General features: G+C 37.3%; 9 protein-coding genes across 11 annotated transcripts in view; 6 read left to right on the top strand and 3 right to left on the bottom strand.

The window, feature by feature from the left end:
- Positions 1-4,117: 4,117 nt before the first annotated feature.
- Positions 4,118-7,082, top strand: LOC103943752. Its single transcript, XM_009354097.3, has 4 exons — positions 4,118-4,837; positions 4,963-5,702; positions 5,793-5,924; positions 6,095-7,082. The coding sequence occupies exons 1-4, from the start codon at positions 4,291-4,293 to the stop codon at positions 6,845-6,847; spliced, it is 2,172 nt and encodes a 723-aa protein (XP_009352372.3). The 5' UTR covers positions 4,118-4,290; the 3' UTR covers positions 6,848-7,082.
- A 593-nt stretch (positions 7,083-7,675) lies between these two features.
- Positions 7,676-8,845, bottom strand: LOC125479695 (autophagy-related protein 8B-like). Its single transcript, XM_048589411.1, has 2 exons — positions 8,839-8,845; positions 7,676-8,544 (listed from the first exon to the last, which is right to left on the bottom strand). The coding sequence occupies exons 1-2, from the start codon at positions 8,843-8,845 to the stop codon at positions 7,943-7,945; spliced, it is 609 nt and encodes a 202-aa protein (XP_048445368.1). The 3' UTR covers positions 7,676-7,942.
- A 17,958-nt stretch (positions 8,846-26,803) lies between these two features.
- Positions 26,804-30,852, top strand: LOC103943750. The gene is made up of 4 exons (XM_009354094.3): positions 26,804-27,355; positions 28,923-29,653; positions 29,740-29,871; positions 30,019-30,852. The coding sequence occupies exons 1-4, from the start codon at positions 26,887-26,889 to the stop codon at positions 30,742-30,744; spliced, it is 2,058 nt and encodes a 685-aa protein (XP_009352369.2). The 5' UTR covers positions 26,804-26,886; the 3' UTR covers positions 30,745-30,852.
- A 6,168-nt stretch (positions 30,853-37,020) lies between these two features.
- LOC103943751 lies at positions 37,021-41,703 on the top strand. Of its 2 annotated transcripts, none has more exons than XM_009354096.3 (7): positions 37,021-37,643; positions 38,139-38,869; positions 38,957-39,088; positions 39,210-39,480; positions 39,680-40,413; positions 40,504-40,635; positions 40,799-41,703. In XM_009354096.3, exons 1-7 carry the CDS (start codon positions 37,136-37,138, stop codon positions 41,549-41,551), a joined length of 3,261 nt encoding a protein of 1,086 aa, XP_009352371.2. In that variant the 5' UTR covers positions 37,021-37,135; the 3' UTR covers positions 41,552-41,703. The 2 variants fall into 2 exon arrangements, with proteins under 2 accessions (XP_009352371.2, XP_009352370.2); XM_009354095.3 differs by having other exon boundaries at positions 39,671-40,413.
- A 1,008-nt stretch (positions 41,704-42,711) lies between these two features.
- On the top strand, positions 42,712-45,934 carry LOC103943749 (suppressor protein SRP40). 2 transcript variants are annotated; one of them, XM_048589219.1, is made up of 5 exons: positions 42,712-42,963; positions 43,179-43,775; positions 44,534-44,640; positions 44,770-44,895; positions 45,567-45,934. In XM_048589219.1, exons 2-5 carry the CDS (start codon positions 43,190-43,192, stop codon positions 45,582-45,584), a joined length of 837 nt encoding a protein of 278 aa, XP_048445176.1. In that variant the 5' UTR covers positions 42,712-42,963; positions 43,179-43,189; the 3' UTR covers positions 45,585-45,934. The 2 variants fall into 2 exon arrangements, with proteins under 2 accessions (XP_048445176.1, XP_009352368.2); XM_009354093.3 differs by having other exon boundaries at positions 44,534-44,895.
- Positions 45,935-51,425: 5,491 nt separating this feature from the next.
- On the top strand, positions 51,426-58,746 carry LOC103943747 (protein SPA1-RELATED 2). Its single transcript, XM_048589990.1, has 9 exons — positions 51,426-51,763; positions 52,259-53,767; positions 53,859-54,016; positions 54,883-55,720; positions 56,008-56,154; positions 57,003-57,320; positions 57,490-57,549; positions 57,752-57,950; positions 58,071-58,746. The coding sequence occupies exons 2-8, from the start codon at positions 52,343-52,345 to the stop codon at positions 57,941-57,943; spliced, it is 3,138 nt and encodes a 1,045-aa protein (XP_048445947.1). The 5' UTR covers positions 51,426-51,763; positions 52,259-52,342; the 3' UTR covers positions 57,944-57,950; positions 58,071-58,746.
- Positions 58,747-59,107: 361 nt separating this feature from the next.
- LOC103943748 (mitogen-activated protein kinase kinase kinase 7) lies at positions 59,108-62,860 on the bottom strand. The gene is made up of 4 exons (XM_018646588.2): positions 62,294-62,860; positions 62,093-62,188; positions 59,825-61,886; positions 59,108-59,696 (listed from the first exon to the last, which is right to left on the bottom strand). Exons 3-4 carry the CDS (start codon positions 61,794-61,796, stop codon positions 59,410-59,412), a joined length of 2,259 nt encoding a protein of 752 aa, XP_018502104.1. The 5' UTR covers positions 61,797-61,886; positions 62,093-62,188; positions 62,294-62,860; the 3' UTR covers positions 59,108-59,409.
- Positions 62,861-64,866: 2,006 nt separating this feature from the next.
- On the bottom strand, positions 64,867-68,203 carry LOC103943746 (protein HAIKU1-like). The gene is made up of 3 exons (XM_009354087.3): positions 67,930-68,203; positions 67,635-67,708; positions 64,867-66,449 (listed from the first exon to the last, which is right to left on the bottom strand). The coding sequence occupies exon 3, from the start codon at positions 66,184-66,186 to the stop codon at positions 65,251-65,253; it is 936 nt and encodes a 311-aa protein (XP_009352362.1). The 5' UTR covers positions 66,187-66,449; positions 67,635-67,708; positions 67,930-68,203; the 3' UTR covers positions 64,867-65,250.
- Positions 68,204-69,646: 1,443 nt separating this feature from the next.
- Positions 69,647-69,895, top strand: part of LOC103943745 (CMP-sialic acid transporter 1) — a 3,717-nt gene continuing 3,468 nt past the window's right edge. Inside the window, exon 1 of the mRNA XM_009354085.3 lies at positions 69,647-69,804. Within this exon, the coding sequence (XP_009352360.2) occupies positions 69,754-69,804 (51 nt within the window). The 5' untranslated portion in view covers positions 69,647-69,753. The remainder of the gene's footprint in view (positions 69,805-69,895) is intronic.

Genomic DNA, 69,895 nt, shown 5'->3' with positions numbered 1-69,895 from the left:
GCCATGGGAAGCTTTGACCTGTGAAGTACATAATTTTAAAGTTCGCAGTTCTTTGATATTCAACCACATTAAAACATAGAAAACTTCACCTTCACAACAAGAAAATAAATGAAAATGCCAACAGCTCTGGCAGCAATGAAATTGGATACATGAGAAAAAGGTCATGAAATTGCATTAATAATCTTACAAATATCACAAGACCATGATAATTAAGTGAAATCCTGATTTTTAAACCCATGTAGTTTCACTCACTCAAACTCTACCATGCGTTTACAAAATATTATCATCTTTGAAAAATACATAGACAAAATCAAACTTGTGGTTAAATTATTGCCACCAGGAAGCTATAAGTAATGTTTTTTCATTGTACCACTATTGCCTAAGAAGTTCAACGCATAATCATGAGCTTTACATAGCTCATTCTGAAATACAGTGAACATTGTTAGTGTGTAACACTAACTGCGTGTCACATCCCGGCCCGGGCCCCCACCACATCCTAGGCTCGACTCCACTGTAGCACGATATTGTCCGCTTTGGACCCCAACCAATCCCTCACGGTTTTGTTTCTGGGAACTCACAAGAGAACTTCCCAGTGGGTCACCCATCCTAGGATTGCCCTCATGCGAACTCGCTTAACTTTGAAGTTCCAATGAACTCCAAAGCCAATGAGCTCCCAAAAGGCCTCGTGCTAGGTAGAGATGGAAATATACATATAAGGCATAGAGGATCCACTCCCCTGGGCGATGTGGGATATAACAATCCACCCCCCTTAAGGGCCCGACGTCTTCGTTGGCACACTTCCGGCTAGGGATTGGCTCAGAAACCAAATTGTCACATCCCCGGCCGTGGCCCTTACCACATCCTGGGCTCGATTCCACCGTAGCACGATATTGTCCGCTTTGGGCCCTGACCATACCCTTACGGTTTTGATTCTGGGAACTCACACGTGAATTTCCCAGTGGGTTACCTATCCTAGGATTGCTCTCGTCTGAACTCGCTTAACTTCGAAGTTCAGATGGAATCTGAAGCCAATGAGTTCCCAAAAAGCCTCATGCTATATGGAGGTGGGCATGTACATGTAAGGCACATCACTCCATCTCCGTTGGTCGATGTGGGATGTTACAATCCACCCCCCTTAGGGGCCCGACGTCCTCGTCGGCACACTTTCGGCCAGGGATTGGCTTTGATATCAAATTGTCACATCTGACCATACCCTTACGGTTTTGATTCTGGGAACTCACACGTGAATTTCCCAGTGGGTTACCTATCCTAGGATTGCTCTCGTCTGAACTCGCTTAACTTCGGAGTTCAGATGGAATCCGAAGCCAATGAGTTCCCAAAAAGCCTCATGCTATATAGAGGTGGGCATGTACATGTAAGGCACATCACTCCATCTCCGTTGGTCGATGTGGGATGTTACAATCCACCCCCCTTAGGGGCCCGACGTCCTCGTCGGCACACTTTCGGCCAGGGATTGGCTTTGATATCAAATTGTCACATCCTGAGCTCGACTCCACCGTAGCACGATATTGTCCACTTTGGGCCCCGACCATGCCCTCATGGTTTTGTTTCTAGGAACTCACACGAGAACTTCTTAGTGGGTCACCCATCCTAGGATTGCTCTCGCGCGAACTCGCTTAACAATGAACTCCAAAGCTAGTGAGCTCCCAAAAGGCCTTGTGCTAGGTAAAGATGGAAATATACATATAAAGCATAGAGGATCCACTCCCCTGGGTGATGTGGGATCTAACACTGCATGCTTCAATATATCAAAGGAAAATGACAATGCAAAAGAACTTTGATTTGCTTTAAAGTCGGCCTTTAATTCTTCATAACAACAATCCTCAACTAGTCTTTGAAAATAGTAAAAAAATGTGCAAATCATGTTTGCAATTGGCAAACCTCTTTAGAGAACTATTCATTCTTTCGCTACGTTGGGTGGTGATGTATCAGCACAAAACTGACCAAAGCTCATTTTTCTTTTATGCGAAACATACCACGTGACCAATCATCATTTTTGAGAATATTTTTCAAGCATGTTATTCCATAGGTTTATAACTCTTCTTTCTCCTCACAATCATGCAAAACATACACCCATGAAACATTAATTTTTTCACGTAAATTAAACCAGAACATGTCTATAGAACCTGAATTTTCTACTTTATGTCTGTGGATATTTAATTTTCCATAAGAATAACTACAATCTTGTTCTCTCCATTGCAACGACATGTCGAACTCGAACAAACTCGACTTTACCTTTCTAGAAGAAACTACCTGAAGTGGGTCTAATATGTGAAGCTCGATCTCACCTCCAAAAGTCTCAGAGCCAACATTGAAAAGCTACGGATGAACCAGTTGACGAAGCTAACAAAATGACCACCATGGTATTCATTAAACGGCATATGCATGATGGATTGTAGACCGAATACCTCGCTGAAGATGATCCATGCACTCTTTGACTTGCCCTGACAAAGCATTTCGATCACCACAAACATATCTTCTTGCTTGAAGCAAGACACAACTAGCAGCACTTACGCTTCCAAGACTTGAAGTCTGTGAATGAATACAATTATGAAGTTTATTGAATCTAATCAGTTCTCAAGTTATGTAATAAGGACTTGACTTAATATGATCTCTTGAAGAAGACTTATTCAACTTTTCATGCCATGAATATTGTCCTGCAGCAATAATATAAAGCAAAAAATTCATTAAGTCCCACCCATTCAACCAAGCAATAGCCCCCATCCTAAAAAAATCTAGTAATGAAATTGAATTGATGAGCAACTTATAATATTAAATTTGAATTGGAGCATGACATGAGAGACAAAGGGAGAGGAGAAAAGATTTAGATAGAAAGAGAGGGCTTTCATATACTTTTTTCCTTTGCACATACTCATTGGGAAGATGTCGAATTCTCGAGGAAAGGGTTGGACAGTCAGGGTAATTTGCAGTCGGAGTGATGGGTAGAGGTAGACTTGTAAGACTCGTTAACGTATCACTTACACCTAACCCGTTAAGCTAGCGGGTCACCCAACCAGCCCGTTAAGCTAATAGGTCATATGTTTCACCCTTTAACACCCAAACCCAATTTTGATATCTGTTTTGATAGTTTATATCGAATTCTCGTTCATCATTTCGACATATGCCTGCTAATGGTGGTTTTATGTTGTTAAAACTTTAAGCCATTATTGAATTGAATAGCTTGTTTGGCCAACTCGATTTGGTGTTGTACAATGTTCGATTCAGTATTACATGTTCGTATATGATTTTGGTTCGTTTTTCTTATCTAGATATGTATCGAATCGTTATGTTTTATGATGTCGATTAGTTTTGTAAATCTGCAACGAATTGAGCTCAATTAATTCAGATTCTTACACTTTCTGATTGTTCCTTGATTTTGTATCCAATCAGATATGACGACGGAGTTATTATCAAATTCAAGGAGGTTTCAAGCCGTGATGCTTCCGAGCTTGATTCGACATCGTTCCAGGCTTTGCCCAGATTAATATTATCTAGTTTAACAAAAAAAAAAAAAAAAAGAGAGACTAGAGTGTAAATGGCAGAGTGTGTGCGTTGTGTGACAGTGCGAGGCAAAGAGAGTCAACGAGGGTTTTCTTTTGTTACGTATTTATGAAGTTACACAAAACGTCCTCATGTGTGCTAAAGGGTGATGATTAGTTTCGCAAGTTCACTCAAAATGACTCGTTATTTAATAAGATTAAGGATTCAACAGTTACCTACTAATGACCCGACCCATTAAGCATTTACCCAAATACTAAAATGTCAGGTCTAGGCAGAGGATAAGGGCGGTGAGGGTATGGTAATTCTTTGAACATTTTTTGTAATTAATTTAATTTTAATCCAGATAACAATAATAAAAGTACATTTGGTCCTACATTATGCCGCCTGAACGCACTAACAAAGGCTTTAGCAATTTCAAACGGTAATGATAAAAATGATTGAATTGAAACATATAAGTGAAAAATTATGAATCTCGCAATATAAAACAATAATGTTGAATGTTGAATGAGAATAGGAGTGTGTTATTATTTTCTAGAAAAAGTTATAGAATGGAATTAACCATGACCGCACGATCCTGCGTTCTAACAACATGTGGCGACATCTTTGTTTACTCAGAAGTACACTCCTGACACTTGCCGCAGGGAGCAGGATCGCTTCCATCTTTTTCGGTTAGAAAACCGTCGCTTTCTTCTCCACTTCATCCGAAACTCAAAGTTTCCCTCCCGTTCCGGAAATCGACTCGGTCGTCACGGATTCGCGTCCCTGCAAATGGTGTTCGGGACACAACTCACCCCTCCTTCTGAAGACCACGACGACGAAGCCGAAACCGAAAATCCGACCGTCTCGGACCTGTTTTCGGCGCTGAGAGCGGCGTCTCGGCCGAAGGATTTCGGCCGAGTCGAACAGGCATTATCGGCGAGGGAAGCGAAACTGAGGCGAGAAATCGAGAAGCAGAGGTACGAGAACGCGCTGCTCGACGAGAAGCACGAGTTCGAGCGGCTCGAGAAGCTCAGAGCCGAGGAGGAGCTCAGGCTCCAGCTCTCACCGATCAAGGCGGAGGCGGTGAGCGAAGAGAACGGCGGCGAGGGCAGAGAGGTAATTTTGGAGCTCCGGACGCAGAACGAGGAGCTGGAGCGCCGCATTTCGCGGCTGGAGAAGGGCGGTAAGACATTGAGGAAGAAGGGTTTGAGTAACAGCATGCAGAGAAGAAGGAGCGATCGGTTGGCTGCAATCGGTGGTGATACCGCTGCTAACAATGATAGCGGTGAAGGTAGCACTGCTACGGTTAAAGGAAATAACGCTCTGAGAATTTCAGGTAATTCGGATTAGGGAATTTTAAACGTTTGCATTTTAATCTTCTTGTAAATCTTGTTTCTATACATATATATATATATATATACACATATACATATATTTGTGTGTGTGTGTGTATATGTTTAGGTTACAGAAGGAGCATACAGAAGCAGATAAGAAGGAAGATGGGGAAGAACAAGATGGAAAATTTGAGGTGGGGGAGAGGAGAAGAATATGTACAATACCGATGTAATATGCTGTCGTTTTTCAGTACAATGCAGCGAATTAAGGGACACTTAACTGAACGGCACTTGGAGTTGCTTCGACAGACTCCTTTTTGGCCATTAATATCCGCGTTTTACAGCGGTGTGATATCGGAAGATCAATGCAAGAAATCGGAGAGTGATGTCCGCAACATTATCAAGTGCTACAACGCAAGAACAATGAGTTTTCAGTTTGGTAGCACATCTGCATCGTTGACGACAGAAGACATGGCAGAAATTTTGGGACTTCCACAAGAAGGTGAAGAATTGAAGTTAAAGGGATCAAGGAGTTACAAATCAGATTTTGTCGAAAGATATTTTAACGCCAAAAGAGTGTATAAAACATTGGTGGATAAAGCCTTGGACGAAGCAATAGAAGGGAAAAGAGAAACAGACGTAGAGGATGTTGTACGCCTGATTTTGATAGAATTATGCATAACCTTTTTGTTATGTAACTCAGGCCAAGTTACTTCATGGAATTTAGTCAAGTATTGTGAGGATTTAGAAAGTATTTCAAGATATTCATGGGCGAAAGCTGTGGCTGACGTTCTGCACGAGGGATTGGAAAAAAGGACCGGGCGGTTCAAGCCATATTCTGTTCCTGGGTGCGTGGTTGCCATAATGGTAATTGATGTACTCTTACGTATTAGATCTTCCTAATGCAAGATTGCCTTCATATGTGATCGTGATCGTTTTTTACTTTCATGCTAACAGCTTTGGTTGTGTGAGAGAACTAACCTCATACAACCAATCAAGGGAAGGGAGGGACAGAAACCAGCTCTCGTAAAATGGAGCATGCAGGAACTGCACTTGAAACTTAAACGAGTACATGTCGCAGACATTGGGGTAAGTCTTCTGTAAATTTTCGTACTTTATGTTAGCATTTGCATACTAACTGTTATATAGGACGGGGTACTGAGGGTAGTTGTAATTGGTGTACAAATGCGAGTACTCTATTGCTAGGTATTGCTTGCAGATGCTGATATCGTATTTGTTTGGATAATTCAACTGTGCAGTTGAGCTTTAAGAAGGACAAGGAGAGGAAGAAACTAGGAGAAAATGAAAAAGCACGCGAAGAAGCTATTACAACCAATGGACGAGAAGAACGAGAAGAATGGGAAAATGTGACTGGTGATACAGTGGGCGAATCGGAAGATCATCTCCGAGCTCGAAAGAGAAAAATGAAATTCGTCCGCGAACCCCCTATTTCGAAAAGGTTAAATGACAATGAGGACTTGGAAGAAAGATCAGAAGATGTTTGGAGAGTGATTCAGAATGCAAGTGCTGATCAAGGAAAAGTGAGTAGGCTAACTGAAAAGTTGGAGAGTAAGAAGGAAAAAACAAAAAAGTTGAAGAGGAAACTAAAAGAAGAAAAGAAGGAAAAGAGAAAGCTGAAAGAGGAAAATGAGGTCTTAACTTCTGAAAAGAAATCATTGTTTGATTCTCTGAAGAGGTTGGTGAAAATGCTGGAAGAAACTCTTGAAGCGGAAAGGGAAGCGGTGAAAAACCTAAAGAAAGAAAAAATGGAGCTGATCAAGGAAAATCGAGAACTCAAAGAAAAGCTCAATCAAGGAAGTCCATGCTCCGCAGTGCAATTGAGGGAGGACGTGCAAGTTGAGGTATCTCCGATGCAATCCTTTTCGACAAGTCCTGAGAAAGGCGTCATGAAGAGGGTATTAGATTTGGAGTTTGAGGATGAACAGCGGGGCGAAAAGAAAAGGAAAGTAGACGAGGAAAGAAATGGAAAGAAGGGAGGATGTCCTATGTGATGCTATTGCTTCCGGCACGATCAGATGAACAAGCTCTTTATGTGGTTTAGTTGTTTTTCACATTTCCACGTCCTATTTAAAGAAAGACTCTTCCCTTGTAATGTTTGAAACTTATGAGATGTGTGCAGTCTGCTTCATTTGATGGTAAGGCTTGAATTAGTCGGTTCTGCTTCAATGTGTAATTAGCAAGTTATATAAACAATGACTTTTATTAAGAATCCTTTTTGGAAAAACATTTATTGGACGAGTGATGATGCGAGGATTATGTTTGATTGCAAGAATGTTTTTCTTGGGTAAAGATGACAGACAATCGGTTAAGATGGTTTGGACACGGAAACCGAAGACCTACAAATGCTCCGGTCAAAAGATGCGAACTATGAGATGGAGGCGCATAATACAAGAAGTAGAGAAAGACCTAGGAAGACTCTGAAATATAACAGAAGATATGAGAATTTGAAGTTATATGCATTTGTGTTTCATATGCCTAGTCAGCTATAAAGAACAAGGTATATAGTTCATAATGGTTACCCTGATTATATATATGTAGTAAAATAAATGAGTGGAGGCTATGTTGTTAAATCATTGATTGTTTTTGGTACTTCGCATTGTGAGGCTATTGGTTTGTTGATTAGGTTCCTTCTGTTTGTATTTTATGAAGCACGAAATCTAGCTAGTTTTACGTGATTGTCCCAATACGGCTTGATGTCATGTCATGTGTTGATTCTAGATGTATTTCAGGATCGGGATGTGACATTTATAATACACGGAAAAAGTTAGGGTCGGAATAGAGTTTAGAGTTAAATACAAACGCAGTTACTCTAACTCGGGTTGAGTTTCAAGGGATACAGATGTAATAGAGCCCCCAACTCATTTCTAACTGATAACATTATCACACACAGATATTACAGTCCCAATGCATTTCATAAAACTAAGTACTTCAACTTGATGCATTCTCGCTCTTCCTTGGATGATTCACAAACATTCTCCTCCTTTCCGACTGATGTGAAGAAATACGACTTATCCTTATTTCTCTCATTGATTGCAGATAACCAGGCACCCATGGCAGGTTCAATGGAATTGTTGTCGGGAATACTATCAATCCTCCTTGCATGCAGATTTCACGAGAATTATGTTCTGCTTCAGTGGAATTCCTGTTGGTGTTGCATGTGGATTGTTTGCGGCTTCCTTCTCGATTGAGATTTCATCCCCGTGTTCTTGCTCTTGATTTGATCCACAAGCATTCTCTTCACCACTGTAGGTAATGTGAAGAAATCCATCTTCACCCTTATTTTCCTCATCGATTTCATAAAACAAAGCACCAACAGGAGGTTTAGTGTTCTTGAAAGAGACAAATATCGGCTTTTTCTTGCTTATCCTGATACTGACCCTAATGAATAAGATGAATTCTCCAAGGGTCATATTACCAGGGACGTGGTATTTCTTCCTGTTAATTTCAGGAATATCACTCCTAGCATCCTTCTCGACAGCCACAGGTATTAAAATTGCGCACGTCTTCCTCAAATGCCAAGCATCTATACGATGAGGCTGGTTTTCGGGGCGCTCGAGAAATTTTCTGAACCATATCCCATCCTTTGTATTAAGGTCAGTCCTCACAATCAGCCCGTTATTCCAAGGGTCTAAAACTGTAATGGGTTTTGTGATATTACGACACACTTGTTTTTTGCTCTTCCTTGTTGCTGACAAAATTTTTTCACTTTATTGACGGGAATGTCTGTTGGTGTGTAACCCTTCAACCGAAACTTGGAGCCAAAGAAACAATTCAAATGCTTTATTTTAATAGTTGTTTTCAGTTTAAATCTAGGCCATTGGATCATAGTCCATGTGGCGGCTCTCTCTTGTATCTAGCTTAAGTGATAGATTAAGACAAGTGGCATCATCTCATAGGGTGATAGCAATTAAGGGCTGAGATTGTATTTCAGTTTGATGAGTGAATGATCTCCTTTCCTCTTCCATGTATAATGTTAACAAACCACTCATGCTTTGAGTGAGGAATTCCATAAATTAATTCCATCATCATTCTTTGCAAATCCTCTGGTATTTTCAGATTTGTATCAAGTCTCCATTGAAGCATATCCAATACACACAAACACTAACATGGCCTCAGAGCTAGGTTTCATCGTCTAAATTGGGCATGAAATCTGTGAGTGCAATTGAGTTGCATTTTGAGCTCAAATCAAATCTGGAAACTGTGATTTCTTGAATCTAAGTCTAACATGGCTGGATCAAGCACTGCTGAGCTTATAGTTCCTGTTTTCAATGGAGAGAACTACGAGTTTTGGAGGATTCGCATGACGACTATACTAAAATTGTATGGTCTCTAGGAGTTGGTCGAGAATGGGTTTGAACCTCCACATCTGAAGGATAAGAAGACTATGGTTGATGAGACGAAGAAGGAGACGATGGAGGAGGTGCCATTCAATGAAACCTTGATGAGAGATCCTCAAGTGCTTAGGATAATCCAGGGAGTTGTCTCGGATCAGATCTTCCCCAAAATCGTGAATGAAGAAACGTCCAAATGAGTTTGGGATGTCCTGAAGAGTGAATTCCAAGGAGATAAACAAGTAAGAAGTGTAAAATTGCAAGGGTTACGTAGAGAATTTGAGTATACTCGTATGAAGGATAATGAATCTTTATTTGTGTATCTCACTAGATTATTTGATATCACTAATCAAATGAGAAGTTATGGAGAATAACTATCTAGGGAGAGAATTGTGCAGAAATTACTAATTAGTCTTCCAAAAACATATGATGCAATTTGTTATGTGATTGAGCACTCTAGAGATCTCGAAATCCTTGAGGTCCAAGAAGTTGTTGCTTCACTCAAGGGACTTGAGCAGAGGCTTGATTTGCATGCTCAAACCTCCACTGAGAGAGTATTTGCAACTTTAAATGTTGCAACTAAGGGTCCTAAAAGTGGTGGATCCTCTAGAAATAAAAATTTTTAAAAGAATTGGAAGCCAATAGGGAAAGGTTGGGATCACAAGCCTAACTTTGTCCATAAACAAAACAATGCTCAAAGAAATTGGGATCACATGCCTAATTAGACTTAGAGGCAGAATAACACTCAGGGAGATTGTAAATGGTGGGACATGTTTCATTATGGGAAGTGTTGGTATGAGGGTAAGGTTGTTGTAAACCAGGTCATGCTGTGAAGGATTGTCATGAGAATAAGGCAGTGCAAAATGTTAATTATGCAAGGTAAATGGGAGAAACAAGATCCTTGTTCTATGCTTGTAATGTAGTGACAGATGTGAAAGTAAACAACTCATGGTACATTGATAGTGGTTGTGGTAACCACATGACAGGTGATGAGAGGCTATTGGTCAATATTCAGAGAAATTTGATTTCTAAAGTGAAGATGGGGACTGGGGAAATTGTTCAGGTAGCACGAAAGGTAACTTTGGTGATAAAGACTAAATTGGGAAAAAAAACATATACAAGAAGTGATGTTTGTGCCTGGACTTGAAGAGAATCTTCTCAGTGTTGGACAAATGATAGAGCATGAGTACCACTTGTTGTTTGGAGGAAATGTAGTGAATATTTTTTATGGCTAGTCACTTGAAAACTTGGTAGTTAGAGTACTAATGGCAAATAATAGATGCTTCCCCTTGACAATGATGCCTGCAAATCAATTTTCACTAAGAGCTAGTGTCACACATTGCTCTCTTATTTGGCATAAGAGATTGAGACACTTGAATGAAAGAAGTCTCAAACTACTTGAATAACAGGAAATGGTGCATGGATTGCTTCACTTGGAAATGTCCACAAGTGTATGTGAAGGTTGCATGATGGGAAAACAACATAGGGACACAGTTCCCTCTTAATCAACTTGGAGAGTCAAGAATCCATTGGAATTGATCCACACAGACATCTGTGGTCCAATGCAAGTTAAATCTCACTTTAGACACAAATACTTTCTGTTATTCACAAATGGTTGCACAATAATGACATGGGTGTATTTTCTAAGATATAAGTCTTATGCACTTGATTGTTTTAAAAAGTTCAAGGCAATGACTGAATTACAATGTGGTTATAAGGTGAAATATCTCAGGAGTGATAGAGGAGGAGAATTCATTTCTGCAGAAGTTGACAAGTATTGCAGTGATCTAAGGATCCAAAGATAATTGACTATGGCCTATACTCCTCAACAAAATGGAGTGTCCGAGAAGAAGAATAGGACTGTGGTGGAAATGGCAAAGTCAATGCTACATGAAAAGAATCTTCCAATGTGTTTTGGGCAGAAGCAGTGAACACTGCAGTTTACGTGCTTAACAGATGTCCCTCTAAAGCTTTGAAGAGAACAACTCCATTTGAGGCATATAGTGGAAGAAAACCAGGGATAGCTCACTTGAAAATCTTTGGTTCACTTTGCTATGTGCACATACCTTCTAATCTCAGACACAAATTGGAATAAAATAGCCATAAATGCATCTTTGTAAGCTATGGTGCTAGTGAGAAGGGCTACAGATTATTTGATCCGATTTCAAGGAAAATCATTCTATCAAGGGATGTTACATTTAATGAGAATGCTTCCTGGGATTGGAACTGCACTACAAATAATGAAGTGAGATTTCCAGTTGTTACTGAGTATCAAAATGTTAATGTCATATGTGAAAGTGGTGAAAGTTCTCATTCTGAGCAACCCATTACTTCTCAAGGTGAAAGTGTGATTGACAGGTCTCAAGTATATGATAATACACCTAAAAAGTGGAGAAGTGTGAGTGAAATAATGGCTCAGTGCAATATGTGTATTATTGAACCTGAAAGTTATGATGATGCAACCAAAGATGACTCATCGAGAAAGGCAATGGAAGCTGAGTTGGAAATGATAGAGAAGAATAATACCCGGCAGCTTGTTGAAAGACCATTTGACAAGCTAGTCATTGGTGTTAAGTGGGTCTATAAGATCAAACTCAATCTAGATGGTATTGTGAAAAAAAAATAAAGCTAGATTGGTGGCTAAAAGCTACTCACAGAAGCTTGGAATTGACTATAATGAAACCTTTGTCCTAGTGGCAAGGTTGGATACCGTAAGAACTTTGATTGCATTTGCTGCACAAAAGGAATAGAGTTAGTATCAATTGGATGTGAAATATGTATTTCTCAATTGAGTGCTGAAGGAAGAAGTGTATGTTAAGCAACCATAAGGTTTTGTGAAGGATAATGAAGAGACTAAGGTGTATAAGTTGAACAAAGCACTGTATGGATTGAAGCAAGCACCAAGGGCCTGGTATGATGAGATTGATGCCTATTTCAACAATGCAAGCTTCAAGAAAAGCTCAAGTGAAGCAACCTTGTATGTTAAAATAAGGGAGGATTTAGTTATCATTATTGTCTCCTTATATGTAGATGATATTGTATACACTGGCAACAGTCCACAAATGCTTGAAGAATTTAAAGGTGACATGATGAAGCACTATGAGATGATAGATTTGGGTTTGTTACACCATTTCTTTGGAATAGGGGTACTACAAACTGAGAAGAACATTTTTATACACCAAAAGAAGTATGCACAGAAGTTAACTAAGAAGTTTAGGTTAAAAGATTGTAAAATAGTGGCTACTCCACTTGCAGTGAATGAAAAATTGAGCAAGATTGATGAAAGTGAAGCTGCAAATGAGGGAGAATATAGATAGCTTGTGGGAGCTTACTCTATTTAACAGTAATCAGACCTGATATAATGTTTGCAACAAGTTTGTTGGCAAGGTTTATGCATAATCCCAACAAGAAACACATAGGAACAACAAAGAAGGTGCTGAGATACATTCACGGGACAATTGATTTTGGAGTTGTCTTTGAGAAGGGGAAGGCAACTACCCTAATTGGTTACTATGATAGTGACTGGGCAGGGAGTGAGGATGATATGAGGAGCACTTTAGGGTATGCATTTACACTAGGATTTGGTGTGTTCTCATGGGCATCAATCAAGCAAAGCACAATGGCATTGTCCACATCATAAGCATAATATGTAAATGCTGCAAAAGTTACTTCTCAAGCAAAATGGCTGAGATTTGTGCTTAAAGACTTTGGAGAAGAACAAGTGGAAGGAACTCAAATTATATGTGATAATACATCAGCCATTGCTGTGGCAAAGAATCTTGTTTTTCACCAAAAGACTAGACACATCAACAGAAAATTTCATTTCATTCGAGAAGCAATTCAAGCCAAGGAGATTGAACTGGTGTATTGCAAGAATGAAGAGCAAATTGTAGACATCCTTACTAAAGCCTTACCTAAAGATTGATTTGCTACCTAAGGGAGTTTCTGGGAGTTAAATAAGCTAAAGGGTTAGAGAGGAATGTTGGTGTGTAACCCTTCAGCCGAAACTTGGAGCCAAAGAAACAATTCAAATGCTTTATTTTAATAGTTGTTTTCAGTTTAAATCTAGGCAATTGGATCATAGTTCATGTTGCAGCTCTCTTTTGTATGTAGCTTAAATGATAGATTAAGACAAGTGGCATCATCTCATAGGGTGATAGCAATTAAGGGTTGAGATTGTATTTCAGTTTGATGAGTGAAGGATCTCCCTTCCTCTTCCATGTATAATGGTAACAAACCACTCATGCTTTGAGTGAGGAATTCTAGAAATTAATTCCATCATCATTCTTTGCAAATTCTCTGGTATTTTCCAGATTTGTATCAAGTCTCCATTAAAGCATATCCAATACACTCAAACACTAACTATGTCAACCCTCCTTGCAAATTCCATCACAACTTTCTCATCCTGTGAGACGATCACTTGTTTCCGATGGGCATTGTTCTCTTCTGCATGCGCCACCTGGGGAAATTTGTTACAGAAGGGGCTGTTGGCCATGGAGAAACTCCCACTTTGACTTTTCTCTACCAATTTTCAAACAATAAAAATCAAAACAGGATGTCGAATTTTCCCAAGAACTGAAAGATAGAAGAATATATTTGTAGAACTCAACTCAATAATATTTATAGTGTTAGGTTTTGAACTTACACATATCATGATAAGGATACCTAAACGTGGGTTCAAACCAATTAGGAGTCATGGCCATGTCAATAACTGATCTCCTAGAATTAAGGGAAAGGGAGACATGTTGAATAAGTCTCAATGTCCGAGGAATGAAATTGAGAGACAAAGCATGGTCAATAAGCCTTATGCGTCTCTAGTAGGTAGCTTGATGTATGCACAGGTCTGCACTAGACCTGATTTGGCATTTTCCATCAGTGTGTTGGGAAGATATCAGTCGAACCCCGGTAAACAACATTGGGTTGCAGCCAAGAAAGTGTTAAGATACTTGCAAAGGACAAAATCCTTTATGTTGGTTTACAAGAAAGTAGAGAACTTGGAACTAGTTGGCTACACTGATGCTGACTTTGCAGGTTGTGTGGATGACAGGAGATCCACGAGTGGCTACTTGTTTTTCTTGGCAGGAGCAGCTGTATCATGGAAAAGTGCTAAACAAAAGGCGTTAGCCACATCAACTATGGAGGTCGAGTTCATAGCATGTTTTGAAGCTACCAAGAGAGGTTTGTGGTTAAGAAATTTAATCAGCTGCATGGCTATTGTTGATTCAATTTCGAGACCACTAACCATATACTGCGATAACAAAGCTGCAGTATTTTTCTCTAAGAATAACAAAAGGTCTGAGGCAACAAGGTTGATGGACATCAAATATCTATCAGTGAAAGAACATGTAAGAAAGGGTGAAATCACGATTGAGCATATTGAAACAAATTCAATGATAGCTGACCCTTTGACTAAGCCATTGGCAGTAGGAGTATTCAAGGATCATGTCTCTAAGATGGGAGTGCTTGAATCTCTAGAATCTGCTGAAGTGTGGGAGTGAGAAAAACTTGATGTAAGTCACATGTATATTTCAAATATGTCTTCGAATGTTATTTATGTTGTTCACTATCAAGACCTACTGAATCATATGCGCTTGTTGAGCCTATTGGTTGTCTGAGTTGCTGACTGTATGCATGTATATGTCTATTCTAGTGTCTTGATAATTGGACATGAATAATTCGAGGGATGCAATTCGATGAATGCATCAGGATCTTCCAAAGTTGATCCATGAAATGACTGTTTTGAATGAATGAAGGAATTTAAATTCATTGAAAAGTCTGAAGTTTCTTTCTACATATTAGTTTTAAGTATTTGTGGTTTCGGGGTGCTTGTGTTGTCTATAAACACATGATTTTCTGGAATTCAAATATTTAAATTAATTATAGTAGTTGAAAGGAAGTTAGTATGCGTGAAACTTGATGTGATCACATGAGGTATCGGTGTTGTGAAAGGCATGACTTTGATTATAATGGTTAGTCTGTGTCCATGTGGGAGAATGTTGGATACCTAATTGGACTTGACTAACATTATAAGTATATATAAAACTATCTTTCTTTTAATCATCATCTGCTGCAATTGCAGCAGAGTTTTATTCATAGATTACTACACACGCATGCAAATAAACAAAACAACTGGAAGTTGCATCCTTGCTGTCTATGAATCATCAGTCAGTATACACATGCAGTGGCCTTGCTGTCCACTATGCATAATCATTACATCCTTAACGTGGGAACCATATTCCAATCTGTAAAGCACAGTGCACTGCATGTGGAGCATCAAATCATGGAGTGGATGAAACGGCAGATTGACTTGGGTTAACACCAACAACTGCAGTAACTGATTTCCACGATAGATGGAAATCAGATGAAATCTGTGTATATATATATAATCCAATTCCCTACTTGTGAAGTATCGTTCTGAGATTAAGGGTTCTATCACCTTTGGAACATAAGGTCTTAAACAAGTAGAAGAATTCTTATGTATTACCAGTAAACACAGCCTGCACCAGGTTTTTCAGATGGTGTTGCTGCTGTCTTTGTTGCTGGGCAGATGGGTTCTCAGGTATGGTCAATTTTTTTTTTAATGCCAACTCTTGTAATGTTATATGTAAATTGTTGTTTGTGATCCTTGTTGAAGACTAACCATGTATAGTTCCTACATATAGGAGTACAAAACTAATCAATACATGAGTAAGATTTACAATTCAATCATAACTACGCTAGGATTTCGCGGAACTAGGAGCATATTGCATATCTGATGAGAAGTCCTTGTGCGATATGGACTTCGTAGTTGCAGTTTTAGTAACGAAATGGAACTGTGGTTTATCAAGGATAATTGATACACCAAATCTCATTCCAAATAGGATATAATTAAGAGCCCTTATTCCCCAAGGAAATCTGGAATACACTAACTTTACCTGGGGTACAAGCTATAGCTATTAACTAAATCCTAATCTTATTTATATTCCAAGCAATCCTTAAATTAACTGTGTAGATTTATTTGTCGTTGGTTAATATAAATAATCCTTAAATTAAATGTGTAATCGTTAGGCTTGTATTTATATGAACTATTTAATTTCTCAAATGGTTGTCACATGTCAATTAGTAATTTTTGAAACACTGCGTTTGCTATTTTGTTCAATTGCGGATCTAAGAAAGAAGAACAAGAAGAGTTAAAAGATAAATAATTCGACTCTCATAGGTAACAGAGAGGTCCCAAAGAAGCAGATGAAGAACAAGAACATGGAAAAGAAGAAAATGGGAAGCTGGAAGAGGTTAAGAGGGTTAGAGGAGATCAAGTAAAATACCGATGTTATATGATATCATTTTTTAATTACAATGCAGCGAGTTAAGGAACACTTGACTGAAGGGCCCTTGGAGTTGCTCCAACAAACTCCAATTTGGCCATTAATATCGGCATTTTACAATGGTGTGATTTCTGAAGATCAATGCAAGAAATCAGACACTGACATTGGAAACATCATCAAGTGCTACAACGCCAGAACGATGAATTTTAAGTTTGGTACTACATCTGCAGCGTTGACAACTGAAGACGTTGCTGAAATTTTGGGGCTTCCGCAGGAAGGTCAAGAATTACAATTAAAAGGAACACAGAAGCACATATCGGATTTTACCAAGAGGTATTTCGAGGAAGAAACAATATTGTGCGAAAAAAATAGCGGATAATGCTTTGGAAGCAGCAAAAAAGGGAAGAGAGAAACAGATGTAGATGATGTTGCACGCCTGATTCTATAGAACTATGAGCTACCTTCTTATTGTGAAGATTTAGAAAATATTTCAAGATATTCATGGGCGAAAGCAGTGGCTGACCTTCTACACGAGTCATTGGGAAATCGGACCATTAAGTCCGAGCAATATTCTCTTTCCGGATGTGTGGTTGTCATAATGGTAATTAACCTACTCTATCGTATAGTAAATTTATATATAAATATAATTAGTGCCTGCATACATGTGATTGTAATTGCTTATTATTTTCATCCTAACAGCATTGGTTGTGTGAGAGAATAAACCTCATACAACCAATCAATGGAAGGGAGGGACAGAAACCAGCTCTAGTAAAATGGAACGTTTGGGAACTATGTTGCGAAAATTAGATAATCAAAATTAAACTCATTGAGTCTCGAATTTTAGTGCTCGCAAATATACGACTCGGATGATTGTATAGCATATAAGCACATATATCGTCCCACAAAGATCGAATTGATTTAAAAATCTTACTGATTAAATTGAAACAAATTATAGTTGAGAAACTTTATCAAAAAAAAGATAGATATGATTAGAATTAAACTGAAATGAAATACATCTTAAAAATAAAATGCATAAAATAATAAAATTAAAATATAAGAAAAGAAAACCTAGGGCATCCAAATTCACCGTAACCAATCCTACTTAACTCCCTTAATATGTTATGCTCAAGTAGTTCCTCAATATTGATGATCAATTTTCCCTAAATTATTCGACAGCCATGGCATCTGGTTACATCAAAAGTATCCTTACATGTTAACCCTCTATGGCATCTTGATGAATTTAAACAAGTAGGAACCCATTAAGCTCTATGGAAATCATTGGAAAATCACACAAACCCTAATTGTATGGCATCTACAAATAGGTGTTTATGGTATCAATTGCAAGAAGCTAAACCCAAGTTAAGTATGCATCTACTCTAACTTGCATCAAATCAACCTAATTTAAACCTAGATGGTGATCAAGCATCTAAATAAAAATCAAGCGTATTACAAATAGCAAAAGATACTCAATAAAGATAAAAAACTTGATAATAACAATGACACAAGGCAATTAAGTATTCTTGATCAGACTACATCGTAGCCCTAGAAAAGAAAAGAAACAAGAAAAGCTTTTCCCTCTTCCCTTCCTTGCCACAATCCCTATCTAAAATATGATTTTTTGGTTCTGATTTTGGTGGCTCTCTAACTTAATAAGGAAAAGTAACCTCCTTATATAAAACCCACGGCAAGGTGTTCAAGAAAGAAAAATCCCCCACTAAAATCCTATAACTAATGGACTTCAAGTCCTTATTAAAGAAAAGGAAAAATAAACGGAAATAATAAAAACTAGAAATTAAGTTCTCTCCTAAAGTCCATTGAATAGCATTCCCATGTCTATTTGATTCCAAAACCACTCGGTTTCATCTTCTTGTTGTAATGCGCATGTCTTCACGCAGCTAGTTAACCTCGTGCTCCACTGGAATTACTCTACACACCCAAAAAGCTGAAGTTGCAAAAGCTCAAGGCAAAGTGAATAGGCTAACTGAAAAGTTGGAGAGTAAGAATGACAAAATAAAGAACTTGAAAAGGAAGCTGAAACAAGAAAAGGAGGAGAAGAGAAAGATGAAAGAGGACTATGAGTTCTTAATTGCTGAGCAGAAATCATTGCTTGAATCTGTAAAAAGGTTCGTGAAAAATCTGGAAGGAACCTTAAGAAAGACAAAATGGAGATGATCAAGGAAATTCAAGAACTCAGAGATCAGCTGAATGAAGGGAGTCCATGCGCCGCATTGCAAGACATACAAATTGAGGTATGTCCAAAGCAATTGTTTTTTCCAAGTCTCGATAAAAACAGAGTAAAGAGGGCATCAGATCCGGAGTTTGAGTATGAACAAGAAGGAAAAAAGAAATGGAAAGTAGGGGAGTAAAAAATGAAATAGATGGATAATTTTCTCCTTGATGCAGTTGCTGCATGCATTTTTGGATGAAGAAGTTATATCGGTCGAGGAAGGCATTGAACCTTCCTAGCAGTTTGTCTGTATTTGTTATTTGATACCCTTTCCATTAGTTTACCGCATTACATGGAGAAATTCTTGGATGCGAACGAGCAGACCACATGACAAAGCACCCTACCACCGGTATTGTAGTCCCACCCTCTGCTTTCCGGCACCGGTATCTGGGCCTCGGAACTGAAGAATTCCTCCTATTGCGTGCTTTGTGTGTGTGGTGTAGCTGGTTTTCACTTTGATCATCCGATGTAAAGTAAAACTCTTTCCTTATGTTTGAGATGGTTGAAGCGTTTACTTATGAGATGTGTGCATTCAAGTTTACATGTGGTTCCACTATTCTTATATCATTGTCCTATAATGTGTGGTTCTACTTCTCAATTACATCGAGGTTTTCATGATAAACTTTCACACTATGCAGTAGTAGTCGTAAGATGTAAGTTAGAGGACAATATCGGTGACAGTGGTAACAAGATCTTTTGTGTTAAATCTCAACACAGTTTTTTTTTTTTTTTTTTTTCTTCTTTTTAAGATAGCTAGTAATTGCATTTCCTCTAAGGGATGACCTCCTTCCCCAAAACGTATCTTCCTTATAAAAATTGCATCAGAACTATTCAATCTTTTGATCTTCATTTGGCCATCATCTCTACAAAAATCATTCGAACTTGATATTGCTTAGTCATCTAAATGTATCAAATCGATCAATGGTTCATCATGAATATGCATGTGGTCTAATATCTTAGTGGATATGTTGTTGGGTTTTTAGCCATGCATCCCGCATTCAAAACTCCCCTAGTAAATTATTATAATAATTTCAAACTCTCCCCCTATCCTTGATAATAATACTTAAAAAAGAAATTAATATGCTACTTGGTACTTGCATGGTTACACCATTGATTTATTTAAAACATTTAGATGATTAAACGACATTCGTTTCGTATGATTTTTTTTATTAGAAATTACCTTCAAATGTAGCAGTTCCACCGTGGTGTTTAGCCCGGCGGACTGGTGATGGAACAAGGCTAGATAGCCCGACCAACTTGCCCCAATGTGTGCCAGCCCAAGGGAAAGGCATGGCACGAGTTGCCAACCCGAGAGCCCAAAGGCAACGTGACGCAAGGTTGACGTCACCCAAACATCAGCCACTTTTTTTTTATTTTTTTCTGTCAGGTGCATGGGCTTCAAGTGCACATTGGCGCGCGTTGTCCGACAGGATTTCAAAAGCAGGGCCCGCGACGCAGTCTGAAAATGTTATTGTTGGGAAGCCACGTGGCTTCCCCTCATCCGTTGGATTTCAACGGCAACAATTTGTGAACCGTTGGATTTCCAACAATAACAAAAATTTAAAAACCTTATTTAATTTCAGCCGTTGGATCTGAGATCAACGATCCACATTATTCATCTTTATAAATTAAAAAAAAAAAACAGTTTAAAATTCTGAAATGTTACCTTTGTGCCACGTGGCACAATCTGGAGTGTTGGAATTCAATTTTTTTTTTAATCCAACGTAGAGATTAATTAGATGAATAAAAATTAAAAAAAAACTGTAAAAAATTAATAAAAATCCGAAAAAAAAAAATTGATTTTACTTTTCTATAAAACCTTCTCATTATTATCTACCTTACACCACAATTTCATATTTTCTCAACTACTTTCAACCGCATTCCTATCTTTCTCTCAAAGTTTCAATCCAATTTTTTCCAACAAAATGACTATTGATGCAGGTACGAATTGGACGCTTTTTGAAGATATTGCGTTGTGTACTAGCTAGGTTGAAGTTACTCATGATTCTCTTACGGGTAATCAGATGCAGTTGTGAGAAATGTGAAGCCTTATTCATACCAGTTTTCTTGAGAAAATTGGTGGGAAAAGAACCAAAGAATCGATGTCTAGTCGTTGGAAACTACTTAGCCAATCGTTTAGTACGTGGAGAGACGCCTTGGCACAAGCTATTAGTAATCTTCGAAGTGGGGAAAATTTAGCGGATCAGGTAACAATATATTATTTATTTGTTTGTACTATACCTAAATTTACATTATAATTATTTGTTTGTATTATTTATTTGTTGGCTACTTTGATTATAATTATTTCTTTGTATTATTTATTTGTTAGCTACTTTCATTATAATTATTTGTTTGTATTATTTATTTGTTAGCTACTTTGATTATAATTGTGACTGCCTGTCCCGAATTATTTGTACTGTAGGTGTGAAAAGACTAAATTTCCCTTGGACGTTAATTGGCATTGTGGGGTTTCGTTTAGTTGTTTTTGGTTGTTGACTCAACAGGACACACACACACACCCATACCACTCTTCCATGACTCTCTCTCTCTCTCCTCCCTCTTGGATTTCTTCCATTCCTTTACAATTGTACGGACGAACTTCAAAACCAACCATACACGCACGGATCAACGTCTAGAAGGTAAGATTCAAACTCCTTGCAAGTTTCTGAGTTCATAGATACCATTTGTGAGACTTGAAACCTTCGGAAACCTTGAGAACCCAAACCCCAGTGTTCATGCACTAATTATTGTGAGGTTTTTAGGAGTTTTTAAGGTCATAGGAAGTTTTAGAACGTCTTCACGAAGCTCGGGAAAGAATTTTGAGGTGTTTTGGACGTCGGGAAGCTCAAGTTCAGTGAGTTGCAAGTTTGGCCGGTATATCGAAGGATTTTCCGGCAAGATCTCATGGATTTCAAGGCTTGAAAGGGGTAAAGTTTTGTTCTACTCGTTGTAAGCTTCATTTTGGTACAAATTTCATGGAATTTTGAGAAATGAAAAAGATATGAATATTTGAATATTTTCCAGTTTCTGGCAAAAATTCAAGTTGCTGACGGCTGCGACCGGTGAGGCTTGCCGGAGAAGGAGACGAATATTCCGATAGAGTTGACGGAATATTCTAACGGCTTTAGGTAACGGCTGTTAACTTCTGTTAAGGTTTTAACGGAATATTCCTAACGGCTGTTAGGGCCAGTTAGGGTTTGGCTGTGTGTGGCCGGCACGTTTAGCTGTGCCTTGGCCTGCGCGTGGGTGGTCAAAAAATTATTTTAAAAATATGGGGATGTTCGTGAGGTTGAGTAAATCACGTTGGTATATTCAAACACCCCATTTGAACATTGTATGAGAAGTTATTACCTAGTCTTGGTTATGTGCTTTAAATTGACGTTTTTTTGGTTGTTTCGCATATAAGTGAGACCTATCCTGTGGATGAGAGCAGTCACTCAAGGCTCGGGGGCTACGACCTTTCCACATACCAATGAGTGGGTTTTTGGTTTTCCGTATATACCTATATACTTGAGAGTTTTCCCATAAAATGAAATTGAATGTTTATATGTTTTAAAATGCCATGCAAAGTGTCTGCCTATTTATTTATGCATTAGTAGTTGCTTATATGTATGTTTGGTGCTGCGGACGCACAGGTAAGTGCCAGGTAAGTTTATAGTTTATGGTTGTGAATTAGTGGTTATGTGAGATGCGTTGAGAGCTCATAAACCTGCACCCCGATGTTAGTGTTCCTACCCAGAGTTAGGGCACAGTCCTTCACATGATATTCACCTCCCGCACCACACGCTCATCTTGGATCCAAGTTAGGTGCACAGTCTTGTCGTACAAACCACTATAGATGGTTCCAACTCGTAGGTGACCCGCAATTATTCACATAGTCTTCACGTGATCGTAGCACTTGAGTGCATTTATTTACACCCAGTCCTATCGTACAGACCACTTTAAGTGGTTCTGACTCGTGTGCAGGTATAGTTGTTGAGATGTGGATTCGAGCTCTAGATTCAGCCGTACAGGTCACGTTAGGTGACTCCGGCTGACATATCATTTGCATTTATTGATATCACCTGGTTTACATATACTTTATGCTGAGAAATTAGTCATAGCATATTTATGAATGTCGTTATTCTGAGCATGATTTCGATATATTCATATATTCAATTTTCTGGGAAATTATATAGGTTTTACGAAGAGGGGTTAGAACTTTTGAGAATGAAATGATTTTGAAAAACTTTGTTTTTGCCCACTCACACTTTCTGTTTTGCACCCCTCCAGGTTTTAGGTAGAAGCGCTTTGGTGGCTCACGAGGACTTTGATGGTGGTTCTGATAGAATAACACAAATGTAGGATCACCTTTGGGTGTTGTGTAATTAGTATTTGTCCTACTGGACTGCACTTCGGCTTTTTGTGCTCTGATTATGTTTATCACACTTAGTCTTACACTAGCGTATTACTTTAACTAGTTTATTTAGTAGTTTGGTTTTTATTTATTCGCTTTTCTATTATTATTTATACTTCCGCACTGTGCACATGGCTACGTCACTCTCACGTGACGGCCAGCATACCTTGATTTCGGTCGGAGTGTGTCAATAATTATTTCTTTGTATTATTTACTTGTTAGCTACTTTCATTATAATTATTTGTTTGTAGTATTTATTTGTTACCTACTTTCATTATAATTATTTGTTTGTATTATTTATTTGTTACCTACTTCATTATAATTATTTCTTATCCTGCATTATATAGACACTTCAAGCAGAATCTTGGTATATTGCCAAATCCAAAAACCACAAGCAATCATTCAACCGATGGGAATGTTGGAATATTGTCAAAGATTATCCTAAATTCAGAGTTGTGCCTGTTGGTCCCCAAGTTTTCATGAACAACATCCCTCTACACTCTAGGCCCGATCATTCCTCGCATGTTCATGAAGATGACGCAAAAAAAGTGCCCGAAATGCCCCCCTGAACAAGCATCGGGGTCGACCCGTTATCCAATTAGGCCTCAAGGTAAGAAGGCTTTGAAGAGAAAAAAGAGTGTTTCCAAGAATGATTATGCAAAGTATATGGAAGAACTTGCTTGTCAAGGTGAATTGAGTTTGGCACGGGAAATGGCTAAATTTGAGGCTGATAAGGCTAGAGAGGAGGCAAAAGTTGATGCTGTTGAGAGAGAAAGAGAGCTACTTAGGCGAGAAAGGGAACAGGTTAGAGAAGAAAAATGGCTCAACGAGATCATGACATTATGAACATGCCTTTAGAAGGGAAGTCTCCAAATTCTAAATATTTTTGGAAGTCGGAGAAAGTGGACGTGGTGCGAATAAGGCGTGCAAGAGAAGCGAAAGCAAGTGGAGATGGTCCTAGTACGACAAGAGAAGATCATCCTAACACCACAAATTGGTTAAGTGATGATGATGAATTCACAACCCCATACAATCACTTTGTTTTTAATCGGAGCCCATAATTTTTCAATCACTTTGGGTTGTAATTTATTATTTATTGAATGGAGTACTTTATGTTGTTTCCAATTTATTAAATTTAGTACTTTATTTAAAGTAAGAGTAAATTTATTTAATTTGGTAATTTATTTATATTAAGAGAATCTTTATTCAAATGACATAAACACGCCAAATAAAATTACATAAACATACCAAATAATAAAAAACTCACTAAATGAACTAAAAAAAAAACCAAATAAAATTACATAAACATACCAAATAATAAAAAAACTCACTAAATGAACCAAAAAAAAAACACACCAAATAAAATTAAATAAACACACCAAATAAAAACAAACACACTAAATGAACTTAAGTATCTTGAGCTTGTTTCAATTCCCACTGGTGCTTTATCAAGTCAATTTGCCAGACATTGTGCATATATGGCCTTTGAAGTGCAGTGTATTGTTGAATGAGTCTTTCATTGTAACGTCCATCCCTTTTCTAATGGCTTGTGTTGCACGGGTTCTTCGGTGGCGTCACGAGCACAATATATTTGTGTTCTGGAATTGTTCATCGTGTCTGGCTCATATTCATCAACGGCATCATAATCGTTTTCATCTTCCACAATCATGTTGTGAAGAATGATGCATGTCATCATGATGGAACGAAGTGACTCTACATCAAACATTCTGGCAGCACCCCTAACAATTGCCCATCGAGCTTGGAGGATACCAAAACAACACTCCACATCCTTCCTGCACAACAGCTTGCAAAGTGTTTTTCCGTTGCACTTCGCGGACGTGACACTGTTTTGACAAACGATAACCACCTTGGGTAAATGTCGTCTGCTTGGTAGTATGGCCCGTCATACTTATGTCTGTTGACTCAGTACGAGACTTTTGATGCCTTTCCTTGCAGTACATAGTTGAACACTGGGGATTGGGCAAGAACATTGAGGTCATTTTGAGCTCCTGGAACCCAGAAAAATGCGTACCAAATCCATGTATCAAAAGATGCCACCGCCTCTAAAATGATATTTTTTGCTCATTTTCCATCCCCATAAGCATCTTGCCATGCACTTAAACAGTTTTTCCAGGTCCAATGCATATAGTCAATGATTCCAATCATCCTAGGAAAACCTTGCATTTCGCCCTTCTTCAGAAGCCTTTGCAAGTCCATGTCAGTAGGTCTCCGGAGGTACTCTGCGGTGTAGATAGATTCAATTGCTCCACAAAACCTCATCAGGGACTCAAGAATGGTTGATTTCCACATCCTCGCTATCTCATCCACTTGGTCTGCAGATGCTCCATATGCAAGCATCCGTAAGGCAGCATTAATTTTTTGCTCAGGAAGCAGACCCATAGCACCAATAGCAATCATGATTTTGTTGAACAAATGTCATTCCATTCTAAAACGACGTCTAAAGTACGTATCAAGGAATGCACTATTATGAACAAAATAATCGTCCAAGAGTTCCATATCTCGTCGTTGCCTTCTTCTATCAAGGTTTCGGGAATGGCTGGGCCTGCAGATCTGACCCGCAGCTTGGATGACTCAACAGGAATGTGAGGCTCTGCTCATTCTTGCTTCGTCATCTTTCCTTCTACGCTCCTCATTATCTTCCCTCTCATTTTGGGCCACTTGGAGATTGAACATTTCTTCTGATTGGTTAAACAATTCTTCCTCTTGCTAATCAATTTCTCACATCATCCTTGAAGAAAAAGACATTGTAAGAAGGAAGCAGAAACTATGAATAATGATACAGATTTTGATTTTAATGAAGAATGAAGCAGAAACTATGAATAATGATAGAAATCTTCAGAAAATTGGTGTGAGATTTCTGAGGATGGATGATGGATTATATGGAGGATTCAGAAATGATTAACTTGTAGATAATGTCACGTGGCATGCCGTCATTCTTTAAAAATCTGGTCGAAATTTATCCTCAAAAATTATAAACAGATTGTGACACGTGGCTCGACGTGATTGGTTAAAAATCTTATCGGAAATCTATCATCAACGATTCTGAAAAGGTAACGACACGTGGCACGAGAGCATTGGATAAAAATATTATCAAAATCCATCACCAATAATTGTCTTTTCAGATAATGACACATGGCGCAATGAGAACGATTAAAAATCTTATCTGAAATAACAAATTAAATTATTTTGTATTATTTTATAAATAAAAAAAAACACTAATATTTTATTACCTATTGCCAAGACTATTCAGTGTAAGGGTGGAAATGCAAAAGAAAGTTAATGTTCATTAAGACATTTACAATTTACTGAATGAATTAAATAATGAATAGCCTAGAGGGTCATTTCCCACGATGGAACTACTCTTCAGAGATTGAACACTTCTTACTATAAAGTTTGTACAATGAAGATACTTTTAAGTATGAGAATAAACTCATGTAAGAAGGGAATGCAATAATTATCCATTTATTTACAATATCGATGAGATTAGGCTAGCCTTTTAAGTACTCTTTGATATACATAATAAATAACAGACCGTACGATAATGCATGTTAACAACGCGTGGCACGATCATGTGCACTCGTAGGTACACTCTTCAGTGACACTCGGCATTATTTCCTGGTACAAAAGTGGCATACGGACCATAATCGCACTCTTCGTTCATATTTTCAAGACTTGGGTCCCTCCGGTCACTCCCACTGTGTTTCGGAGACGTCTTCGGCCCGGTTACGGACCTTCGGTTCAATTTCCGTCCATGAAAATGGTGGCGGAGACACGACGTACGATTCTTTCTAACGACCACGAGGGCGAAACCGAAGCCGAAAATCGGAACGTTTCCGAGCTGGTTTCGTCGCTGAGAGCGGCGTCTCGGGCGGAGGATTTCGCCCGAATCGAAGAGGCTTTAGCAGGGAGAGAAGCGGAACTGAAGCGAGAAATTGAGAGGCAAAGGCACGAGAAGGCATTGATGGAGGAAAAGCACGAGTTCGAGCGGCTCGAGAAGCTCAAAGCAGAGGACGAGCTCAGGGTCAAGCCTTCCGTGATGGTCAAGGCAGAGGCGGTTATCGAAGACAAGTTTCCGGTGAAAGACCAGGGCAATGAGGTCATTTTGGGGAAGAGGAGGAACATGCAAAGAAGAAGAAGCAAGCCTCTGGCTGCAATCAGTAATTACTGTGAAGTTGGCTCTGCTTCTTCTGTTGAAGGAAATGGAGGTTTGCCAATTGCAGGTAATTTGGATTAAGGATTTTTTTTTTTTTTCATAGTACGATATTTTTACACTAAAGAGATTAGTAGCTCAGCTAACTCATTTGTTATTGAATTTATCTATGAGATTTAAATTTAAGACATCTCATTTTCAAATGAAAATGAATACTATCGTACCATAATCATGAGCGGTAAAATGCGAATTTTAATTGAGTGCTTGAAATTTTGGTAATTGCTTAATTTTGACTAGTGGGATGGGGGTTATACTTTTATGTGTTTGGTTAAATTTTGTTAATTAAGTAATTTTCAATGAGAGTTGTTAGACCCATCAATGTTTTATTTTCTCATCACATTATAATCTCATTCATCATAAAATATTAAAATTTTGAAATTTTATTTCCCCACCAACTATTATTCTTAAATAACCTTTAATATGATATTTTTCTCACCTACTATTATTCCTAAAAAATTGAAATGTTATTTTTTCAACAACGAAGTTTTATTGGATGAATCTTCCAACAATGAATGATCCTTCAAATGCTCTGATGTGTGATTATGCACTTGAAGTAACAACTACTATCAATATTCAATCATCATCGGATGCTAGCTTCTTCCTTTAGTACACACTTTCTTTCCATAATTTCTTCTATCCTCATCCTTTATGGGTTTTTATTGTTTTTTATTTTGAGAATTCGGCTTAAGAATGGTCCATTCTTTTTACAAACCAATGTCAGTCTAGGGTTCTAGTTACCTCTCTGCGGCCAACTTATATATACACACATATCTATATCTCCCTTGTCTTTATCAATCATTTTACAAATGGATGTAATTAAAAATTTCATCAAAAAATATGTGAGAGATAAGATATTGGAATAGGAATAACAGTACTCTTTCCGATTGGTATTAGAATTTTTTTATTGACTTTTTACAACTTGAGTTTAGTGATTATTCCTCTACATCTGAATGTGGGTGGTATTAGATTTTAATCTCGTGGATGACAAATTCGAGACTAATATATGACAATATGCTCATTATGTGATTTAACTCAAATCGTCTCGACTCTAAGTGTAATACACTGCTGTCAAAAGAATTTAAAATAAAAATTGTAGTTGACCTTTTAATTTGGTGTGGCTACTACTATTCCTTAATGTTAAAAAGAATAAAAAAAATAAAAAAATAAATCAACATTTTATGTGGCAAAGTAAAGTTCAGCTTTTGTGGAAAGGACAATATTGATTCAAATGAAACTGATGCTAGAGAACGACTTAAAGGAAAATCTAGTATCATTTCATTTTTCGCAAGGGAGATATCCACACTCCATTGTTATGCCTTTGCAGTCTCCCTCTTGTTTCTAACCGCAAGATTGAATAAATCAACGGTGGAAATTGTCTTCCTATTTGCGATTAAGAACGAAGTTAGTTTATTCTAAATTTTGAGTTTAGTGCTTGGATTTTGTTGGTTATGTAATTGAAATTCAGGAGGTTATATTTTGAAGGATTAACTTCTGTTTGATGATTGTGCCTCTGTACTTACCTGATTTCTGTATAAATGTTGAAATATGTTGTTAATTTTAAATGTGGCCGTATATAGGTTATGGCAGGGACGCAAAGATGCTGATGAAGAGGAAGAACATGGAGAAGACGAAAATGAGAAAAAGAGAAAACCGTGTACAATACCGTTGTAATATGATTGCATTTTTTAACACAATGCAGCAAGTTAAGAGACACTTGACTGAAAGACACTTGGAGTTGCTTCAACAAACTCCATTTTGGCCATTAATATCGGCATTTTACAGAGGTGTGATTTCTATAGATCAATGCAAGAAATCCGACAATGACATCTGCAACATCATCAAGTGCTACAACTACAGAACAATGAGTTTTGACTTTGGTAGCACATCTGCATCGTTGACAACCGAAGACATCGCTGAAATTTTGGGAATTCCACAAGAAGGTCAGGAAGCAGTAGAATTAAAAGGATTAAGGAACTACAAATCAGATTTTACCAAAAGATATTTCAAGGTAAAAACAGTATCAAAAAAATTGGTGGAGGATGCTTTGAAAGAAGCGATAAAAGGGAAGAGAGAAGCAGATGTAGAGGACGTCGTACGCCTGATTGTACTAGAACTATGTGTTACATTCTTATTATGCAGCTCAAGTACCGAAACTTCATGGAATATCGTCAAATATTGTGAAGATTTAGAAAATATTTCAAGATATTCATGGGCAAAAGCAGTAGCTGACCACCTACACAAGTCACTGGAAAAGTCGACCAGAACATTTAAGCCGTATTCTGTTCATGGATGCGTGGTTGTCATAATGGTAATTGGCATACTCTTGGTACTTATAGTATCTTGCCAATGCAAGAGTACCGCAGTATGTGATTGTAATTGTTTTTGTCCTGACAGCTTTGGTTGTGTGAGAGAACGAACCTCATACAACCAATCAATGGAAGGGAGGGACATAAACCAGCTATCGTGAAATGGAGCGTGAAGGAACTGCAATTGAAACTGAGACATATAGACGTCGCAGACATTGGGGTAAGTTTATAGTTATAATTTATTAATATCTACGTGCGTAATAACTGTTATACAATACCTGTAGTTCCAATTGGTATACACGTACTAATGCCGGTAGTTGGTAGTAGATGCTGATATCTTGTTTGTTTGGATGATGCAACTGTTCAGCTCAGCTTTAAGGAGAACAAGAAGAAAAGAAGAGAAAATGAAAGAACATGTGAAGAAGCTAAATTTGATGGCCGAGAAGATAAAGAAGGGGAAAATTTGTTCGATGTTACAACGGGATCATTAGAAGGTGAATTTCGAGCTCAAAAGACCGAAATGCATTTCCTTCCAACTAACATTGATTCAAAAAGGTTGAATGATAAGGAAGACTCGGAACAAAGTTTGGAAGATGTATGTGAAATGATTCAAAATGGAAGTACTGAAGTTGCAAAAGCTCAAGGAAGAGTGGATAGTGAAAAGTCGGAGAGTACGAATGATAAAAGAGAGAGATTGAAGAGAAAATTAAAGGAAGAAAAGGAGGAGAAGAGAAAGCTGAAAGAGGACTATGAGTTCTTAATTGGTGAGCAGAAATCATTGATTCAATCTGTGAAAAGCTTCGCGAAAAAGCTGCAAGGAACTCTTGAAGCGGAAAGGGAAGAGGTGAAACACCTAAAGGAGGACAAAATGGAGCTGATCAAGGAAGTTCAAGAACTAAGAGATCAGCTTAATCGATGGACTCCATCGGCCGCAATGCAACTGAGAGACGGCATACAATTTGAGAAAAGCAACGTAAAGAGGACGTTGGATCCGGCGTTCAAGAACGAACAAGGAGAAAACAAGAAGGTTAAAGTAGAAGGGGAGAAAGTTGAAAAAATTCTATCTGATGCAATCGACGAAGTAGGTTATTGAACCAACCTAGCAATGTCTCTGCATTTGTAGATTGATGTAAATTATGTTGAAACTTATTAGATCATGTTTCATGTGTGTATTCTGCTCCATTTGTGGGAAGAGCAAATCTGCCTGTTCCATTACCACCCGTGCTCCCTTTTTCGTGTGAATGTACCACTTGAGCCAATTTTTGTTTGAAATTCCGTTTGAAATTTCGTCTAAGCACATTATGTACCACTTCAAGATCCCTGGGCTACATCGGTAAAATTTTTGTTGACAAAGAGTAATGTTAAACTTATCATATATTTGTATTATCTCTGTAGTAGAGGTAGGATTTATCAATACATGTGGGCATGGACGGATCCATATAGGGACTCGGGAGGTCCCGGGACCCTTCGGAAGCCCGAACAAACACTTGCGATCGACCTTCGGGACCCTCCAACAATTTTGGCAGGTGCAGCGGAGAGGCTAGTTGCCTCCATGGATGTGCATGCAGCAGTGCTTAAAAAGAAGAAGAAGAGGTTTCTAATTTTTGTTTTAATCCTCTAAATCGTTGCAACCTCTCAACTTTAAACTCAAGTTACCTCATCCCCTAGCACCATTTGCCTTTCCACCAACTCTAGCTGCCTAATTTTATTTCTTCCAAATTCATTTAAGTTTTTTAATCCTAGACTCTAACCTTGACTCCCAATTGTAATATATATTTTATGTTAACAAATTTCATCTTTGTAAAGTCATTAATTGATGCGTTATGTTGCTAAGGAGAATTTGTTGGTTTTATTACCTTTGAGATTAATCTTGATTATTATTATTTTATTTTATTTTTTTTTTTTAAAGCGGGACAACTAGTGGTGAGCCACGGTTATCCTCATCCCCTAGCACCATTTGCCGTTCCACCAACTCTAGCTGCCTAATTTTATTTCTTCCAAATTCATTTAAGTTTTTTAATCCTAGACTTTAACCTCAACTCCCAATTGTAATATATATTTCACGTTAACAAATTTCATCTTTGTAAAGTCATTAATTGATGCGTTATGTTGCTAAGGAGAATTTGTTGGTTTTATTACCTTTGAAATTAATCTTGATTATTATTTTTTTATTTAAAGCGGGACAACTAGTGCTAAGCCACAGTTATCCACCCCTTCTAGGGGCCTAGAAGACTCATAGAGGCATTTCAGCTTTCTCCTAACCATAGTCAAGCAAACTCACTAGCTTGGAGCCTCGAACTTGGGACCTCCCTGTTTTTTGTATTTTAAGAGCCGAAATCCACACCCTTACCACTTGGCCACTTGATGTGGTTGATTAATTTTGATTATTCAATGAATCAAATTCAATAAAAAATAGTGTTATGTAAACAAACTAGTCTAATTTTTTTTTTTTTGTTTTGAACTTTTATCTTGGGACCCTCCGATCTTGAAATCCTAGATCCGCCACTGCATCTGGGTCTCATCTTTATTAGAGATATGGTACAAATAAGTGGTAAGAGTAACATTTTTTGTTGACAAAAGTCGTGCAAATAGGGCTTTAGAGGAACAAAAGAGATATTTTCATGTAATGTTTAATCAACACAATTCTTACCTCAAGTCGTCTATCGGATTTCCTTTTAAATGCTACCGTATTTGTGCCCACCACCAATAGTACAAAATACAAGAAAAAGAGGAGGGGGCACAAACCCTCTCAAAAAAGAAAATTCAATAAAAAGAGGGGGGATATAGGACCAAACCCCTCCAAATAAAACCTAAAAGGTAATAATCCACAAGAAAAGCTGCAAAATAGGAAAAAAAATATCCAAAAGGATTAGGTAAAAGAAAATGACAAATCAAGAAGAAAGATAAACTTGTAGGCTGACATGCCTAAGAAATCTGATTGCAAAAAAGGAAGAATCTTAAAAGGAGGATTAACCTACCAAACAAGAGAAGATGAGAGAAACCCTAAGTTGGCTAATTTGTCAGCAACTGCATTCCCTTCTCAAAATATATAAGTGCAACGAAAAACCATATGCTGCGACCGAGAAATACAATTTCTCCAACTAAAATAACACTACTTCCGACCAAAATTTTATGTCCATAACAAATAATTCAACAAGTTGCTATTTAGTTTTGACATTCAAATGCCATCGGAAAGGGTCGTCTCGTCCTCGGAAGTAACTTTTTTTTTAATAGAAAAAGTTGGCGCCAAACTTATTTACGACAAAACTCTTTCTCCTCGGTTATAGTTGGTTTTTTATTTTCTCGACGGATAGTTCATTTTTTTTCGAAAATTATTACCTAAAGAGCAATAAGTTGTCATCGGTATAATGTCTTCAATAATCGAGGGCGAAATATTTTTGTCGGAAATGATTATGCATATTTGAGGGAAAATAAAGGCAGTCAGAATGTTATAAAAGGGAAGGACCCCTTCTAAGAGGTACCTGTTCCTATCATATAGGCCCTTAGTGAACTTCAAAAATCTTAGCTCTCAAGTACTCCAATGCACTAGCATCAAATGAACCAAACGTGTAGACATGACTTGCCGGCTATTCTTCTATTATTCAATCGACATGTGCAAATGAAGTAATATCCGCTTAGAGCTAATTGCAATGTTTCCTAGGCCAACGCGTACGAAGCACTTCGCTTGGGTCTGAGCGGCCAAGAAAACACTTTCCCAAGTGCTAGGTCTAACAACCTTTGCGTTCAGTCATGGACCTCTGCTCTTGTTGATGGCCAACACATGGCTTGGAGTTTATGTCTGAGTAGAGTGTATATTGGGCTTGTATCATAACAGCGTCAATTTCTTGATAGGGATTTTTACCACCTGCAAAAGTAGGGATAAAAATACTTAAAAATACTTGCAAGAGTTCAAGGTTATCGTAGTATAGCAGCTCAAGTAAGGTCATTCTCCACAGAGATTGAATAAATAATTTATGTTTGAAACCAACTCTTAATTATTGAAAACAAAGTTTGAAAAATGTTGATTCTAGAATTTAATATAATAAAAACGAATTTTAAAATAAAACAATTAAAGAAATTAACTAGAGAACAATTTAAAGAAAGTCAATTTGTAAAACCTAGGGTTCAGTCGTCACCCTAATAATCCTACGTTGTTCTTCTAATTCCTTATGAATTACACATGCATATTTTGAAGGTTAGGTTTTCCTAAAGTATGCCCTACTTGGAACCTCCAACATAGAACATATATCTAACATGCAACCCGTCCGTGGCGCCCCGATCGAATATGAACATGCAAGACTCATTAAGTTTTGTGAAAACCTTTTCAAAAACCATACAACCCTTAAGACGTGTCGTCCATCCTAAGAAGTTACACATATTAACCACAAGAAGCCTTAGTTAATTTCAGGGACAGCCCTCCGTCAAAATTGCATCAAATTACTTTTCTAATTATCCTAATGGTGCCCAATCATCAAGACAAATAGATAGTTTAAAGAACAGTGATTAACAATTCAAAACTTGCATGCATAATATCAGAAGTAAATTGAAAAAAAAAAACTAAATATTCTTGCTAAGGCTCGTGGCCTCGCCCTAGCAAACGAAACTAGTTACGAACAATCATAAAACAAAATATTATTAAGAACATGGATGGAAAACACTTTGAAAATAAACTTGAATCGTCAAGGCTCTCTAAAGCCAACATACTGTGTTCTCCCCCCCTTTTCTCCCTAATGGCTAAAAAGCCTTATTTATACTACTACAAAATAAAACCCTACCTAGAAAATGTCTTAGAATAAAACTAGGAAACATAATTAAATGAAAAAACTGAAAATAAAAGGTTTCCTATTTGAACTAGAATTCGGAGTTATCAGAGAATCACCCTTTTGACTGATCAAATCAACTCCAATTTGGTCCCAAAAGGTCTCTTTTGAAAGCTGAAGACGTCCCCTACGAATCCTCAGAATGAATCTTCCTCAAAATATGCCATCTTGACCTCCAAAATACCCAAAATGTCCACAAACATCAATCTGGGAAAGTTGCGTGCTGGACCTTAATTTCATCGCCAAGTCAAACGGCTTGGTAGAAAAATTTAGAATTTTGATTTAATCATCTTGAAAGACACACGAACATCATCCAATTGGAATCACTCCAAAATTCATCTGTTTGGTCACGTTTTTCTCTAGAGGAAGTCAAATGTCCTATGTTGAAAATATAAAACAAAGTATCAAAATTGTACCAAAATAATTACCAAAATATACTAAGAATAGGGTAAAATATATAATATGAAATCAACTCATCATAGGACTTGTGTCATAAAGTTGTCAGTTTTGTCAACTTGCTTAAACAATCAAAACATACTTTTTTGATTAAGCGCTCGTCTTATTTACCAATACAATCCAGACCAATAAGTAATCATTCATAATGGTTGTGATTTTGTCTTCGTAATAGCGCTCTGTCATTTATTTTCATTGGGTTGGCTCATAGGCCCAAGACTTTGATCTTATCCTCCTCTTGTGGGCCCTCTATCTTAACCCACTCTAACGGGTTCAATTTTCAACTATATATTATTTGAGGTCTAAAAAGAACCATGCTTTAACTAATTACAAAAAATAATAATAATAATAAAATAAAAGGACTAACATAGGGTCACTGAAAAATAGATCATCCTTATAACGTTTTTCAGACAACCATTTCATCAAATCCGACTGCATAATGTAGTCGGCGATAGAACATTTTTGACGGCTCATCAGAATTGTATCTTTTCCAACTAAAGCTTTTACAATGACAATTGACCGGCACTTGCCTTGGAAACGAGTTTTTCGGACGAAAGAATTGTTTTATCGACTTCATTTGATCTTCGATGAGGTTTTATATTGTAGTAAACCTAGATTTCAATGTCATCATTTACTAGAATCGAATTTAAAATTTCTTACTCACAAATAAAAAATAGAGATTTTGGATTTTAGGGTTTGAATAAGATCTTTTTAGATTTTAACCTAAATGGTTTCTAGAGTTAATTCAATTAAAACTTATCGTATTTAAGTATTTATAGCACATTTATTATTTATAAACTTACCATCCGAAGTTCAATATCCATACATAATTAATGTATTTTTTTGTGCTTCAATCAAATTAATAGAAAAAATTTCTACAATATTCAAAGTCTTATAATTAAAAAAAAAAAAGTCAACATCAAATCCCCAAAAAAGAAAAGTTATATTTAAAAAACTCATAGGTACGAAAATACGTAAGTTTTGGTACAAAAATATCGATACTTAACTATAATATCTAATAATCGACAAAAAAATATAAACTATAATATCTAATAAGTATGATTATTCATGCACAATGAAGAATAGATGATAATATATGACTTTTCTTATTGTTAAAACTTAACAATAATTATCGATAAAGTTACATTTTTATTGATTATGGGAAGCAATATATAACCTACGCACAAAAAAGTCAAAAATTATTACAACCTAATTAATATTAAAAAACTACAATTAAATGTCTAAGGAGTAGATTTAGTTTTAATCTTATACATAATTTTATTCTGAAAGTATTTATTAAGGATTGAAATAGAATTTTGTACAAAAAGAATATTACTAAATTGCAGTAAACTCAAACTATTTTGATTTTTAAAAATATAGAAATCTACCTTTCTATGGGAATATGTTCGTTTATCACCCTCACTTGATGGTGATGCTTACTTTTTTATTATACTCGTTGAATGAGTTTAAATTTCGAGATTTGTTTAATGGATTGATATAAATCTCAAAATTTAAACTCATTCAATAATAATAATAATAAGTAGAAAGGTAAGCACTACCATCACTTGAGGATAGTGAGAAAATGCAGCTCTTTTTATGGTGGAGTTTAGTATTGTCCATTACAATGGGTGATACTATTCACACACTTCTTTTTACCTTTTATAAACTCCTGCTAATTTATTCGATTCGGCTTTTTTTTTTTTTTAACAATCAATATTATGTGTACTAAGGGAGAGGGGGTGGGTTTAGTCTCACAATTAGCTAGTAATAACATGATTTAAATTCACCTTTAGAAAAAAAATTAAACTTAAAATCTTTCACTTACAAGTAAAGAAAACTACAGCTAAATCGTAAAACAAAAGGGCTATTTGATTCGCCTATTGAAAATTAAAGTACGTACAAAATAAAAAGAATCATGTGGATGTCACTACTTTTGATAATACATATAAAGACTCGTACAGGACGTTTTGTCTTAATGCGTTTCAATTATGGGATAACCGTACGATCATGCATGCTAACAACACGTGGTGCGATCTTGTTCACTCGTACGTCCACTTTTACACTCAGCAATGGTGTCACTTCCTTCGTTCCATCTTTTTCAAGACCTCAGCTCCAGACTTGAGTCTTGGTCTTTCTCAACTTCCTTTCGAAGCTGACTGATAAAGTTTCGGGGCATCGTCTCGGTTCCGTTTCGTATTTCCGTCACCGCAAATGGTGACCGCGACACCACTAACTCCTCCCTCAAACGGCCAGCAAACCGAAGCCGAAGCCGAGGCTGAGAATCTGAGCGTCCCGGAGTTGTTTTCGGCGCTGAGAAGGGCATCTCAGGCCGATGAATTCGCCCGTATCGAAGAGGCATTAGCAGCGAGAGAAGCGAAGCTGAAGCGAGAAATTGAGCGGCAGAGGCACGAGAAGGCATTGATGGAGGAAAACCACGAGTTCGAGCGGCTCGAGAAGCTCAAAGCAGAGGACGAGCTCAGGCTCAAGCTTTCTGCGGTCAAGGAAGAGCCGGTGAGCGGAGAGGAGCTTCCGGAGAATGACGAGGACAATGAGGTAGTTTCGGAGCCTCCGGGGGGAAAATTGAGGAGGAGGAGGAGGAGGAAGGGTTTGAGTGACGGCATGCAGAGAAGAAGAAGCGAGCGTTTGGCTGCAATCGCTACTGATAGTGCTGCGGACAACTCTGCTTCTGATGAAGAAAATGGAGGCCTTACAATTTCAGGTAATTTGGATTAATGAATTTCCGAAATTAAAATTTTTGGATTAAGTACTAATTTTGTCAACTTTTTTGACTAACCAGTTTGGATAAACAAAACTTTTTTTAACAACCTAAAGCACCTGCCAAATGTTTCGTCGAAAAAGCACTTCAGTGCTTTTCAAGGAAGCACTTGAATTTTTAATAAAAATTTTAACGTCTATAATAGAAGTACTTTTAATATACGCGCTGATGAACATAAGTGTTTTTTTTAAGACGCAATCAAAATGGTAGCAATTTAAAATGGAAAACAAAATGTAGCATTTGGCATTGAATCTAAAATTAAGTATATAAATTTGCAATTTTATTTGTGGTAATTTTGAGTTTAGTGCTTGGGTTTTGTTTGTTAATTGGTTAATTGGCATCGGCATACATTTGATGATTGTACCTTTGTGCTATTCTGAACTGGTTTTGGTATAATTCTGTTAGTTTTAATGTGTGCATATATATTTGTATGTATAGGTTATAGAGGGGACGAAAGGAAGCCGAAGAAGTGGAAGAACATGGGAAAATTGATGGAAAAGCGGAAGACGGGAAGTGGAGGAAAATATATACAATATCGTTGTACTATGATGTCATTTTTTAATATGATGAAGCGAGTTAAGAAACACTTGACCGAAGGGCACTTGAAGTTGCTTCAACAAACTCCATTTTGGCCATTAATATCGCCATTTTACAATGGTGTGATTTCCGAAGATCAATGCAGGAAACCAGTGTCTGGTATCCGCAACATCATCAGGTGCTACAACTCCACAACAATGAGTTTTGAGTTTGGTAGCACATCTGCAAGGATGACAACCGAAGATATCGCTGAAATTTTGGGACTTCCTCTGGAAGGTGAAGAAGTAAAATTGAAAGGATCAACAAGATACAGATCAGATTTTACCAACAGATATTTCGATGTAAAAGAGGTGTCCAAAAAGATGGTGGATGATGCTTTAGAAGAAGCGATAAAAGGGAAGAGAGAAATCGATGTTGTACGCCTGATTGTACTAGAACTATGCGTTTCCTTCTTATTTAGTGGCACAACCCACTTCACTTCATGGAATATAGTCAAGTATTGTGAAGATATAGAGAATATTTCAAGATACTCGTGGGCAAAAGCAGTGGCTGACCTTTTACACAAATCATTGCAAGCATCGACCAGGAGGTTCGATGGATGTACTGTTCATGGATGTGTGGTTGCCATAATGGTAATTAACGTACTCTTACATATAGTATCGTGTTAATGCAAGAGTGCTTTCATATATGAATTAATTTTTTTGTTTTAATCCTAACAGATTTGGTTGTGTGAGAAAACTAACCTCATACAACCAATCAGTGGAAAGGAGGGACAGAAACCAGCTCTTGCAAAGTGGAACACGCAAGAACTGCACATGAAACTGCAAGAAATAGACATTGCTGACGTTGGGGTAAGTTTTGTACTAATAATATGAGTACTTGCATAACTGTTATACAACACAGTGTAGTTGTAATTGGTATGAAGTTACATACAACTGTTATCGTATTTGTTTGGATAATTCAACTGTGCAGCTGAGCTTTAAGAAGGACAAGGGGAAGAAGAAGAAAAGAGGAGAAAACGAAACAACAGGTGAAGAAGCTAAAACTAATGGACGAGAAGATCGAGAACAAGGGGAAGATGAGTTTGAGTTGGAGACCTGCAGTTCGCAGTTTGAGCAGCATAGTAAGAAACTGAGGGAGGGTAACAACTTGCAAAGAAGAAGAAGTGAGCGTCTGACTGCAAACAATAGTAGCAGTGTAAGCTCTCTTCGTGTTAAAGGAAATAAAGATCTCAGAATTTCAGGTATTGGATTAAGGAGTTTATATGGTATTTGCAATTTAATTCATGCTAATTTTGAGTTTTGTGAGTTAATTGGTAGTCAGGGGGTAATGTTTTTAAGTGTTGATTTATCTTTGACAATTGTGCATTTGTGCTTTTCTGGTCTGATTTCTGTATAAGCGTAGAAGTATGTTGTTAACTTATATATATGAAGGTTGTATAGGGGTCACAAAGAAGCAGATGGAAGATAAGAAAACACGAAAAAGGAAGATGAGAACGTGGACAAGTGCAAAAGGAGAAAAACATGTGCAGTACCGCTGTAATATGAAGTCATTTTTTAATACAATGCAGCGAGTTAAGAAACACTTAACTGAAGGGCACTTGGAGTTACTGCGGCAAACTCCATTTTGGCCATTAATATCTGCATTTTACTACGGCGTGATTTCTGAAGATCAATGCAGGAAATCAGACAGTGATGTCCTTAAAATCATCAGGTGCTACAACTCAATAACAATGAGTTTTGAGTTTGGTAGCACATCAGCATTGTTGACAACAGAAGACATTGCCGAAATTCTGGGACTCCCACAAGAAGGTAATGAAGTACAATTACAAGGATCAAAGAAATACGAATCAGTTTTTACCAGAAAATATTTCGAGGAGAAACAAGTGTCAAGAAAAATGGTGCATGATGCTTTGGAAGAAGCAATAAAAGGGAAGAGAGAAAAACATGTAGAGGATGTTGCACGCCTGATTCTACTAGAACTATGCGGTACCTTCTTGTTTTGTGACTCAGGTGGGTTAAATTCATGGAGTATAGTAAAGTATTGTGAAGATTTAGAAAATATTTCAAGATATTCATGGGCAAAAGCAGTGGCTGACCTTCTACACGAATCGTTGGGAAAACGGACCAAGATGTCGGATGGATATTCTCTTCCTGGATGTGTAGTTGTCATAATGGTAATTGACCAACTCTAGTTTATAACACTTTCCTAATGTAAGAGTACCGTCATATGTGATTGCAGTTTTGTTTTATTTTCATTGTAATAGCTTTGGTTGTGTGAGAGAACTAACCTCATACGACCAATCAAAGGAAGGGAGGGACAAAGACCAGCTCTCGTAAAATGGAACTTGCAGGAACTGCACTCGAAACTGGAACAAATAGACGTCGCTGACATTGGGGTAAGTTTATAGTTGCAACATTCAGCACTTACATAATAACTGTTATGCAATACAGTGCAGTTGTAATAGGTATGAAGTTACATATACGTTATATACGCACTATTGGTAGGAATTTGGTTGTAGATGCTGATATCCTATTTGTTTCGGTAATTCGAATGTGCAGCTGAGCTTTAAGGACAAGGAGAAGAGGAAGAAAAGAAAATATAATGGGAAAACACACGAGGAAGCTGAAATTGATGGAGAAGAGGATGGAGAAGAAGGGGAGGATGTGTTTGATGATACAGTGGGCTCATCGGAAGACGAACTGCGAGTTCAAAAGACACAATCACAATTAATCCCTGCTGCCACTATTTCGAAAAGGTTGAACGGCGACAACGAGGAGTTGGAAAAGAGATCAGAAGATTTTCGGAAAATGGTTCAAAAAGCAAATGCTGAAGTTTCAAGGGCTCAAAGAAAAGTGGACAGACTAAGTGGAAGGTTGGAGAGTAAGAACGAAAAAACTATAAAACTGAGGAGAAAACTAGAAGAAGAAAAGGAGGAAAAGAGAAAGCTGAAAGAGGACTACGAGTTCGTAATTGCCGAGCAGAAATCATTGTTCGGTTCTCTGAAAGGTTTGGTGAAAAAGCTGGAAGGAACTCTTGAAGCCGAAAGGGAAGAGGTGAAAAACCTAAAGAAAGAAAAAACGGAGCTGATCAAGGAAAATCAGGAACTCAAAGATCAGCTACATCAAGGGAGTCCGTGCACCGCAATGCAATTGAGAGAAGACGTACAAATTGTGACAAGCACCGTAAAGAGGGCGTTAGAACCAGAGTTCGAGGACGATCAAGGAGGAAAGAAGAAAACGAAGGGAGAAGAACAGAATGAAAGAAGGGTTGGTGTTTTATCTGATGCCACTGCTGCAGGTATTCTTGGATGAAGAAGTATTAGTGTCGGTGAGGAAGTAAGGAAATGGAAAATTACATTTCTTATCTCTCTCTGATGTATAATTAGCAAGTTTAAAGAACAATGAAGGGGCATGAACCCGTAACATGTAAGTTTCTCTAATAAAGTTTACGAATTCAAACCCAAGATGATAATAACCGTGTTACAACATTCTGCCATGGTTAGTCCGTTTAATGTTAGTAAGCACAAAACTACTCCTAAACCACTCTTAATGTATTCGTGCCCTTCCTTCTCTTGACATGACACGAGAAGGAGATATTCTCTTGACATGACACGAAAAGGAGACATGTAAGTTTCTCTTATAAGCACAAAACTGGTTGTAAATTTTCTAAATTGAAATTTATACGCGAATAAATGGTTAAGCTTGTCATTTCACCTTCAAGTGATGGGTGTTGGATTTTATTTGGTCTCGTTTTTTTCCTCATTTATTCCGTGTGTGGTTTTTGTGTCTTCAAACAATGCCATGTAACAGTCTTTTTAGTTCATGGGTCAATTTACAATTTGCCCCTTAAAGTTTTAATATTTTAACTTTAGTCCTTCAGTATTTTTTGCCCCAAATTATTTCTTTACACGTGTCTTTTTCTTTACAATGTGATATTTGTTACAAAAAATTGATAGATTAACACGTGACTACTTTTTAAAGAGCATTTCGACAACTTAATCACTTTCATCAAAATATCAGTCCGATAACATGTGAACAGTTATGTCCAGAGTAAATATTTATGCTAAAATATTAAGAAAAGATTGGTAGATCTAGTCCGAAGCTGGTACTAAAATTGTTTGAAATGGAAAAATTAAATTTTACCTACAAACTTGATTAAATAATATGTAAATATAAATTGTGTACATCTTTAAACTTGTCAAATTTTGCAATTGACGTTACTTTTATCCTCATTTGACACATTTTAAAAGCTTAAGAGCCGATTTGGGATTAATAAAAAAGGTTTGAAGACCAAACTGAAGCTTCCACCAAAGTTCAGGGTCTATATCTGTAATTAGCTCTTAAGTCTGTCTCTCTTTGGATAAATAACTACAAACACTACTAAAACACGCCAACACTACTACAACACGCCAACTCCCCAACATTCCCAAAACCCTGTCACCTTCTTTTTCCTTGCATCAGCATTAGCGTCAGCATCGTCATCTCTTCAGTTGATTCTTCAAATTCTTTGACCCTCTGACTTCCCTGGTTCCCCCTCACCATAAAAAATCCCGCACTTTTTCTCCTGCTTCAAAACTTCCTCCCAAAACCCAAAACCTCTCACACTTCTCATCACCTCCCATCCCTCTCTGGTCTCCAACATTCCTCGTTTTACCGTTTTGGTCCCTCTTGGTGACAAGGATTCCTCATTTTTTCACATTGGGTCGCCCATTTTACTATTTCAGGTATGTTTCTCACAAAGTTTTGAACTTTTCCTTTTTCAGGTTATGGGTGTTGGGGTTTTTTCTTTTTTTTTTTTTTCTTCATGTTTCTGGCTTGTTTGGGTGGTTGAATCGGCCAGAAAATTGGGATTTGTTGGTGGGTGTGTTTAGGGGTCTTCTGTGTGTTTTGAGTGTTTTCATTGTTTTGGGGACTTAACTTGGTTCTTGTTCTGTATCAGTGTGCTTGAAAATGGGGGAATTTAGCAGAGAAAATGAAATTCCAAGCATTTCCCACATGATTTCAAATCTGCGGGCGACGTTTTTGTCCCGGGATTTCGACCGAGCTGAAGAGAATTTAGTAGCCCGTGAGGTTAAGCTGAAGAGGGAGATTAAAGACCTGAAGAACAAGAATGTTAAGCTGGAAGAACAGCACCAGTTTGATCAGCTGGACATGCTCAAAGTTGCGGATGAGCGAAATGTTGCGAACGAGAGATACCAAAAGCTGTTGCAGGAGATGAAGAGGGAAGTTGGAGGAGATGATAACGATGCGGTTATAGGGCTGATGAGGAAGTGCAGTGAGTTGGAGGTTGAGAAAAAGAAGCTTGAGGTTCTGCTTGAACGGGAATATTCGGAAACAGAGAGAAGACTTTCGAGGATAGAGGAGAAAGCAGAGAAATTGTGGAATGGGAATCATAGTGCAACCTCTTTCCCCCCTGTGATAAATTTGGAGAATGTGTCTAAGTTTAATGGAAATGGAAGCGGGGCAGCGAGTGCACAAGACCCTTCTCCAAGCGATCCTTCGCATTCTAAAGGAAATGGAGATCGGCAAACTTCAGGTATCGGAGAACTTTACGATGTTTGCATGCTTCCACTCTATTCTAGTTGCTTGCCGTTGGCTAATTGAGTTTACTGCTTGTGTTTTGCTAAAGCTTTATGAATTATGCATCAATGTGTGTGAATGTGTTAAGAACCTTCGTTGATTGCTAGTCGGCTGATTACCAATTAAGTATTTTACGTGCGAAAGAGGAGCGCAGATTGTGTTTTATTTACTTCTTCCAGCGTACTCCTCACATGTTGCATAGTTAGAAAGAGTAACTGAATAGGTAGCGAAAAAAGAGAGTATAATTGTTGAAATAATTATGAATTTGTGGATGTATGTGACGATGTTTCTGTTTATTATGCTTGGTCATATGATATATGCATTCATATGCCTTCTCCTCTCGCCCTGTAAATTTGAAGACAGATGTTTGGGGGAAGAGAACTTTCTGTTTTCGCGTAGTCTATCCGGAGAATAAAATTTGGACATGCATTAGGTATTTGTGATTTACGTGCAATTAATGCATTCGGTGTGGCTACTGATATGTATTAAGGAGATTATACATGTTACAACCTAAGCTATCCTTAGAATAATTTTGAAGATATTCTCTTTAAAGGAACTTTGTAAATGTAGGTCAACAATGAAAACTTATATATGAATATTTTCGGTGCCTTTGATATTATACAACGAACTATTTTTGTCATCTTCAAAAGTTCTCCTAGAACCTTGTTGCCAATGCCTCTGTGATCCCTAACATAAGTATTACATACATGTCAGGTGCTCAGAAATCCCCTATTTTGGTTATTGATAGCGATGATGACAATAATGGAAACCCCGAAGCCAATGACTATTCAGCTTTGCCAAGTGTAGAACAGAATCCAAAGGTGCTCAAAAGAAAGCGAACTTCATCTTTAAGTTCTGGTGATACCGATGATAGTGATGCAATGCCCTTAAGACAAGAAGAAAAAAAGGGGGCAGAAGAGGAGTCACAATTTTTAAGGTCTCCTGTGCAGGTGGGTGATGATTGCAATGGTGATGACAGTTCTAGTTCTACTTCCAGTTCCAGTTCTTCTGACTCTGAGAATGGCAATGGAGGTCGGTCTTTCTATGCTGCAATTCAAAAGGTCAAAGCAACCCAGGTAATAAAAAAGATGACCCTTGTAGCTACTTGTTGCTTTTGAGAAATACCTGGTAGTGGTATGAATGGTGTTTCTTCTCTTGGCTAGTAGCGACTTGCTGTGTTCTTTCTACACTAATGTGATTGATTCTGTCGATTTTTGTCTTAGTATTGAATTAGATTAGAAAAAAGTATTCTTCTGAATGTTTTGGTCATTTGTTGTGATTTCTGCTTTTTTGTTCTTGTGTATATGTAACTTTATTCCATTTGTCCAGATCCATAAACCTGAATTTATAATTCTTGTTTGAAGAAAAAAAGCGCAGCAAAACACAAAAGCATTGAGCTATGCAGCCAAAAACAGGGTTTTTTTTTTAATTTTTCGGAAAGAGGAACTAGGGGGTCGGGGGAAGAGGCTCAGAACATACCTTTTACACCTGTTCCGTGGTTGATGCCTTACTTTGTAAGGTTTTCCAAAATCTCATAAAATTCTTCATCAATGAGCTTCAAGCTTATTGTTACCAACAAGAAAATTGATAATGTGTGTGGTGTATATCTTTATTTTGACAGATGAACTGCTATTTCGAAGTTTCTCCTGTTCTTTTTGTGTTGATCATAGCGCGTTATTCCTTGATCAGCCAATTATACTTGTTTATACTGTTTTTATTGTAATTGTGTTTCACACATTGGCTTCAGGAACGCCGCTACAACTGATTATCCACAAGGGTGATTAATAGGAACCATGATGGAGCTGCAGATGCATGATGGACGTATTTCTGACTGCAAGCGAATATCAGTGGTCGCATTTTGATCGGTTTCTTTAGATGTTCTTGACATAGTTGTCAAATACACAGATCGATAGACAGATTGCGAATAGGACTGAAGAAACAGCACATGATTCCTCTCAACTATCCTTTTACGTTGGGATCTGAAACCTTTGCTCTTCTTAGTTTCGAAGTGTTGTTACTTCTTTAGGGTTGAAATTTTAAGACCAGTATGCATTTCGTTTTTTTATTGCAAGTGTAAAGTTATCAGGTTATGGTTTACCAAAAAAATAGTTATCAGGTTATGTTTGCAGGTTACTATTTCAATCTCTTGCACCATTTTTTTGTTTTTTTGTTCGTATTTGACACCGGAGATATTTTGAAAAGAGGAAACCAACTGTCAAGGAAACTTGAGTAAGGTTGCTTAACCACGTTATATACAGCGTAACTCTCATAAAAGCTCGAGACTCTTCACATTTGGTCTCGGTTGATGGGAGAGCTGCCTGGGTTCTCTCAATATGGAGTAATGTTTTTAATCATTTTAGCTACAAATCTCTCGTACTCTAGCGATACCTAATACGACAGAATGTGGGACCGAGTACAGCTAGCAGCACCATGGGATTGCTTCCTAGATAAGTATAGGGTATTAGGGCGTTTCAAGCCCAAACGTTTGTGCTTGCAGCTCCAGCACATGGGCCCAGCAATGGTTGATGACGTGGCGTGAAAGAACCGAATGGTTGAGCTCACTCGCTAGCGGTCTTGTCCCCGTGATGGGCCACGTGATTTGACCGTGATAACCTGTTGGGGGGCACGTGCAGCAGCCCATATGTTGGCCTTTGGACCAACGTGCGCCTTGGAGGCCACTTATTCTCGGTTTGAATTTTATCTTGAAAGTGCCTCTTTAGAAATACAGTGTTTTTTAGTACAACAATATATTTTCTATTAAGAAGAGTGGGAATTTGGATGTCGCATAATGGGATAACTTAATTTGGTATCGAATTTGCCATTTACGATATTTGAACTTAAAACCTTTCATTTACAAATAAAGAAAAATATCATTAAATCGTAGTATTGAGTGGCTAGAAACACAAATCGAAAATGGTTTTATAGTTTTTGATGAGGACAAACCGTATGAGTTAGGTTTTTCCCTCATTGATTTAACGAAGTGGGATCACATTTTAGTTAGGAAGTGACTTGATTGAAATGATCAACTCGATATTTTTGAATTACTATTTTAGTGGGCCAACAGGATCCTTTTAGGATGCTTTTGGTGAGGATCCTGGGAATCTGTGAATCGTGTATGTTCATCATACATCATGCGATTAGTTTTTATCAAGTACTGTTTGTGTTTAATTTAAAATAAAAATATTTCAAATGATTTTATGACCGCATGATGTACGATGAGCAGACACGGTTCACGGATCATCGGAATCCTCACAAAGAGAATCCGGAGAGTATCCATATTCTTTAGTGGGAGTCTGAAATAATTAAACACATTTTTTGACAGTTAAAAACCGTTCTAACGATATTTCGTAGAAGAATTAAAAAACGTTTTTAAGTCATAAAAGCGGCTTTTGGATTGATGCTTGCCAAATGTCATTCAACAAGCTTTTTTCCAAGTGCTTAGGATTTTCAATAGGCTTTTTAGCTAAAATGGTTTCTGAGATTTACATAACACATCACTTTGGTCATTGAGATTTCAAATCAATAGAAGTTGTCCCTGAGATTATCCACCATCTATCATTTTGGTTATTCTGTTAAAAATTCCGTTAAGTATCCCAGAGCTCTTGGTCAGAAGTTTGGGCAATTTTCAAAACTTCGTAACTCAATCATTTCTTAATCAAATTCGACCCATAATATATCAAAATGAAGATAGGGAAGTGTAGAATAAGATTATACCTATTTGGAAGCCCAATGGTTGCCGGAGATGGCCGGAAAATAGCCTCAAAGTTGATTGGTCCAAGGGAAAACAAAAAAACTCACTGGAAACTGGGTAAACTTTAAACGTTTATAACTTCTTCAATACTCAACTAAATCAAGTGATTGAAAAACAAAAATCATATTTCTCAACGAGACGAAGAGAATGGTACTTTTTTATTGCTAAATCGCTGTGGTTTGGCCGAAAAATGGCTCGAAAGTAGCTAACTCGAGACCAAGACAGCCATTTTCCAACCGTTTTTTGGCCAAACCACTGCGATTTAGCCGTTTAAAAAGGTACCATTCTCTTCGTCTCGTCGAGAAGTATGATCTTGATTTCGTTGAGTATTGAAGAGGTTATGAACGTTTAAAGTTTACCCAGTTTCCAGCAAGTTTTTCAATTTTTCCTCGGACCAGTCAACTGTGAGGCTATTTTCTAACCATTTCCAGCAACCATTGGGCTTCCAAATGGTATAATCTTATTCTACACTTTCTTATCTTCATTTTGATATATTATGGGTCGAATTTGGTTAAGAAACGATTGAGTTATAAAGCCTTGAAAATTGCCCAAACTTCCGACCAAGAGCTCTGGGATACTTAATGGAATGACCAAAATGATGCATGCTGGATAATCTCAAGGACCACTTCTATTGATTTGAAATGTCAGAGACCAAATTAATGTGTTATGCAAATCTCAAATACCATTTTGGCTAAAAAACTTTTTCAATATGAGTTTTTTCGTGTAATAAGCGCTTTTGATCATAAATAATTCCTTCAAAAGCAGTCACTCATAAATGTCATATTACCTCTCAAATTTCTTTTCATATGATTGTACGATCTTTACATGGGAAAATTATACGACAAATTTGAAACATCTATCAATATTTTGTATTACCTCCATCCTATTTATTTTTCATATTTTTAATATAATTTTCTTTTGCAAAACATTAAGATGTGTTAAATTAAAAAAACTTATGACATGATGCTTGGATTCAATTAAAGAGTCGTGCAATTATTCAAGAGAACATCATACATCAAACTAATGAGAAATCAAATCAAAATACGAAACCAACTTAGCTAATTTATGTATTATTAGATTTGGCAAAGCGTCGGATACGTGAAATTCGTGCACCATGCAAAAATTACTAATCAAATCAGAATAGCATATATGTATGAATTTATCTTTCTCCTTAAGAGAATCTACAACAATAATTATTGTTAAAAGCTTAAGAGAATCTACAACAACAATAACAACAATAATTATTGTTAAAAGCTCAAAAGAATCTTTTTAACGGAAAAATCATTAAAAGATAAATATGTCCTCCACGTTTTAAACACGTGCTAAAAATTAAAAAAGAAAAGCATTCAATTTGTTTCTCATGCGTCACTTCTTCTGCTTCCATACCTGCAGTTCCATGTCTCTAGTTTACAGATTATTTGCCAAAAATAAAAATCATGAAACTAAAATCAATTGTTTTACAATATCATTTTTTAATTTTTTGAAATATTTGCTTTCATTTCCACCAATTGTTTGTGTGAATATTCAAAATTTCAAATAAGTTGAGCTTCATGAAGCATATATTTATTATATTTACACCCTTTACGTTTATGTTGATTTTTAAAATAGAAAACTTCATTTTAATCTTTGGCAAAGATGATTTTTAGATTAAAACCATGAGCAAGATAAAAATCTAATTTTAATCACTCGATACATTAATAACCTCATTTATTAATTATATTTTAATTTTTTTTAATTATTTATCTTTTTCTTCTTAAATTTTAATGTTTTAATTTTATTTTATTTCATTATAACTTTCATTTTCATTTTATTTATCGTAATATATTTTGTTGTAAACATTTAGATAAACTAATTTTTGTTATACAATATATTTCGATATCCTTTGTCCTCTTCATTTAGGTATATTAATTAAGCCTTTCTGTCACATCCCGACCCAGCACGATATTGTCCGCTTTGGGCCTACCATTCCCTCACGGTTTTGTTTTTGGGAACTCACGAGCAACTTCCCAGTGGGTCACCCATCATGGGATTGCTCTAGCCCCCTTCTCGCTTAACTTCGGAGTTCCTACGGAACCCGAAGCCAGTGAGCTCCCAAAAGGCCTCGTGCTAGGTAGGGATGAGAATATACATATAAGGATCACTCCCCTGGGCGATGTGGGATGTCACACTTTCAAGTTTGAAGAATGTTAAATAAAATTAATAAATTAAAAAACTCTTTTTTGGTCAAAAAATAAATTAAAATTTGTATATTAATAAATTTAAATATTTAATGGGAGACATTAAATATAATGCAAATTAATTATTTTGAATTAAGAACACATCAAGGGATTATAATCAATATGTAATCTAACATCATGTTTATTTTAAATTTCAATCTTCTTGAAGAATTAAAGTTAAAAAACCCGAGAGTATAAGATTTAAACTTTTTACATTAAATTTTGATATTATAAAATTATATCAATTTATGTATTTTTTTAAAGATATTTGATATGTTGATCTTTTTAAATTGTAAATGTGGCAATCACTGAACGCGTTTTCACGATGACATGAAAGTCACAATTACACTATCAGGATCGAAAATAGTTATCATAGAACTTTGACATCTCTTTAACTGATGATTTTATATTTCAAAACGACAACCAAAAATATTAATTAATCATTGTTTCACTATACATAAAAGTGTTTTTTACACACCCCAAATGAAGACGAACAAACAAAAAGAAAACTATAAATGACACCATTTAAAATTTTAGTGTACAATTTCAAAGAGGCTTATTTTTAGCAACCCTAAAGATTTCAATCTCACTTTGCTTCTCGAAACTCAAAAATCGTCATTTTCCTCTTTGGAACTCGATTTTGATCACACTTTATTCCCTGAGACTCAAGAGTCGTCGCTTTACTCCCTGGAACTCGATTTTGATCCTTGAAATTCAAAACTCACCACTTTACTAACTCAAAATTCTCTTTATTATCTTGTTTTGATTTTTTGAATAAGTTCATCCATTCAAATTTATAATTAGTAATATGTCAATTTCCCCTGAAAATAGTAAAAAGGAACAAAAAGAACCATCTTTTCTCTTCACTAGCCATCTCCATGAAGAACATAAGAATGTAAGAAATGACAAAATCAATGAAACTAATGATAAGGTGGATAGAGATGGAGGGAGAAGGGATGAATGTTATACAATGTTAGATATGTTAGCTTATACTTGTACCACACCAACCATAAGTTGGCTCTAATTATGCCACATTATTAAACGGAATACTTAGAAACAAGCAAAAGTGGAGTAAATATTGAGTTTCAGAAAGTAAAGTAACGATTTTTAAGTTTTAATGGCCAAAGTGGGACAGAAATCGGGTTTCAGGGAACAAAGTGATGATTTTTTAGTTTCAAGGGCAAAGTGGGATCAAAATCAAGTTTCAGGGAGAAAAGTGACAACTTTTGAGTTTTAAGGGGCAAAATGAGACCGAAAACGAGTTTTAGGATGCAAAGTGGCGACTTTTAAGTTTTAGAGGACAAAGTGAGATCAAAATCGAATTTCAGAAAGCAAAATAATGACTTTTGAGTTTTAAGATACAAAATAAGATTGATATCGGGTTCCAGCAAATATGCCTAAAAATATGCCTTAAAAACGGAGTTTTTTTTTTTTAATTCACCCTTAACATTTTACAACAAAAAAATAAAAAATAAAAACCACTCGCAGAAGGTATGGCCTCGTTTGCTTCAGCTAACGGGGCGGTTCTGTGCCGTTACTTTTTTTATTAAAAAGAAATAATAATTATCATGAAAACAAACAAATAAATGGGCTCCAAAATTTGACAGGCTGCTCCTTTTCCGCGTTTTGGATTCGGAAAATTACCAACCTCCATTTTTGTGCGTTCAAGAAATTTAGTAAATTAAAACCCACAATTTGAGAAAAAGAAAGAAAATAAAAAAGCGAGAAAATTATCCGAAATTAGCCAAAGCCGAAAGATATTTGCTTTTCCATTTCTGGCAAAAGATAATAGCATTACTTTCACACTTTGGGTTCTATCTTTTCACTTTATTTCTTCAGCTTTGGCTTTCTCCTTGGGGGTTTTGAGCTCGGCGATTTCTTCCGGTTTCTGCCCATCTGATTCTTCCCTGCTTCCGAGAATTGAGTCGTCGGCGTTTCTTGGCTTCGCGTGGGAACTGCTTTTCTGCTTCAATTCAGGTGAGTGTGTGCGTGAATTGAATGAATTTTGGATTTTCAATTTCAATTTTACTTTCTGTTTGGTTGCCGAGAAAATTTGGGATAAGAAATGTTGGAGGTGGCATATGTTATCTTATATTATCAGCTCAGTTAACTTATTGGTTACTACTTGTTAGTCTAAGGTGAGACTTGAATTTCTCTGTTTTTGTCTGTAATTTTGATATTTGTGTAATTAACTTATGTATCAAGTGTTTGTAATTAAGTAGGATATTGCTGATTGACAATATGCGTAAATTAGGAATTTTGATCAATTTTGGTTCTCTTTCTTCTGTTTGTTTATGCTTTTGTGTGTAAAAATCTGGAAGGCGTTTGAAGGTTGATGAACGGATCATGAATTCCAGTTCAGAATGACTGTAACTATATCGAAGCGTCATCGTGAAGATGTGGTTGCGTGCAATTGTTTTTGCCTTTTTGATAGTCTTACAGTTTTTATGACTTTTTGAGGAATACTTTTAGGTACTTGAACGCGGTCTCTCACTGGACAAATCCCCTTATAGAGGGTTGTGAAGAGTTTTGTTGAATGCAATCAGTATACACATCATGGAGGATGCAGTGGCTGAGGAAGTGAACCCATTGGATCCAGCAGAGGTTGCACAACTCCAAAGGAAAGAGAATGACTACTCACTAAAATCTGAAAACGGCAACCCATTGGAATGCCAAGAGATGCGTATACCAGTTGAGGGTGATTATCCCTTAAGCTCGCGACATGAGATTTTAGAGAAAGTAGATATGGCCGGCTATGTTAACAAATTAGAACACCCATATGGCGGCCTAGGCTTTAGGAATGATGTTGGTTTCATGGAGGAAGAGCTAACTGTGAGGAATTACAATAGTTCAAACCTAGCCATGCTTGATACATCAAACAATCAAGGAAGAATGCAATCTAGGCAGAACCCGCAACAACATTTATTTCAGCTAGCAAGTGGATCAGGAAGTGGGAGTTCACAAGTCAAAACTGCAGTCAAGGATACCGGGAAGGCAATTTCAGGTGGCTTGGAGAATGAGGGGGCCACATCTTTCCCTGGTTTTTGGAATAAAAGGGAATTAAGTGACAATCACTATGACGTTGTGGAAGAATTGACAAACATTGAAAATACGGGGGCTTCAGCCAACACTTATGCAGGTATTCGGACAAAAATCCTATCTAGGCCAGGATTTTCTGAGTTTTTTGTTAAAAATACACTGAAGGGTAAGGGTGTCATATTGAAGGGTCCCAATCCTGAGAATTGTCACATTGAATCTAGAAACCTGAATAGTTTGAAGGTGGCCGGTGATTCTTTGGTAGCTTCTAATCCAACAATGAGTATGAATGCAAATGTCATTACGCCTTCTTCCAATGGTGTGAATGTCGGGCTTAGGGGTGGTGGCTCTAATCATGATGAAAACAGTTTGAGAGAATGGCTGAATATTGGACGTCCTAAGGCGAATAAAGTTGAATGCTTGTATATATTTAGACAAATAGTGGATCTGGTGGATAATTTTCATTCTAAAGGAGTTTCTTTGCCTGGATTGCGACCTTCTTTCTTCAAGTTGTTACCTTCAAATCAGGTTAAGTATGTTGGCTTACCAGTCCGGAACGAGATGCTTGAGAGTATGAGGGATAGAGATATATCCCTTTCAGAAAATAATTCAATCAGGAAAAAGCAAAAGATAATTCAGAACACTAGATTGCACTGGCCCCAGTTCTCTAGCACTGCCTACTGCATGCATGATAATGTGAATACCAGCCACGTCAACAGCACTCGTTTGCAGAACAGAAGTGATGCATTTGATGAACATAATCCAAGAACAAGGCATGAGATACGTACCATATCCACCAATCCTCATATGGATTATGCAGCTCAGCGGTTTACTCCAATAAGCGAGCTATTGGAAGAGAAGTGGTATGTTAGTCCTGAGGAACTCAGTGAAGGAAGTTGCACAATTTTTTCAAATATCTACAGTCTGGGTGTTCTTCTTTTTGAGGTGAAAATTAGTGTTTCTGCATTTGACACATTATATTTCTCTTCTAAATTGATGAAAAATCTAATGGATTAATTTGGGTCTTTGCTTTCAGTTACTTGCTCATTTTGACTCAAACAGAGCCCTTTCTGCCGCAATGTCCAATCTGCAGCACAGAATTCTTCCCCCAAATTTCCTGTCAGAAAATGGTAAGGAGGTTGGATTTATTATGTGGCTTCTACATCCTGAACCATCTTCACGCCCAACGACAAGGTAATCCCAAACCCTTGTCATGTTAATTCATAACATTTTAGTTGACCTAAGCTACAGAGTTTTTGAATTTATGAGTGTGAAGGTGTGCTGTTCCTTGTAAATAGTTTTGAAGGTAATATTGGAAAGGAGTAATATTTAGTATATTTGTTTCATAAAAGATATCTTGTAGAAATTAGTTGATTGAGCCATAAGTCATAGTGTCAAGGGTTGTCCAAATAGGTGTTATACGTATGTATTAATGTATGGAAAAACAGTGTTATTGAAATGCAACTGGAGAAAATTGAAGACCATTAATAGTATGTGAAACCTGAATTAAAAAATCTTAAGCCCATACCCTGTTCTAGGGCTCCACTATTATAGTTAGTTGATTAATATTACTTTGAATCACAATTGAAATTAACCTGGGTTCATGTGGAGGATCTTTGCAGGAATTTTCTCAATTGTCAATAGAAACTTGTGGATCTTGGGAAGTGCTTTTTCTTCTTTTAGAAAAATAATAATCGTACTGAGGGGTTGAAGCTTTGTATGTGAACCTCATTATCCTTCAGTTTTTCTTTTTCATCAATGATCTTCCAGGTGTGTTTTGGATGTACAAATGACTAGAGTTTGATGTTATAATTCTCTGTCAATACCCTACTGAAGTGCACTGAGGCTCCTTTAGTGAATACTTTAGTATAATCTAACTTGATGAAAATTTGTTAGGTCTGTAATCGCTTTGGTCACTCCCAACATATATATATATATATATATATATATATGTACTCTAGTGCACTATCCTGACTTCTGATTTTATGATCATTGTTTTTTTTTTTTGGGCGACGTGATCATTGGTTTTTTTTTGGGCGATTGATCATTGGTTATGACAGGCAAATTCTACAATCTGAAGTAGTTAACAGGTTACAGGAGGTTTCTGTAAAAAAATTGTCATCTTCTGTGGAACAAGAGGATGCAGAATTGGATTTATTATTGCATTTCCTTAGTTCTTTGAAAGAACAGAAGCAGAACCATGCTGCAAATTTGATGGAAACCATTGGGTTCATAGAAGCAGATGTTGAAGAAGTGGAGAGGAGGCACTCTCTAAGAAAACCCTTGATTGATTGTGGCTTGTACGATGAATCCCTCAGTGGAAGGAAATATATGTTCGTTAGCAAAGAAGATTCAAGGTCAGAGGTGCTTTCTCCATTATTTCCTGTTCCTAGTTCAAATGAGTCGAGGTTGATGAAAAACATAGATCAGTTTGAGAGTGCTTATTTCTCGATGAGATCAAGAATTCAGATTCCTGAGACTGATTCTAGAATACGCAGAGATAAAGATTTATTAAGAACTCGCAATAATTGGTATGTGGGAACAAAGGATGAAGACAAGGAGACGTGCACTGATCGACTGGGAGCCATCTTTGATGGTTTGTGTAAATATTCGCGGTATAGTAAGTTTGAAGTACGTGGCATACTAAGAAATGGAGATTTCAGCAGTTCCTCTAAAGTAATTTCTTCTATGAGTTTTGATCGGGATGAAGACTATTTTGCTACTGCTGGGGTTTCAATGAAAATTAAGATTTTTGAGTTTAATGCTTTCTTCAACGATTCTGTTGATATTCATTATCCGGTGATTGAGATGTCAAACAAATCAAGGATCACATGTGTTTGCTGGAACAACTACATCAAAAGTTATCTGGCTTCATCTGATTATGATGGTGTAATCAAGGTGTGTATATCCTGTGCTATATTCACGGTTTATGTTACTAAAAAAACTTAGTGATGTCTGAATGTTGACCTGACAGCGTCTGCATGTTCATCCTTATGATATATGTTTCACAGTAGTCTAATAGAGATATATGACTGTTGAGACTTTGTCTATCCATGTCTTTTCTCATGGATTTGTTTGTGGCTCATTTTCCCAAATATATTATAAAAAAAGTGACTATTGCTCGCCCTTATTTTTAATGAATTCTTGCATTGCATTTAACATAATATACTTATATGGATATCCAGTTATGGGATGCCAGCACTGGTCAAGAGTTTGCTCAATACACTGAGCATGCAACGAGGGCTTGGTCTGTAGACTTTTCTCAAGTATATCCAACAACATTAGCCAGTGGAAGTGATGATGGTTCTGTGAAATTGTGGAGCATCAACGAGGCATGCTCTCTCTCTCTCTCTCTCTCTCTCTCTCTCTCTCTCAAGATTTGCTCATTTTAAGACTCAAATTTACTATTGTGCGTGTGTTTTTGTATCTTTTCTATTTTGGATCAATCACAGGATTTGCTCAAATTAAGACTCAAACTTACTATTCAAGACTCTCTTTCTTTGATTTCTTATGATTCTTATATAAATTAAATTATGTTTGCTACTGATCTATGTAATTGAGCATATTTGAGAAACCCTTAAGAGCGGTAAGGGTCTCCATGGCCAGATAATATGGACATGTTTATACATTTATGTCAATTTAGGATTTCACATTTTGTTTTAGGTCTAAAATTTGTGTTATGTAGGCCTTGCTTAATTTTTGTTGGGACTTTTTTAGCTACGATTTGTTTTTATTATTATCAGGGGTTTCGTCATTAGCTTTATTTGTTACTGGGTTTGATTACCAATAATAATAAGGCTTATTATATGATAGGCAGTCCAAACCCAGCCAAGACAGAAACTGTAGTCAGGAGAAAACAACTCCTAATAGTTAATAAATCCCATTTACAATCAAGCCCCGACAAAATATAAAAATTCCAAAGTTGAAGTAGAATATGATATCCTTAATTGACATAAATAATCCCTAATAACATCTTTCCATATGATCTGCACCAGTGCCTCAACATAAGTGCTGGTGGGGCTTTTGATGCTCAAAATATAGCACTATCCCTGTAAAGAATGATGCCTGACATATCTGTGTTTCACTTAGGAATGTCTTCATTTTAGTACTGATTATTGCTTAAGATTATCTGTGATGCTCCTGAAATCCCTTTTTTTATTGGGGGGAATTTTCTTTTCAGAAAAACTGTTTAGATACCATCAAGCACGCTGCAAATGTATGCTGTGTACAGTTCTCTGCTCACTCCTCTCATTTGCTGGCCTTTGGGAGTGCGGACTACCGCACCTACTGCTATGATCTTCGTAATACTAAAATTCCATGGTGTGTACTGGATGGGCATAAGAAAGCTGTAAGCTATGTGAAATTTTTGGACTCGGAGACCCTTGTTTCTGCATCCACTGACAGTACATTAAAGCTATGGGATCTTAACAGAACCAGTATGAGTGATCCATCCACCGATGCTTGCAGCCTAACCCTTGGTGGGCATACTAATGAGAAGGTTGGCTACCCCACTAATTTTTTTATTGGCTCTTTATGCTAGAATCTCTTTTATATTCGTGTGATTTTGAGATCTGGATAATACTTGCTCTAACTACCTTATAACTGTCTGACCAAGTTTCTTTTTCTTTTTCTCTGTTGGTTCACACTTCGGATGCTTACTCCCCCAGAACTTTGTCGGGTTATCCGTTTCAGATGGTTACATAGCATGTGGTTCAGAAACGAATGAGGTACATGATTAATTCCCATGCACATGAGCACTTGTATTTAATAAAATGAACAACTAATGGGCTTCTAATTGAGTTATGGGGAAAATTTTAACCAAAAAGAAAAGTAAAAGGAATTGAAGGCGAGGTAGTGTGCTTGTGTGAGATGTACGGTTTAATCATAGTACGATCAACTACTTTAACTTTCTGTGTTGATATCCTTCAGGTTTATGCTTACTATAGATCTCTGCCTATGCCGATCACTTCACACAAGTTTGGCTCCATTGATCCTATTTCTGGAAAGGAGACTGATGATTATAGTGCACAATGGGTTTCGAGTGTCTGCTGGAGAGGGAAATCAGGCATGGTTGTTGCTGCCAATTCAGACGGGTGTATAAAAGTGTTACAGATTGTTTAAGAAAAAGGTAACCCCTTTGACATCAATCAGGAAGTCACTATCCTTTTGAAACCTTGTTGATGTTTTGTTATTCCCTGAGTTTTCTTCTGGAGGCCGTTTATAAAGTTGAAACTGTAAGTTCATACAGAGAAGCCCTAGGAAGTAAGTTGGAATGGAGTCAGAGACTATGAAATCTTAGCGCATCTCGGGTTCTAGCCACATCCTCGTTTGATAGGGGCCAAACCGACTAAATGATTGATGGTGTACGTTTTAGCTGCAATATATAGTATCCGAAGGACATCAGCTGGTTGTGAAAACACTTGGAATCTTCAAATCCGAAGATTGACATACCAGCACGAGAGCTGACAAACTTCAAACAGTGCCGTATTGCAATAAACAAAGGAGACTTGAGGATCGGTTTGTGATACTCGGCTTCAAAATTTTTTAACTGTGACCGAATGTGAAATCAGGGAAGCAGGTTGCAGATGAATATACTCTTGGACCAGGTTTGTCAATCATTTTCACACCAGCTATCACATAATGTGGCAAGCCGGTTAGATCGGAATGTATGTGCAGTACAACGCTCTTCTTCGTAAGGAGCCATATGACCAAGCCGTTTGTTGGGAAAAACGTCCGGAAAGCATTTGCAACACTTGCAAAGAAGACGATCTCGGTTGAGTTGTTTTCAGTATATAGTGTAGAAATTATGGGTCATCTGTTGTAAATTCTCGGCAACTAGATTTATAGGACAACCTTGTTTTTGGGAGATCACAGAATTGACTTTGTATCTCATATGCGATTGCGCAATTATATCTTTTATTTTTTGGGTGGGACTATGTCAACTTAATTTTATCTTGCAGCTATGACATGCTGAATTCTAACTTGAATTAGAAACCACTTTCTTCGTTTCGTGATTTCCAAAATTTACCTAATTTGCTTCTTTTTTCTTTTTTTTCTTTTTTTTTTTTTTTTGAAAAAAATAATATTATCTACATTAAGAGAGAGGAGGTAGGTTTAGCCTTACAATGAGCTAGTAATAATGCTGTAGAAATTCGCATTTAATGAAAATCGAACAAACGATATTATCTACGTTAAGGGGAGGGGTAATCTAGTTCAAATATGCATTTGGTGAGAATTGAACGTAAGACCTCTTACTTACAAGTGAAGAGGAATAACACTAGACCGTAGTGCTAAATGATTCCTTTTTTTTTTTTTAATGAAAAAGAAACACAGGGTGCATGAAAGACGATACATGGAATTATGTTCATATACCTATAACGGTAAGAAATTTAAATTTTACAGATAAAGAGAGACAAGAAGTCACTGTTTCTAAAAAGGAACTAGAATTTTTGTTAAATGGAGGGGAACAAAAACTGATGTGTGCTTGATTGAAATATATCGTGTTTTTTTTTTTTTACAGTTTGCTAAACTCTATTCGACGCCAGCAAGTTTCTGGTGTCAAATATGTGATGTGAACCAAAAGACGCCTAATGTATCTCCGAATCCGAGACGTGTCCGCCCGTTCTGTGCCTGCTTCCGCTCGTACTACTCTTTGTGCTCATAGGACTCGGCAGTGGAGGGCTTTGGTTTGTCTTCATACCGCGTAGACATGGTTTTGTTGGAACCGAAAGCTTTGCTGGTGGAAGTTTCGGTGAAGCGAGTTTTGGTGGCGGAAGTTTTGGGGATGGAAATCTTGGCGACGGAAGCCTTGGCGTTGAGAGTCTTGGTGTTGAAAGCCTTGGTGTTGTTGGTGTTTTTGATGTACGTGTGTAACCTGAACAACAATTTTCCAGTCAAAGATTGTTAATGGTGAAAGTGCAGAAGCCCTAGGGCTTAAAGTAATCTGCTGATCAGTATTTCTTACGAGTACGGAAATGAATTGAGGTGGAATTATTGGCTGACCTGAGGCTTTTCTAGCCATCGCCTCTTGACGTTTCTTCGCAGTGAGAGTTCTCTTCATTGGAGCCTCGGAACAAACTGACCTTAGATCATAAGCGGACCTCACATCAAAACAAACGGACCTCGTTTCGCTTAGTGGTACGAATGGATCTTCTGCAATGGACACAGTGTCAACGTTCCCATTCGGAGATTCTTGCTTGAAATTTGCGGATGTTGTATCACTTATGGAATCCAGACTCCTGATTCTCATGATGCCAGGGCTAGTCTTCTCCTTCTCCCCAAGCCGGTAAGAGAACATTTGGAATGGAAGTTGCGATATCGAGGATAAATCAGCGTACAAGGCAGCTGAACTATTCTTCAGGAACCATGACTCTATCTCGCAGTAATCCATAGGAGGGGATTGCAGTATAGGCTGATCGTCGTCGGGGTTCAGAGTAAGGAACTTCTTTATGTAGCGCAAAACGCGACAGATGGATGAGAAGCTCAGGCGCTGAGATGGGTCACTGTGCCAGCATCTCTTGGTTAAATTGACAAGGTATTTTGGTGAAGGGTATGGGAAGAGAGGCCTCCCTCCTGCTCTTATAGTGTTACTCATCTTGTCCCCTTGAAGATGTGAATCTTCGAAAGGAACTTTCCCAGTCAAGAGCTCAAAGCAAAGCATCGCGAAGCTGTATACGTCAGCTTTCTCCGTGTATTTGGAACGACCTTTGTTTCCTGGTTGCTCTTGCTCAGCTAGGACTTCCGGGGCACACCAAATCAAGGGGTTGATTTCGTTCTGCTGCTGTGATTTTCGATAAGTAGGTTTGCGCACGCATGATAAACCAAAACCTGAGACTTTTACATGAAAATAGCCTTCTGTGCAGCTCCTTGCCTTAAGAAAGACATTCAAAGGGTTCAACTCCCCATGGTAGATCTTCCTAGAGTGGAGATATTCCATGCCTCTTGCAATCTGAAGCATGATATCAACCACTACCGGGAGTGAAAACAAAACCTGCCTTCTTGCACCGCAGTTTTCCTTCATGTAGCAGCGCAGATCCTTGTTCATCAACTCCATAACAAGAAAGCATTCCTTCTTCTCCTCGTCATAAAACCCAGAAAGGTACTGCAGCACATTGGGGTGGGAAAGTGTGAGTAGAGTTGAAATCTCTGAATTCAAAGGTTCAATATCCCCGAAGAAGTGTCTCATGGCAAAGTTCTGGCCCAACCACTGGATCTCCTTGTACTGCGTTCCCCCTCCTAACCGCCGCCTGACATGGTAATCCGCTGATCCCAGTAAGATTGAGCTCGGAAAGAGCTTCCCATTTAAGGTTTCCGACCCACTCAGTTTCTTGAGCAGCAAGTCTCCAAGCTGCTGCTCATTCCTCGTCGAACCAAAGGATCCTGAAATCTTTTTCACCTTAAGAGCTTCAACAAGCCGCCATCTATCTTCCCTCCAAGCACTCTCCAACCTGTTGCAGATCGACTTCGGGACCAAATACTGCTTCCCAAATCTCCATTGGAAAAGTTTGGGGTCATTCCACTCCCTGTCATACTTCCTCGTGAGCAGAACCCTCTTCTTGTGCATCTCCTCCTGATCGAGCCCCGCAATCTCTCCAGCATTCTCAATTGCCTCAATCACGGCTGCATAGTAGCAGAACAAGTTGTGGATGTGAAATTCGACGCAGTCCTTGTTCTGATGTAGGAGGATTGTTTTGCCCCACCAGTTTTTCACATCCATGCAATGCCGAATATAAAGCTCCCCTTCCTTGAAAACCCTGTGCAGCTCCCTCAGAGGCTGCTCGAGCGCTTTCCATTTCGTCTTCTTCTCTTCGAGTTTTAGGTTCAACTGGATCTCCTCTCCGATCGTGTCAAACGCCAACGTGAACGCATCATGCAACAAACAGCACTGGCACTGATTGATCAGAATCTCATCTCTCAACATCATCAGAGCCTTCATACTTCCCAAAACCTCTCCAATATGCCGGAATTGTTCCATTCCGGCTCACACAGCGAAAAACTTCCCGATACAGACAGCAATCCGGACAGAAATCAAGCAACCAAACTCCGATCAAATTCTCAAGATCCTCTGCCAATACAACAAAAAACAAACACACGAAACGAAAACAAGGGTTTTAATTACATTTGATCATCAAGATTACAACTTTATAACCATGCATCAAAGGATTCAAAACCCAAAATTGTTTCATCTCATTTGAGATTAATTAAGAAAATAAATTAAGAAAATTGAAATTAATTAAAGGGTTTTCATCAAATTAATCAATAACTACGTACCCTGAGCCAAAATTCAAACTTTAATTTCTCTTTTATCGGATGCAGAAATATCCAAATGAGCCAATCCACGTCGAATTCTGACCCTGACCCAAAAATCTGATCAACCCGACATCAATTGGAATCAAATCAAAAGATTAAGGAAACTGAAAAGAATAAGGAAAGAAAAGAAACCAGATAACAATAAGGAGAAAAATTACAGACCGTTTCAGTTGCTGTTTCTGGTATCTGGTGTCTGGTCGGAATTCCCACCCAAGTCACGGTCAAGCATTTATCTGAACCGCCTCCTGATAAGGCGGTATGGTGGTCACTGGACAGAAACCGAATCTGAACCAGAAAAATGATGAAACAAAGTTTGACGAACAGATACAAAAACAAGTAACGGATTTTCCGAGGCAGCCGTTTGTCACCTTCCGTAACGATTTTTTTTTATTAATTTAAAAAAAAACCGAAACACCTGACGACACAAGAGGAAGAAGAACAGAACGAACAAAAAAAAATGGAAAAAGAAAAAGCTGCAATCTGTTTTTTAATTTTATTTTTCCTCTCGAACGAAAAAAAAAATTAACAAAAATTAAAAAACAGACTGCAGCTTTTGGGGGAAAATTAAAAGGAAAATGGAAAGTGTTGAGGGGCAGAGCGGAGGCGTTTGGGTCCGTTTTCTCTGGGACTGTATTTATATTGTCTCCCGCGTTTTTCGCGTTCCTTGAGGAGAAGGATGACAACGTCTTTATTGTGCCGTTGCCTTCTCGGTCTGCGACTCTGTACTCGCTTGTTTTAGCGGGAGAATGGTCCGACGTCGTTCTGAGGTGGGCGTAGGACTGACTGCCCAGTCAAAAGACTCAAGCGTGTTATTTAGGGTTTCAACTTTCAAGTTGTGATGAGGTGTTTTCCGTATGAGTAAATTTGGTATACCTCTTCAACTCGTGATGAGATACATGAGCTATAAATTTACAAAAAAGGACTCGAGAAACGATATATTTGAGTGTTAAAAATTAAACATTCGTTCTGAGTTAACTCAAACGACAAGAGATTGAAAAATAGTAATTTTGAACTTTATTGATTTCAAAGTTTTAATATAACCAGAAATGAATTCGCAAAGAGCTTGCACCCAAAGTTCCTGCTTCGATTCCCTATTCCTAATATCCATGTTTGAATATTCCATCTGTAATTTAATGTAAAAAATCGTTGATATATCAAATATACATATCTTAATATCTTGGTCAAATTTCCATCCATCTTTTTTTCCACATCACGACGTTACCATTGTTCCATATGTTCCAAGGCTTTCAATTCAAACAAATTAAATTATGTCAATTTTCTTTCAAGCCGAATGTTTTATGTGAAATTAGCTTGGATGTGGCAGGTGACAGCATCCAAGGGTCATGGGATGCGCGGCACGTTATAAACTTGGATTATATTAATTGCTTGATTTTGATGGTAATATTATATTATACATGGAATATGGGATTTGACAATATTTTTTTTGTTGGAAAAAGATAATATAATTAGAATTTTTAATAAGAATTTTTAACCAAACTAATCTTCGAAATTGACATAACTTCTAATTTTGGTTTCTAAGAATATTAAAATCGATTTTGTTCATCATCAATTATTTTGATTCTTCTACGACAATCTTTATTAAATAAGGATAAAATGATAAAAATACTTTTAATTTTTATCAAATCATTTTAGTCTTTTGTTTATTAAATTAAAGGAATTTTTTGTCATTGTGGTTTTTTTTTTAACAAATTTTTTTAAGAAATGATTAATAGTAGACAAACTTAAGAACCTTTTCTATTGGTTATTCATAAACGACAAACACTAAACCAAGAAGTATCCCTTAATGGCATAATCTAGGTGGTCTAAGTCAATGGGGATACGCCACGTAGACCACTAATGGTTGTTAATGAATAAGTCAATGGAAGCACACGTTTGAACAATTCAAAACTGCTGCAGAGGAGAGACGGCAATTACTTAGTATATTTAATTGTCACCGGAAATGCATTAATTAAGATTTAAGATGTGCTTAATTGCTTTTTTCAGTTGTTTTCCAACATAACACGTAGTAGGACAAGTTGCGTGCAACATCGTTTATTTTCTGCTGATAAACATAACACCATATTGAAAAGAATACAAGAATTCCCTGTCGAAAAATTGATAAACGGAATCCGTAAATAAGACTGTATATTGTGAGACTTCTAATAGAAATGAGACCCCCACACCGATAGCCACACGCTTGACGTGCAGTGCAAGTCGAAAACAATACGGCGGTTAGTAATTTAGTAGTAGACCGACGTCATAAAAAAGTGATGGAATGGCGAACAAATAAATCGCAAAGCAAATTACACACAAGCAATACCAAGTTGGCATGCAACTGAAAATACACAAATAATCAAATAATTATGTTGATACATTCGACTAAACTATATTTAGTGTCATAACCTACATTATCCACCTTGCACCCTTTCTTCCGAAGACTCTAGATAAGCATCCTTTTTACAACCATGTAAAATACTTGAACAAAGTGAAAGAATGCTGCTAAGACGAAGGTAGTAAACACAATTCCACCCGTGCGATTCGTGCAAACAACTTTCGTGAAACACACAGAAATTACATCATATATCTTTCGTAAAGAGAGTCAATTCTGCAATTCATTAAACCTCAGGATTATGAATTTTTCTGTACATGACAATTCATTCATCGCGACACACCATTAAGGTATTTAATCTAAAAGCAGAACAGCAATGAATAACTAAGAAAGGAAAATTATGAGCTGATCAAGCAAGATATTATTCATTGAACGTATCAAGGTACAACAAAACTATAATTGCTAATCCGAAATTCCTTCCACATGCAGGTTAACTGAGGAGGAATTAACAACAAACTACAATTTAATCAAAATATTAGAAAATTACAAGAGAAGATATCAGCTGATGATACAGATTCGAGATTCGAAAAGTTTGCAGAGATGGTGTCAATGAAAAAAATACAGAAGCGAGAAATAAACACTACAGGTAGCCTAAAGAGCCCACTTAAACTACCAGTATACAATATATTTTTCACAGAAGAAGCTCCTAGAAGTAGTCAATCGGTCCACATAAAGAAATAGCTCAGGGGAAGGTATGGAACTCACATGCTTAACAGTGTTGTGCCAACTCTTAATGACCCCTCCATCTTGGACTTGAAATGGGGAAAAACCCCGAAGGAGATAATGGAAACAAAATGCCGGGAGAAGGTGGGGGTTGAGGCCCTGGACCTAACAGCCCTGATTGGCCCATGGGAGAAAACTGAAAATTGGGGGTCCATGGTGGAGGAAACTGTATCCCAGGTGAAAACAGTGGATAAGGTGACCGTGGAGACAACAAGTTCATGTAACCCGTTGGGGATGGCAATAAAAACTGTGAAGTTGGTGACGGTAAGAGGGGAGGACCATTCATCTGTGGGTGCTGTAGATTAGTTGCATGTGGCCCAGGGCCGTTCATTCTTGGGGGTGGGTGAGCAGATATGGATGGGTTAGGAAGTAAACCGGTTGATGGTGGCTGAGACTGCATCTGACCTGAAACTTGTGGTTGAGGCTGAGGTTGGTTTCCCCTTGGAGTTAGATCTAACATCGAACTTTGAAGGTACCGCATATATGCTGAGATAGGAGACTCAGCTGTATTTTGCCACATTGAATCTCCAGGTGGAAATGGCGGCATTGGTGTCGGTGATGGATGTCCAACCTGAGGAGGCCTAACAAAGTTATTATTGTAGGGAACCTGTGGTTGGCCTGCAGGAAGAGGAGCTGGAGGTGGGTTTAAGGGTCTATTGTTGATAGGCGTTAATGGGGGAGGTCGAATTCTCTGCAACCGCATACTTTGGGGCTTTGGTGGATTCTGGGGAGGTCTAGGCAAAGGTTCCTGTGATGGCGAACCAGTAAGCTGCTGAACAATGTTCCTGAAATCATTCTTGCTTATGTTGTATACCTGAGGCTGAGGTTGTTGCCTTGCATCATTATTACCAAATTTGGGTTGGTGCAAAGGACTCTTCCTTATATTTTTCCCCATTTTGTTCACACCCAAATGATCATTATGCATGTTTGCAGAGTTATCCATTTTGAAGAAACTCACAGATACTCACACCAGCTACCAATTTAACTTTTGACAATGTCCCACAAAGTCAAACCATTCTGATACTTTGAAACTGCAGCCAAAGCTTGAAATTGAAGCTCAAACCACTTCCCAGCTCCTTGAATCTCAACTTCAACTAGGCCAACGGAAATACACGTATTTGGCTAAATACTTTTTTGGTGAAGAGACCAGATACCTCAGCGTTGCATGTTAGAAACAGCAGAACAATCCAATTCTCTTTTGGCAACCTGCATGCTAAAAATTGAAGGTCAAGTAATCCCCTCCAAAATAAACTTAAACAAATACTAATTCCCTATCTATTATCATATCTAATATCCTACTTGAAAGTAAAAAACAAATCAATCATCAGCAGAAACGGTAGAATTCCTAAGTATAAATTCCCCCATAAAAAATCAGAAATTCAAAAATTACAGTAACTAACCTAAGGGAAATGAAACTAATGTGTATTCATGATAGCTGTCTATAAACTGATTTGCGTTAGTAAATGCCCATGTTTCATTGTGATTATTTTGTGTTTGGGTCCAATTTGGTTAACCTGTGTTTGACATCGAATGCTAAACTAACTTGTGTATTTTTTGGTTTTATTTGTAGAAGGCAACGATCAAGTCAGTCCTATTGTTTCAATGATTGTTTAAAAAAGGTTGCAGGGGACAAAAGTGTCCTCCCCTACAACATTAGGCAAGGACCCCTATCTAACACAGGCTCCTAAGAACCACTGCTTTTATTTTTTAATCTATATCAATGAAATGCTCATTCCCGCCATATTTTGATGAAAAGCATTACTGTGATTACTATTATGGTAAGGCCCTTAACACAAATATAGTTAGAATAAGTATTTTTGTAAAAGTCAAGTTAACAACTGTACTCGATTGGTATTGACTAGAGGAGAACACTAGTTTAGTATAGAATGGAAAAACCTATTGGTTCTAAGCCATCTATGGTAAGGCCCTTTGACATCACTGCCTTGGCTAAGAATTCTTGATCTGATTACACAGAGATGATAGCCAACCACCAACAATGTTGGAGGGAGCTAACGCTCGAGGGGGCACCCCCTCTCTCTTTTTTTTTTTGGTTGTCACCAAATGAGGACTCAATAGACGTACAAACTTTCCTTCAAATCCCTAACTGCCCCTTAACTTCTTTATGTTTTCCTTCTCTCACCATATCCACCTCATATAACATTCTTCTATTTTTCCGATTCTAAATTTTGAAATGGAATACAATATACCTCAAATTTCTCTCAATTTTTATTTCATAACCTCATCTGCTGCATATATTAATAAAGCAAAGTAATTTTGTTAGTGTGGAAATTTAATAAATTACGATTCTTTAGTTTTGTTAGTTCAAGTTCAATTTACATTCACAGCAAGCAACCAATACATTAACAGAAAGAAAAAGGTTGAGATTTTAACCTGCAGGTTCAGCAAAAGCAACCAACATCCCCCGATTCAATGGTCAACTCCCTCTCCAACAAAATAAACCCTTCCTACGTTACACAAATTTAGAGAAATTAGAATCAAACTAATAAAATTGAAGCCAAAATTTAAACTGAAACCCTTCAAAACCCTAACTGCAACCCGAAAATGAAATTGCAATTGACCCCTTAACTGAAATGACAACCCTGTGGGTTCAAAACCCCTCAAAGATATTGAAATTAAGCAAAACCCTAATTCCAAAAAATGAAAGTTGACCTCATAGTGATGTTACCTTAAATTTGAGTTCGAACTTGAAGAGGGAGGATGGACTCGTCTAAAATTGCAAAGAGTATAAGAGGCGGGTGGATGCTTCTGATCCAATTCTAGGGTTTTGGATTTGGTGAAATTGGGGGTTTTCAGGATAGGTGGTTGTGGTGGTGTGGTTGCCGGTGTTTATGGTGGTTTTATGACTTTCGAGAAGAGAGAGAGAGAGAGAGAGAGAGAGAGTCGTAGACCAATTCAGGGTCCAATCAAAAGATGCGGAAATTGCTTTAGCTAGTCATTCCTTTGTTTCAATAACCGCGTGAGACCGTTTTACGGTAGAGTTCATGAAATTTGAAATTAAATGATGTGTAATTATTAAAAAAATATAAAAAAATTAATGAAAAAGATTTAAAAATTTTAAGTTTTAACGATAAGGAAAAAATAAAGAGTAAAGTAAATAGTACCAAAATTGACTTTTTAGTGTAAAAATATGGTTTTTCGTTAAATTGAATAGTATCAAGAGTTTTTCGTTAAAGTTCCTAAAAATAAACGCGTTAATTAATATCTAAATAATAATTCAATTATCAACGTTCACAATATTTGGTTTAGAAATTTGGTCTTTTATTACTCTTTATCGTACAAATAATCATAACGTGTATTAAGTATGTATAATTTAAAAAATCTTCTTAAAATTTTATAAAATAGAAAATATTTTTTAATAATATTATTCTCAATAAAAATAAAAACTTTAATAATAATTTAGTCATTAACGTCGTATTTACAAAATATAATTTAAATGCATGTTTATTAGATAAGTAATGTCAACCTTGATTATAGTCTCTGCACAATCTGATCCCCCAAAATCTAATATATATTTTCCTAAGTAATTAGGCAAACCATGATAAACCCTTAAACATTTGAACTCACTCAAAGCAAGTGGTTTTCTACTACAATGGTAGATAGAAATGTTGTTTTTGCACTACGCGAGTTCAAACTCCGTCGGTTTCTTAATCTAAATTACATATTAATAAAACTCTATCTGTCAATCAAAACTTCAACAAATTACGACTCTAACCCTCTCATCAAAATTGAACAAAAAAAAAAACGTGAACAATTTAGCAATTACGCATAGCACAAATTTCATAAATAAATAAGGAAATAGTTATTGACACTCCAAAAATCTTATTATACACTCTAAACTTTCTATATTTGGAAAGAAAAATATACTTATAAAGAGTATAGAATGAGATTTTTTGAGTGTTAATAACATTTCCCATAAATAAACTCCACTTTTCTCCTTCTCTTCCTACCTCTGCATTCCCCACGATCTTCTATCTTTTCTCTTCCTTTTTTTTTTGTCTTTTTTTTGGGATCAGGATCCTCTCCTAATCTAAGGATGAGGATTCTCATGACCAAGAGATGTGGACCATTGGATAAAAATCCAACGGTTATAATTATTATAACTTTAAAGGGATCCTCCTGTTTGTAGCCGTTGGATAAAAATCCAACGATCCACATCATTTGATCATGAGGATCCTCATCTTTAGATTAGGAGAGGATGCTGGTCCTTTTTTTTGTTGAGTTATTATCCGTGTTCATTAATGTTAAGCTGTAGTAAAATAAAAAACAAATTTCTTGGAGATAAAAAACAAATTTTTTGTTGAGTCTAACATCAATCTAAGAAATCTTTGGAGATAAAAATAATAATAAAAAAAACAACTCAGAAACCCAACTCACTGAACAAGCCAAAAAGCTCTTGCCCGCAAAATCCAATGCCCGAATCAGCGCGTACGTGTTCTTAGCAAAGCCCCAAACTTTACGCGCGCAACCGCCGGTGGCCTGGAAGAAGACGATGCAGTGGTACTTGGTTGCCGCGCTGCTCACCGTCCTCACCAGCTCTCAGGTCAGCAAACATTAAGACTCTGCGATTTCTGGTCGTTTTGTTACTACCGTTTTGCGTTTCACTGTTTTCTGGATCTCTGTTTTCTCTTAAT

The sequence above is a fragment of a genome, unplaced genomic scaffold, assembly GCF_019419815.1.
Source record: "Pyrus x bretschneideri cultivar Hongxiangsu unplaced genomic scaffold, Pyrus_bretschneideri_v1 Contig3, whole genome shotgun sequence".
NCBI classification, from domain to species: Eukaryota; Viridiplantae; Streptophyta; class Magnoliopsida; order Rosales; family Rosaceae; genus Pyrus; species Pyrus x bretschneideri.
Note: the sequence above shows the minus strand (reverse complement) of the source record. Positions and strands in the feature narration are given on the sequence as shown.

Bases quoted from the DNA above. Each gene is read 5' to 3' on its own strand.
- LOC103943752 (XM_009354097.3), top strand. From the start codon at position 4,291: ATGGTGTTCGGGACACAACTCACCCCTCCTTCTGAAGACCACGACGAC. The intron at 4,838-4,962 runs GTAATTCGGATT...GTATATGTTTAG, and splicing joins TAACGCTCTGAGAATTTCAG to GTTACAGAAGGAGCATACAG. The intron at 5,703-5,792 runs GTAATTGATGTA...TCATGCTAACAG, and splicing joins GGTGCGTGGTTGCCATAATG to CTTTGGTTGTGTGAGAGAAC.
- LOC103943748 (XM_018646588.2), bottom strand. From the start codon at position 61,796: ATGGAACAATTCCGGCATATTGGAGAGGTTTTGGGAAGTATGAAGGCT. The intron at 59,697-59,824 runs GTCAGCCAATAA...ATTGTTGTTCAG, and splicing joins GATGGCTAGAAAAGCCTCAG to GTTACACACGTACATCAAAA.
- LOC103943749 (XM_009354093.3), top strand. From the start codon at position 43,190: ATGGGGGAATTTAGCAGAGAAAATGAAATTCCAAGCATTTCCCACATG. The intron at 43,776-44,533 runs GTATCGGAGAAC...CATACATGTCAG, and splicing joins TGGAGATCGGCAAACTTCAG to GTGCTCAGAAATCCCCTATT.
- LOC103943751 (XM_009354095.3), top strand. From the start codon at position 37,136: ATGGTGACCGCGACACCACTAACTCCTCCCTCAAACGGCCAGCAAACC. The intron at 38,870-38,956 runs GTAATTAACGTA...TAATCCTAACAG, and splicing joins GATGTGTGGTTGCCATAATG to ATTTGGTTGTGTGAGAAAAC. The intron at 39,481-39,670 runs GTATTGGATTAA...ATATATATGAAG, and splicing joins TAAAGATCTCAGAATTTCAG to GTTGTATAGGGGTCACAAAG.
- LOC103943747 (XM_048589990.1), top strand. From the start codon at position 52,343: ATGGAGGATGCAGTGGCTGAGGAAGTGAACCCATTGGATCCAGCAGAG. The intron at 54,017-54,882 runs GTAATCCCAAAC...TGGTTATGACAG, and splicing joins TCTTCACGCCCAACGACAAG to GCAAATTCTACAATCTGAAG. The intron at 57,321-57,489 runs GTTGGCTACCCC...TTACTCCCCCAG, and splicing joins GTGGGCATACTAATGAGAAG to AACTTTGTCGGGTTATCCGT.
- LOC103943750 (XM_009354094.3), top strand. From the start codon at position 26,887: ATGAAAATGGTGGCGGAGACACGACGTACGATTCTTTCTAACGACCAC. The intron at 29,654-29,739 runs GTAATTGGCATA...TTGTCCTGACAG, and splicing joins GATGCGTGGTTGTCATAATG to CTTTGGTTGTGTGAGAGAAC. The intron at 29,872-30,018 runs GTAAGTTTATAG...GCAACTGTTCAG, and splicing joins TAGACGTCGCAGACATTGGG to CTCAGCTTTAAGGAGAACAA.
- LOC103943746 (XM_009354087.3), bottom strand. From the start codon at position 66,186: ATGGATAACTCTGCAAACATGCATAATGATCATTTGGGTGTGAACAAA.